We start from the raw sequence: 72,089 nt of genomic DNA, 5'->3' as shown, positions 1-72,089 counted from the left end.
TAAGGGCAATTCCTTATTATTCTCATGTTCATTTTCGGCAAGTAACTTACATAGACCCTGTCCTCTTACCAATTTGGTCGGCTTTATATCTAAGTCAAATTCCTAAATTTCAGAAACCCATGAGGCTCTATTATTCATTCCAATATCCTACTGTGTTAGAATACTTTTAATAGCAGAATGAGGCACATACACTACTACATGGGAATGAAGAATATAATACCTAAACTACTTTACAACTTTCACAACAACAAATGCCTACTTTTCTATTAGTGAATATTTTAATTCATGCTTTTTCCATGCAACACTCATGAATGCTATGGGGACTTCTTCAACTTCTTCATTTTTTTGAAGCAATATTCCTAACATGGTATGTTTGGAAGCATAATAGTAAATAATGAAATCTTTCTTAAAATCAAGATTAACAAGGGTAGGAGCATGTGCTATAGCTTCCTTAATTGCTTCAAAGACTTTCTTTCCCTCTTCATTCCATTTGAACACTAATTTTTCACTCATTAAGTTTACAATATATCGGTTGGTCTCTGCAAAATCTCGAATAAACCTCCTAAAAAGTTTACCTGCCCAAAGAAAGATCTAACTCCATTCCTGTTAGATGGCAAGCTTAGTTGCTGAATCACCCTTACTCTTTCAGGATCTACTTTAACACCTTCCTTTGAGATAATGTGACCTAGTAATTTACCTTCGGTGACACCAAACATTGATTTCTTAGGATTTAAAGACACTCCATGCTCCCGACATCATTGTAGTACCTGTTTTAAGTCTCCTAAATGATCTTTTCGCCCTTTTGAAAATACCATTAAATCATCAAGATATACAACTATTATTTTATCCTTCAGATGACCAAAAGACAAGTCCATGGCTCTCTGAAAGGTCGCTCCAGCATTGATCAGACCAAAAGGCATTTTGTTATATGCAAAGGTACCCCAGGGGGTAATAAAGGTTGTTTTATGCTGATCCTATTTTTGAACACTTATTTGATTGTAACCAGAAAAAACCATCTAACATAGACATCATTTCTGAGCCAGAGACTGTCTGTAAAATATGATCCATTGAAGGTAAAGGATAATTATCCTTCAAACTGGCCTGATTCAAATTTTTGAAATCTACCCATATCTTTATTTCTCCATTTTTCTTATGAACAGGAACTATATTTGCAATCCATGTAGAATGATGAATATGATAAATAATCCTTGCTTTCAGCATCTTATCCACCTCTCTAAAGATAGCCTCTGCAACTTTGGGGTTGAAACCCCTTAGCTTCTGTCTAAAAGGACTCACTCCAGGTTTTAAAGGAATATGATGTTGAAAATGTCCATCTCTAAAGTTTTTCAGATCGTCATAACACCAGGCAAACACATCTCGAAACTCCATTAAGAGACTTATGAATCCCTATATTTTTCAAACGTACAACATTTTCCTAAGTTAACATACTTAGGATCCTCCTCTCTTCCAATGTTGATTCTTTCATATCCTTCTGTATCCTGTGCTACAGGAACCTGCTCATCCTTCCTTTGCCTTAAGGCGTCATGATGATAAAAAAGATGCTCTAAAGAAACCAAACCTTTAGGAATTCTATTTCCCTTTAACTATAGTATCCCTTCATTTGCCTCTTGTTTTAAATCTGAAGAAAACTCTCTGCAGTCTGAGGTTGAACCTTCAAAGAAAGTAGCTGTAAACATCTTTGCACATTGCAAGAAATTCTTTATTTGTTGATCATTTTCAAACACCTACCAAAACATTGCGTTATCAGGCACACTTGGTCAATAAATCAATTCCACTCGATAAGTATAATTTGTAAATTCTGGGTGTGGAATTAGGAGAGAAGCCGAAACTACTAGAGAATTAGCTTTAGCATTTTGTTCTCTAGGAACAACTTCAATAAAGAATGCATCAAACCCTTCAATCTCATCCCATACCCTATTCGTGTAATGCCCTAATCTCTCATTCTTAATGCTAAACAACCCCTTGACTTGCTTCACAATCAACTCTGCATCCCCTTTAACTCGTAGCAACTTAATTCCCAATTTCTTTGCTTCAGACAGCCCCAACAACAAAGCCTCATACTCGGCTATATTATTTGTATTCATAAATTGTAACTTAAAGGAAAATGGGATAAGCCTTCCAGAAGGAGGAATTAAAACAACCCCTGCCCCTAAACGAGATGTTGAACAACTGCCATCAAATTCCATATTCCAAAGTTCATTAGCTCTTTGTGATTGGTGAGCTAAAGCTATTAGCTCGTTGTCAGACAAAATCATATAGTTACCAAAGTCACATTCTTGATACAAAATTTGTGCTTTAGGGTCATCTGTTGGGAAAACAGTAAACTTAGACGTTGGTTCTGGTTGCAAAACAACTTGTCTTTTCCCAATAGGAATGGTGGCTTGGGACCAGTCCATCTTAATTTCACCACCTAGGTCTTTGCAAAAGGTCTGACTAAGTAGCATGCCATAACTTGCCGAGATATTAGCTACTAAAATGGTCAACCTAACACATTTATTAGGATGTACAGCAAGAGTCACTTGTGCATCTTTAATTTGTCCTACAAGAGGAATTTGTTTGGAATCCATGGAATAACATCTTCCAAAGGTTCTTGTTAAAGATAACCCTAAGGCCTTAGCTATAGTAGATGGCATAATATTATCTAAGGCACCGGAATCAATAATACAGTTATTCAATATATGTCCATTTATGAACAGAGATACATAAAAATGGTCAGGTTTAGGTTCAAAAACAAGAATCATTTCATCAGTTTGATTATCAGTAATATCAGGTGAAATTTCAGGATCGACTGGATGTGTTGACTCTTGGTTAACTGACTGCTACGTTGTCCCAATTTGTACAAAAGTATTGTTTCCTTTAACAAATTTAACAAGCATATCAATTTCTTTAGGATTCAATTTCAAATATTTCGCTGGTGAAATTTGGATTCTAGAAGATTTACAAAATTCTGTTATATCAAATGGACTGACCATATCTATGGGCTTTAACAATGGGATTTCTTGTACCTGTAAATCATTATTGTGAGAATGAGAGAAGATTTCCTTACCTTTGAAACTCCCAGCTAAGGATTAAGAAGCCCCTTGAGACTTGATATTGTGTTGGTTTCTAGTTAATATTGCAAATGAAGGATCTTCTAAGGTAACCAAAATGTCGCCTCCTCTTTCTGAATCTGACTCATACTCTAGGAAGTGTATTTCAGAGTCGCCAGGCTGCCCTAAAGATTCTTCTTCACTTACTTCCCTCAGCATCTCCTTTGAACCCATCAATTGTGTATAGCGTACCATTTTAGGACTAGTGTTTACATCATGATTATTAGTAAGATAAAAGACACACATATTAGCTTTTGATGGAGGTACCTCAATGGCCAACCTTTGATGCGCAGGAGGTAATTGTGGTACTCTTACTCCAATTCCAGTTGATTGATTCAGAAATCTTCTAGGAACATCTTGATAAGGCTGAGGATACGTCACATTAGACTTAGGCAGTTGTCTCTTAAGTGTTATGACATCATTCATTAACCTTTGAATCATAGGATCTGATGAAGTAGTTGATGTTGAGGCTTGTGTAGTGGAGGCTTGAACTTCTCTTTTCCATTTTCCAGCTGTAATTAAATCATCCTCCAATTCAATTGCTAGGGTCTTAGCAGCTTCTAGGTTTTGTACTCTCTGCTTACGGATCAAGAAACTTATCTCTGAGGGCATTGAGTTGATAAAGAAACACTTCAAATTATCATTAGAAGGTCTTTTATTAGCGGAAATTTTATGAAGTATCTTGTTAAATCTAGCCACAAAATCTCTCATAGTTTCAGAAATCTCTTTTTTAAGCTATGCTAATAGAGCCAAAAGGAAATGCTCATCCTTAGCCAACTTGAACCTAGCTTCAAATTTTGTCTTAATATCATGCCAGTTCATAATATCACCATTCGATAAATGGTAGAACCAATCTACAACTGCATCAATTAATGTTTGAACAAAAAGTTTGACTCTACATCCTCATGCTGAATTGCTAAAACACTACATGCCGCATGAAAAGCATTCAAATGCTCACTAGTTGTAAGTTTTCCATCTCCACTAAACTTAGGCAAGTGATCTCATGAGCTTTTTGGTAGAGGGTTTAAATTAGCCCCTAAAGCAAGTGGTCCTACAGTTGGTCCCCAGGGATTATTCACAGCCATTGGTAAGATAATGTTCAAAGGTGTAGGGTTGAAAGCTATAGGAAGGGAAACACCATGCAATGTCAGTTCATGACAAGTAGATGATGCGGGTATATGAGAAAAAACACTAGGAGGTCTAGTCCTCGCTCTTCTTTGTGACGTAAAGGAAGTATTAAAACTCAAATTTTTCAATTCCTGAAAAACTGAATCAATAACCCCTTCACGCCTCTGGGACCTCGTATACCTTCTGGACTCCAGTCTGTTTGCAAAATATATCTCTAATATTTAACCAGAATGAACTCTAAAGCTAATCACAAGATAGCCCTATACATCTTATGATTTTATTACTGATCTCTTATTCGACTCCCCAACAGAGTCGCCAAAAATCTGTTAGTCAATAGATTTGTCTTTTATATATTGTATTCTTAAATCTCTGTATGCCCATTAATTAAAAGACAAAAGCAACTAATAGTTGGATAATTTTAGGAATAATTATCCTTTGCATATGGGTATAGCTCCCCAACAAAGAATGATTTTCAATCAGCTATGATTATAGTAATTTAATTTGCATACTTTTTGCCCGAAAGTACTTAAAGGCAGATTCATATTCACTTGTCAGCACACAATGAATATATTCTCAATTAAGAACACCAATTTAATCATGAAGTTCACAGACTTCAAGCATTTGTTTTTCAAGGGAAAAGCATTTTACATCCATTCACATATAATGAGAAGAAAAGTATTAAATTCCAGATTCAAACTAAATCCACACAGAGATCATCATCCAAATCTATTAAACTCACAAATTTAATACTATAGAACTTGCAACAATTTTATTTATAAAAACTGTTCTCTTCTTTCTCAAAACATCATGAAAAATAGATCTTTATCTATTGCATTCCTTTTTCCCCCAAAATCTTTTGGAAGCAAACAGAGTCTTTTTGATCCCTTAAATAGCCATAGCAAGGCTTACAGTAAAGCCAGAAACATGGAAAAAACTAACTTTCTGCCCCGTGAAGTTAAACAAAATTTACCAAATGAAACTGTCTTTTTTCACTACCAGAAAACAGAGCCTGTCGTCTAGAAAACATGAAATAAATTTCAAGAAACCGATTCTTTCTTCCAATCAGAATACACCATACTGAAGTGCTAGATAACAGGCTTATGTGGAAGCCCCACGTGTGCTATGCGCTGCTTCCACACCTTTTCCTTGTGAACCTATGCAACTTTATCGAAGTGGCTATCCAGATGTCCAATGCATAGGAAGAGAAGCGACTCAATTTTGGCGATAGTAGTTAGGTCATCTAAGACTAAGCCTTTAGCCTCCTTCACATAGTTAATCTTTTTCTCAAAAGATTCTGTTATTACTTCGACAGTCTCTAGTGTCCCGTCGCTTTTTAGGCACTTAATTCCAATGCATAAGAGCTCATTTCGCATGGAAGTGGTTAACTCTGCAAGCTGGCCTACCAGTTTTGTGAATTCTTCAGACGCCTTCTTTATCAATGAATTCCTCCATTCAATATTCTTTTGGCAGAGATACAAGATGCTATCATCCAGTCTTGGCACTGGTTTCTCAGTTAGGAATTTCATAACTCCGTAAGTTTGTACTTCTCGCATCTGTGTAGTCCTTGTTGCCCATTCCACCTCTTCATTTTTCCAATTACTTATTTCAGTCTCCAATTCCTTCATTACTTGTATTGCCCCATTATGAACTTTACTCAGGTTCCCAAAATACGCAGCTCAAGATTTCTGCATCTGTTCCAACCACTCCATCACTGTATCTGTTATCAGTCTACATTTCTGTATTTGTTCCAAGGTTTTCTGATTGACTAGGGACTTCGGATAAAATGATGTAGGCAATTGTGACAAGGGTTGAGGATTCAGACTATTCACTGCCTCAATGTACTCTGCCATTCTGCGCAACATTTCCTTCATTCGATGTTTGTCCCTTTCATCTTTCCAAGTCCTTGTGATAATCTTCTTAGTTGAAGCTTCAAGGTGAAAAACGCCTGTGGCACGAGTAGTAGTCCCTATGTTTCATTTTTCAACAGTAAAATCTTGAACTGTAGGATTTTCAATCTTGACATCTGTCAATGGATGTGCAATCTCTGCCACCCAATCTCCAGTATCAACATCAAGATCAATTTTTGACACAGTCTTTGATTTCTTGGCTTTGGGAGTCTTTCCTCGGCACTTACTCACCATATCTTCCATCGGAATGGATGCGGGGACTATGTTTCTCTTCTTGCTACCAAGCATATTATCCAACCAGACTGGGCCTGTGGAAACTGGAGTCTTTACAGAATCAATTCCTGCATCTTTTTCATTTCTTATTACCATGATAGAATCTACTTGAAAGGTTTCCTGTGCTTGCTGGCTGATTTCCTCATCATCTAGATTTTGTTGCTCTGAACCTGGATTATCTTGAAGGGAATCCATTTCAAGATCAACCACTACTGTGTCTGGAGGAAAAGACCTTCTTTTACTCCTGGTTTTAGAGCGGGTAACTCTAATAGGAATCAATTGCCCTGTGCTTTGTAATACCCTTCTCTTCTGCTCACCTTTATCCCTTTTGTGAGAATGACCTGCATCACAAGATTGAATAAATGTATTAGAAACCAGGCTCTTAAAGGATGAAGTTGAACCCTTCTGCCGACTTTGCCTCAATCGGTGTTGCTTAAGCCATTTCCCCGTTCTTCGTATGACCATAAGGGTTCTAGCCTTAATATCTTCCTCCTCATTTTTCTCCCAATCTATCTCTGGGATTACCTCTGGCTGCTTATCTTCAACAAATTGTGGATCAATTAGATCTTTTCCATCTTCCTCAATATGAGCAGTGTTCATTTGTAGGCCATACTCTATTACTTGTTGCACAGTGAATCTTAGGTGGGCTCTTCTCCGAACCTCATACTCATCCTCACAATTTATCCAGAAATCTTCTAGACTCGGCATATGCTGAAAATGTTCACTAATTGTAAGATGAGCCATTGCAAAACCTTTAATATCAAAGTTAGTGCGAGGAATATACAGTTTGAAATTGAACTCTTTGAAATCTAGCTCTAGGTTCAAGGCATCTGAAACAGTATTGCAAGTGTAAAGTGTTAGTTCAATAGGGAAAGATACTCCTGTTTGATGCTTTTCTCTGTATTTCTTTTATATATAAGCAAGGTGTCTACTTACTTCTATTAGCACATGTCTATTGAAGACATACCTCAACAATTTATAGGGTTCTCCTTCAAAGCCACCAACCCTCAGATAAGTGAATCTAGAAAATTGAATATAGACACCGCCATAGGTACTTATAAACTACATAGCTTCTTCAGTCAATCTCTTATGCATATCTCCCCTTAATTCAAATACTATCCTACCTAGGAAAATATTTTGAACCTTATAATAATTTTCTGCTACCCTGTGTTGCTGTAAATGTGGATGGTACTCATTAATTTTCATATTATTCTGCCAAACTTTATGGAATAAACTTGTCCATTGTCTTATACAGGCTAAGCAATATATAAGATAGGAAGACATATAAAAATTCTTGTTTCCAAAGCAACTTAAGCCCTCATGCATTCTCTCTGCAATCAACTCGGCCCAGTCTATATATCTTTTCTCACCAAAGATGACGTGAACAAAGAAATACATCCAATCCTCTAGGTAATAGGCAATCTGATTCCCCCGCATTCTATGTAAGAGAATGATAATGTCCCTTACTTCTTGAATCATGTGATCACGGGTTAATGGGCTAGGCAACCGAGAACCTCCTTTTTGGAATTTCAATAGCCAATTTCTAGCAATAACACTTCGGTAATAGGCCTTTTTTTTTTTTTCTTTTTTTCTGAAAATAGCTCTTGTGACTTGCAAATCGTCCAGTCTTCATACTGTTGTTTCTTAGGAATCCTCATTATTGTGGCAATAGTTTGCTGACTAATTACTAGCAAACTTTTCCCTTTTACATCCCTAATACACCTCTCGATAGGGTCATATCTACTCATACATTCTAAAACTAACTCTGGACATGATACGGCGGGGTGAAATGCTGCGGCTTCAATTAACCCACTGTCCAGAATCTTCTGCATTAACGGGGTATTGGCAGAATCGCGTGCTCTTTCATGAAATTCCTATAAATTCACTACTGGAAAGAAGGTGTCTCCTATGTCTAGCAGGGAATAGACTAAACCAGATTTTGGGTCCGGCTGAGGTGGTTTTGGTCTCATTTTTACTCAACAAACAGGAAAAGTGCACAACAAGAAGAATGGACTGAACTAACTGAAATACTGAACAACACTTTTCAATTTACGTAATTTAACAGGGAAGAAAGAAGAACTTTGAGCTCACCTTTCATGCAGAACCGAAAATTCACACAAAGCTGAGAAAAGAAACTACCGCCGCTGCTACTTCCCTACTGACTGATTTGAGCAAACAACAAAGGCCAATAATTTACTTTCAAAGAAACAGACTTATAACATAACCTGAAATGTGGGCTGCACGACTCTTTATGACTCCTTCCTATTAGATTATTTGTGCCCATTGTGCCTAGAGGATTTGATCTTGACACCTTATTAATTCCCGCGTGCCTTCTCCTTTCATATATTTCCTCAACATGATTATCTCTAGTACGGATGTCATTATCATTCATTTCCCTTGAGGTTCATCATACATATCTGGAATATTCCCTTATATGCCGATAGTTTATTACTTTGTCTTCAAAATTATCTATCCTCGAACCTTGAACACTGAACCACTTAAAAGTAGTTCAAAGTTTCAAGTTCAAGGCTACACTAGAGAACAAAACATTCAGCCAAACAAGGACTCACACTTTATGAACGTGACTCACAAAAGACTTAATACAAGATGTTTGAACCTTGAACCTTGAACCACCAAAAAGAAGGTTCAAAGGTTCAAGTTCAACGACAATTATCACAAAGTCTATTAAACACAGCCATTACTTTATAAACTGACTTTGAACTTTGAACTTTGAACTACTTTTTGAAAGGTTCAAGGTTCAAGTTTAAGAAAGGCCACAAAATGAAAACTTTCTTTGGATGTGGAAAAATTAAAAGAGCAGACTAACAATTGGTATGACCACCTCTATGGTAGCAACTCTGACTTCCTCTTCATCTTTGTATAGCCAATTAAGGATGTCTTTCTCTTCTAATTCATTTTCTAGTGTGCACAATTGGATGAATTTGGTGATGGGCTGTGTTGCTTGATGTGTTGATGCAGAAGGTTGTCCATAAGATTTTGGTGATGTTGGCAATTTCGATAGACATAAGGGTTCAAAAGAGTACTTCCCCATGCCATGATCTTTGATTTTCATCTTTTTCTTAAAATCTATGGATAAAGACTTGAGCTCTTCTTGATGATGATTGGATGCTGAGGAAGGTTGGGCCTCCCTATTGTGTAGAACCAGGCTATCTTGAGCTGCCCCATAACATGGCAATGCTGAAAAGGGTTATTATCTACGGATATGGAAATTTCCTATCCTTGGTACGGGAGCTTGATACACTAATTATATGTTGAAGGCACTGCTTGCATTTCATGTATCCATTGATGACCCAATAGAATATTGTATGTTAAGTCTATGTCCAAGACTTGGCACATAGTGTCCTTTTTTATGGGTCCTACCTAAATGGGTAGTATTACTATTCCTTTGGATGACCTTTCTTCATCATCATAGGCTTTGATGGTGATCCTTTTGTTTGGATCAATAGATCGCTTAAAGAAGCCCAATGCACGGATAAGATTTAAAGTACAAATATTGAGACCAACTCCCCCATCTATTAACACTCTTTTTACTCGATGTTTATAGACTAAGACTTCGATATGGAGCAGGGTGTTTTGTGGATGATTCAACGAGACATTATTGTGTTCAGAAAAGGTAAGGTTATGAGGCCCCATCATATGAGCCACCAGGGCTTGGAATTGACCAATGTCCAGATCTTTAGGAACGTTTGTTTCCACAAGTGCTTTCTCTAAGATGTCTTTGTGTTTTGGTGAGAGTTTGAGTAATTCAAGTATGGATATCTAAGTGGGAGTTCTCCGTAGTTGATCAACCAAATTATATTGAGTCTTGGGGATAGTTGTTGAGGTTGATGTGTTCCCTTTCAAGACGTATTTTTGCACCCTGGTTGTCACATTGATCGATGCATGTTGTTGTTTGTCCTTGATTTTTATGACATTTACCTGGTTTTCATATGTTGATGTGATTTATTGTGTTCTTGTATAGGTGATTTATACGAGCTCCTCGAGTATCGTTCAATGTTGAAGCTCCTCCCTTGTTGTAATTTTAAAGAGGATTTTTAAAGGGTTCATGGTCACTATTTGTTTTGAGACCATCAACTGTTAAATCACTTCCATCGATCATGTCCTGAACGATGTTCTTTAGCCTCATGCAATCATTTGTGTGATGTCCTTTGTTTTGATGAAAATCACAAAAATGCGATTCATTCCACCAAGGTGGTTTGACCTGGGGTTCAAAGTTGTTCACGACTGGCAATGTGATAATCTTATTTACCAAGATTTCTTGAAATGCTGATTCTAAGGTTTGCCCTAATGGTGTGTAGATGCCTCTATATGGGAAAGTGTTGGTGTTGCCTCTTTGGTTTTTATTATTCCCTCAGTTAATGTTGTTGCCTTGGTTAGTGTTGTTGCCTTGGTTAATGTTGATGCCTTGGTTGTTTTTGTTGGTGTTTGACGTTGGATTTCCTTGATTGGGATTTTGTGGATAGGTGTTGATACCTTGGTTAACACTTTTTTAATCTCTAGATTGTGGGTTACCTGATAAAGCTAACACTGGTTATTTAGACTTCACATTGTTAGCATCAACTACCCCATCATTAACAATGTTTTTGTTCCTTGTCCAAAATCTAGATTTGTCTAAAGTATTGTTTTGATTGTTAAAGGGGTTTTGTGTTTGATGAACTAACACCTTCCTTAAAGAACTTCAATGTTCCTTTCTTGATGCAGGCTTCCTCTACTTGGATTCTGTTTTCTATTAACTTTGCAAAAGATGGTATGCATTGGAGTTTGAGTTGATAGCTCATCTCACTATTTAGATTATCGATGAATATCTCCATCTTTTATTTTTCAGGCACGTCTCGAGGATATCTTGAAACCATGCATCTCCATCGCTGAAGAAACACCATGAATGTTTCATTGCTCTTTTGTTTGGTGTTACACACATCCAACATGGTGATTGCATGTTGAATGTTATAGGATTATTGTGTGATAAATTTGTTTACCAACTCATCGAATGATCTGATGGGAGGTGTAAGTTTAGACAACCACTCCATTGTTTTCCCTCCCAAACTTCTTGGGAATAATCTCATTAAGTGTCATCATGAGAAAACTATAGGCTCATGGTACAAAATTATCGAGCGTGGTCATAGGGATCACTTTCACCATTGTATTTGTCATACTTTGGTATATCTAAATTTGGGGGAAAAGGTACCATGTTCAATCTCCTGTCAAAAGGATAAGGACATGTCTCGTCCAAGGAGTATCGCACCATGGTTCCTTATTGCATGTCCTGCATTTGCCCATGTAGTGTTTGGATTTGTTGTGTAAGAGAAACCATGGGTACATTTGTCCTCCAAGGGAAATCCACCCCCTTTCATTTAGATTGTCCTGATTGTGGGTATGGTCTTGTTCATGGGTGGTGTTTTGTTCGCATATTTTTTCTGGGTCATGTGTCTCTTCTTCTCTTTGTTGTTCTTGATAGGCATAATTTCTAGACCTTGTTCTTGAATTTATCTCATCTATATTCCTTAAGTCTGTATCAAAATCTTTAGGAATTTGGACTCCTTTGCTAGTTAACATGAGTAGATATTTTTCCTTGTCTTCTTCGATAAGTCTTTCCATGAGCTTTTGGAATGATGGGTTTTCTTGACATTCTTGGAGAAGTTCTTCTGTGATCTCTATTTCGCCCATATTGGCATACTCATCAAAGGGGTTGGATAATCTGCAACCCATACTTGATTCTGGTTATGATTCCCTTTGTTTGTTTCTCTGAGATCGAGTGACAACATACATTTAGTATATATCTACTATGATGAATTATTCATCTTCTATGGGACTTCTTGGTGGTGTTGGTGGTTCAGGTCGATCTTCGTTATATGTGATACAAAACTATGGGAATAAAGCAGGGTTAATCCTTCCTCCACAATTTAGGTGTTGGTTGAATGCCGCTTTATGAATGTAAGCCCTACTTCTCAAAGGTTCTTTGTCAAACTTGTTTTTTTTTCCATTGGAGATACAATCGCATATGACACAAGAATGCGCGATGTGATGCAAAGAGTTGATGATTGATATAGAGAAATTTATTCCTTTTCGCAAGGACCTTAGAACTAGGTTGTCTCTTCTTCAACTTAGTTTTGTGATGAAGACTTGTTCTTCTCAAAATATGAGGAGTGGTCATACACGAATGATCAAAGTTTGACATTGATGTTGGATTTGGATACTTCATTTGAATACTCAAGTTTACTTTATCAAGTTGAGGTTTAGTTAGATTTGACTCCATGACAAAGTGTGTCAAATGATATGGATAAAAGTCTCATGATATGGAAACTTGATTGGACAACTTAAAGATTTAAACTAAGTATTTTTTTTTGATAAAATCCGTTGGATGGTGAAACTTTGATCACTATTTCTGATACTTCCCGATTTTGTTGGATGAAGTCTTATCCCAAGCTAGTTTAGTGAGTTGAAAACTTGTTCTAAGAGCGCTTTGTTGAATTGGAAATTTTCTCACTGATGATTGGATTCAAAGTTTTGTTGTTGAGTTTTCTAAAGGACCTAAAAGGGTGTTTGAAACTATCGATAAAATTTTCCCAAAGTGACTAGTTAGCTCTTTGTTTTTCCCTAAAATTGATCACGTGCTAAGACAGAGACTGAATGCGCTAACAAATGTTTAAGATGTGCTACAAAATGTTCTCTATGCTCTAAGATGCCTTTCCTAAGCGCTATCTTAGAATGTTTGAAACTGACTGTTTTGGATGGGTTACGCGCTAATATGTCTTGTTTACGTGCTATTGTTTGGACTGAAAGTGCTATGATATGTCTTGAATACACTAAGTTGATGTTTGAATGTGCAAGACTGATGCTGAAAAGCGCTATTGAAAATTTCACCAGTATGATATTGGTTATGCGCTAAATTGATTGATGAAAGCGCTAAGGTTTGGTTCCAATGCGCTAGAGAATGTTTGCTATTTGCTAGGATGTTGCTCCTATGCCCTAACTGTCCCAATTTCCTTGTTTATGAAGTTTTAAAAATTAACACTTGTGATTTTGATGGATGATTTTCTGAAAAACAAAGACTTGAAAACACAACACATAGAAGAGATAACAATTTTGCCTATGCTAAACAAGTAGTGTATGTTCTATGAGGATGTGTTCAAATCCCCGATGTTTTCACTAGTTTGGATAACAAATAAGACAAATCAAACAGACTCTTTATTCAAGGGTTATCAACAATATCATAGCCTACTAGTATCGATACTCCATCAGTTCAAACAACCTTGTCACAACCTAGGGGCGCCCATTTTTTTTGCCTTTTGCCAGAAATTAACTCAAAGTGAATTGCTTCACAATTGAGTAGTTATCTTGGGAGATATATGGTGAGTGATCTTGGGGGTGGATTCTTCCCCACCCTTGCTCTATGATATTGAAAATGTCTGGTTACTGACTCGACTCAAAGCTTCTAATGCTAAAGTTCTTAATCAGGCTTCCATTCGGTCTTCAGTGATAAACTCCCTCGGGAGGCTTCCCAACCTTTAGAACAAAGGCTTTATGTATCTTAAAGATACTGGGGGAAGGCTAATCGTCGAGAAAAACCATTGAAGAGGACTTTCATCAACCTTCACATTTGATTATAGTGCGTTGGAACACTTGGCGATAAAGCCGTTTCCCACTTAGGTCATTCCCCTCTCACTGACCATTAATGGTGCTCTAAGAGCAACTCGGGAGGGCAGGCCTACTAAAGGATTTAAAATTCTTGAAGTAAAGAAATCTTTTAAGAGTGGTTTGGCTTTTTGGTCACCTAGTTAAGGGGAGAGCATATACCTTCCACTTTCGAGACAAAGCAAACAAGTGTTCTTCTTAACCTTCAAAGCAATGATTTTCTTACTTCTATTTGGAGATGTTTCTCCAAAAAAGTATGGTGTTCTTTTTAACTTTTCATAGAAAAATCTTTCCTATCTAAGAAAATGAAATCCGGGTTAACAAAATAAATCGTGATGTTGGTCAACAAAAGGAAAATCACGAAATGAAAAACTCCTTTGCTTTGCACAAAATAAAAAGCGAGGTTCTTTTTATCCCTTACAAAATGAAAATGAATTCATTTTATGCACCAAAGGAAAATGCGATTCTTTTTACCCTTTGCAAAATTGAAAAACCAGTTGTTGTTCCTTTTAAGCCCAAATTGAAATGTTTTTCCTAACTTGCAAGAAAATAAAGAGTTTTTTTTGTTGTTCTTTTTATCTAACAATGATTTTTAAAAAAAACCAATTGAAGATGTAATAAATTTTAAGCCCAAAATGAAAAGATGAGATTCTTTTTTTTTTAAACTAAAGGAAAATGAATTCTTTTTACCTAACTCGAAAAGCTAGAAAAAATTAAATTCCTGCTTTAACTTCTTCGAAACCTGCAAGAAATTGTTAGCGACCTGCAAGAAGAAAAGTTAGTGAAATGTAGAATCTATGGGTGGGCTCACACAAGCCTAATTTTTCCTTACTTCAGTTACAACTTATGCTTTCTCTCTGTTAGAGTCACACACTAGACTTATGGACAAATGCACTACAGAAAGTCACATATGTGCTACATAATGCTCCTAAAGCGCTACACTAATTACCTAATGCGCTACACTATTTTCCAAATGTGCAAGAAAGAAACCGAACTGTTATGTGCTAACAAAGAGCTCGAATGCGCTAGGAAAAGGGTCTTATGTGCTAAACAGTAAGCCGAACATGCTATTGTTTGTCCTGAATGCGCTAGCAAAAGGTCTCGATGCGCTAAAATAGCATTCCTGTGTGCTTGTAATTTTGATCCTACATCAAAAATGATATGATTTATGGGGATGAGCCCCATGGTGGGTGCCATAAATGTATGTGGGGAATGAGGGCAATAGAAATGTAAAAGTCTGATTCAAAAAGACCGCACACCAATGAGACTCTTGGTGCAAGTTATAGGAACTATATGAAATAGCTCAACTTCCCAAGCGGTGTGCCATTGTTCTCTATCTCACAGGATCCCTAAAGTCAATGTCTTTGCTCTCAGATCACTGAACAAAATGACTTAGGAATGACAACTCCAAGAATGAGTGATGTTTGATTATAAGCATGAATGCATTCCTAACATGTATGATATTGAAACTATGATAATTAAGCTAGCATAAGGATGATGATAAGATTAGCTAATTATCCTAGCAATGATATACTAGTCTAACATGGATATTACATGATATTAAAATGCTTCTAAATAATACTATGAGGATATAACAAAGAGAGGCTTAAAATGCTTAGTAATTAGACTATAGGTTTGATGCACAAAGACTTGGATCTCTAAAATGAGAGAATGAGAGGGCAATGGAGGGTCAAGATTGGATAATCGTAACAAGGGTTAGGATTGAAATTTAATCAATCCATGTTCACAATTCTCACCAATGAAATTGTGACAATTGTCAACAAAAGGTTGCTTGAGAGGAGATGAAAGAAGCATTAAATGCTTGAAAAGACATGATGGTTACCTTAGGAGTTAAGGGCTAAGGTTAGGTTAGGGTTATCCATTGGATAAATCTTTTACCCAAGGGGTAAACTCTTGTGAAAGGGTTAAAGGGATAACCAAGGTTAAAGCCATGAATGCTTGATAAGACCCTTGGATTAGATGGGAGTTGAGCTAGAGAGAAAGTCTCTAATAATGCAAGAAGGTTGAGTTAGCCATCAATGGTTATGAAGACTCTGAGGGTTAACTTGTTGAGGACATAAAACCTTTAATGGTTTTCAAAGACTTTGGAGGCTTTGAGAAATGACTTCTATTTGCTTAGGATTGTGACAATAATTAGGAGATGGATTAGGCTAAATGGAAGGGATTAGAAGAATCTAGAAGGGGGTTTAGAAGGCAAGTGGGAGATGTAGGAAAATGCAAGTGGAGGGAAAAGGATTTTATTTAAAATAAAATTACTTTATTTCAATTAAATAGATGTAACTTGCATAAATACAAGTGGGAGATTTAATTAAATTGCAAGGATTAATTTAATTAAATGTAAATTTAATTAAAAGGGGAGAAAGGGGAATGAATTAAATAAAGTGATTTATTTAATAAAAGACTAGAAAAGGCTTAGGTGGATTTAATTAAATAAATTGAGTAATTCATTTAATCAAATAGATGAATGTGAAGGAATTAATTAAATTGAATTTAACTAATAGGAGGAAAGGGGTTAAAATAAATATTAAATATTCATTTAGGAAAGTGGTCAGATTTATATGTCTACAACAGGTATTTTGCTTGCAGGTGCTCTTGGGATCTTTGAAGTTGCATTTTCTCAACTTATTCATGGTATCAGAGCCTACATCTGCTGGTGCTTGTTCCTGATTTTTTCAGAAGATTTTCTTTGGAGGCAAGGGTTTTAGTTTTTTTTAGAGTTTTTTTAATTTTGGATCTAGGGTTACTCTTTATTTCTGGGCATTTTGAGCTCAAATAGACCTCACTGTTGAGCTCAAAACACTTAAAAAACCCCTATTTTCATATAAAATTTGCCCAATTTAGACAACTTTGGCTCTGGGAATTTTTATTTTTATTTTGGCCCTTCAAGGGCATGTTTTTCGAGAAAAATAAAAAAGAATTTTTTTTTGGGCAGTTTAACGGTTTGCCCAAGCCGGAACCCTCACCGTTGACACCCCTCACAGTCGCTACTGGCATGAGCCCTGCAAATCATGGTGGCTTCACCGTTGGGAGCCGCCAGCAACTCAGGAGCCACTAGTAGCTCAGGCCCCACCAGCAGCTTGGAAGCCACCAGTAGCTTGGGAGCCCGTCGCTGCCGTCGCCACCTAGAAACCTGCTTGCTACCACCACCTAGAACTCCGATTGGCCACCACTTTCCATCGCCTGCTCTGCCTGGTCGCTGCCCATCCACCGCCCGAATGCCACCTTAACACCACCTCCCTGCCACCAGCAAGGGGGCCTTTTTCTTACTTGAAGGGCTTTTGACAGGCTATTGGTTTTTTTGCCATAACTTGGGCAACACAGAGTCAATTTCTGAAAAATCTTATATCACCAAAAACCTCATTTTGATCTCTATTTATATCTGGAGGTGAGATTTGCTAATTTTTTCATTTAGTACCTATTTTTTGCCATCAAAGGTAGAGCTCTTTTCTGCACTCCAGGAGCCATAACTTGGGAAAATGAACTCCATTTTCATAAAACAAATAGGTGTTAGAAAGGCCTTGGAGATCCCTATTCAGATTTGGGGTTAATTTTTCTAGAAAAAATTACCAGGTCTAGGTACACATGGCAGATTCTTTAGTTGAGCTTCTTACATCCCAAAACTATCACCTCTGGAGAGCTCGTATGTCGAGGCTTCTATGATCACAAGGGTTGTGGTCATGTTTGGATGCGGATCAGCCTCAATTGTAGCATCCATTTGAGATTATTCAACACAAGAATAAGATGTATGAGGCTATGGGTGTCATCTCCTTACATATTTCAAACAACTTGCTTTTTCACCTTGATGGTTTGCTCACTCCTCGGGCTATGTGGTCCAAACTTGATACTCTCTTTGGTGCTATCAATGAGTTCAGAGCATTACAGATTGAGCCAGAGCTCTCTTCCTTGTTACCTGATTCCTTTCCTCACATTGAGGACTTTCTGAACAAGTTTAAAACCACCAGATCTATCCTACACAGTTGTGGTAAAAATAAGACAGACACGAAGTGTATCTACCTGATTCTCTCTAAGCTTCGAGGTTCCTATCAGATATTTGCTTCCATATTTTATTATACTATAAATGCCTTGGGTACATGCTTCACCATGACTAATTTTGATGTGTTCTATGATTGCTTGACTCGTGAGAAGGATCACCTATCTTAGTTGGACACTCTCACAAGATCAAAGAACAAAGCATTGGTTGCTCAGACATCTAAAGAGAACAAGAAGTAGAAACTGAAGATTAAGAAGGATTCAACTAGCAGTGAGCATTCCTCCAAGCCACCACCTAAGTCTGATTATAAACCGAATTCCTTTCCCAAACATGTTCAATCTTTTAAGTCTGGTGAGTCTTCCTCCATGACTAAGATGAAATCATATAAACTTTGTAGTTTTTGTGGCAAGGAAGGACATCCAGTTTCCCAGTGTTGGAAATGATTAGAGGCTTTGGAGGAAGCCATGCAACAAAATCATATTTTTTCTCCTTAGTGTCCATGTTCCTCTTCTACAGGGAAAGGACATACTCTTTCTACATGAGCTATTACTTTTGCATCCACTTGGATTATCGATTCAGGGGCTTCTCACCACATGACACACTCACAAGAACTTGTTACCTCACTTGCTCACAATAATACTTTACAGATTACAGTTGGTGACTCAACACAACTTTTAGTTTTAGGTTCAGGTTCTGTTCCATTGACAGGTGGTTGTTTTCAAGATGTTCTTTTGGTTCTTGACATTTCAATGAACCTCCTTTTTTTTTATCAGATTTGTCATTCTGGCTCTGGTAAAACAATTGAGTTCTCACCACATGATGTGGTTATTAGAGAGCTCCACGATCCTGATTTGGTTGTGGCTACATGCAGTGTTGATCTTGATTCTTGGTTATACTAGTTTGATGGCTTTGAGAGTCAAGATGGTTCAGGTATTTATATTGTAGCACATACAGATTTAGTGAGCAGACTTTGGCATGAGTGTTTTGGCCATGTCAATTACAAATACTTACAACAGATGAACACACATGCACTTATGATTGGGCTCCCTCACATATCTTGTACTAGTGGTGTATGTTGAGGTTGTGCACTTGGCAAGCATCATTAGGATCCTTTTCCTATAGGGAGAGCCACACGTGCTAGGGCACCCTTGGATTTGATACACAATGATCTTATGTCATTTCTGACGCCATCTTTTTCAGGGTCCAAGTATGTGTTCACATTCATTGACAACTTCTCTAGACGTACATAGGTGTACTTTCTTAAGTACAAGTCTGATGTCTTTGATTCATTTTGAGTCTTTAAGATATTTTTAGAGAAGCATTCTTGTCTTTCTATTAGGAGGATACATAGAGATGACAGGAGAGAATATGTGAATTAGGCTTTTACAGATTTCTGCACAAAGCATGGTTTGCAACATTAGTTATCAGTTACTCACACTCCTCAACAAAATGGTGTTGTTGAGAGAAAGAACAAAACACTACAGGAAATGGACAATTGTATGCTTCAGTCATGTTCTATGCAACCAACCTTTTGGGATGAGGAAGTTAATTGTTCCACTTATATTTAGAATCAGATGCCTCATAAGGAATTGCATCGGATGACTCTCGAGGAGGCTTGGTCCCATGTCAAGCTTGATGTTTCATCATTCTGAGTTTTTGGTAGTGAGGCTTGGGAATTTATTCTAGATGCTCAGAGGAAAGCCATGGAGAGGAAGAGCCAACCAATCATATTTGTTGGCTACCGTGAGGATGTTAAGGCGTACATGTTATTTGATCTTGATTATCCAAAGGTCTTGTTTAGGCAGGATGTCCAGTTTGATGAGGGCCTTCCTAAGATGGATTCTCAATCACAAAATTCTCCCTCACTGGCTCCTCCTCCCTCTTCATCTTTTGAGGATTCCTTATTCTTTGAGGATGATGTAGATGATGGTCCACCATCCCCACCACCACCACGACCACCAACAACTTAGCCTTTTCCCAAGTGGGCTCGGTTTACAGTTGATGCTGCTGGTTCTATGGCAAGTGATCCTTTAGACCCTCGTCATACTCATGCGCAAACACCTAGTTCTAGTCTTCTGAGTCATGCCATTTCAGATGATCCTCAGAAATTTTTTAGAGGTGATAGGTCACCCAGAGTGGGATAGGGCCATGGATGAGGAGTATTCTTCTTTGATGAAGAATCATACTTGGGATCTTTGTACTCTTCCAAAAGGAAGAAAGTTGGTTCGGTGCAAGTGGGTGTACTATACCAATTATGCTGCAGATGGTTCTATTAATAAATATAAGGCTCATCTTGTTGTGAAGGGGTTTTCTCAGGTGGAGGGTATTGATTACTTCGAGACCTTTTCTCCTGTTGCCAAGATGAATTCTATTCGCTTTGTACTTTTCCTTGCAGCTTCGCAGGGATGGACAACTTTTCTGATGGATGTGAAGAGTGCCTTCTTGCATGGAGACCTTCATGAGGAGATTTATATGGAGCAGCATCAGGGATTTGTGCAGGATTTCTCTTTGGTTTGTAGACTTTGGCGTTCATTATATGGTCAGAAACAGGCTCCTCGGGCCTGATATGAGAAGATGGACTCTTTCTTGCTCTCCACACTCTTCACACATTGTCATTCCGATCCTATAGTCTATATTCAATGTCAGGGGGATGATATAATTATCCTTGTGCTCTATGTTGATGATCTTATCATTACCAGTAGCTCATCCTCCTTGATTTAGGATATTCAAAGAGCCTTGATGGAGCAGTTTGAGAAGACAGATCTTGGCCTTCTGCACCATTTTTTTGGGCCTACAGGTCATTCAATCTTTTGATGGGATTTCTATACTTTAGTAGATGTATGCTCTTGATATGCTTCATAGATTTGACATGCTTTCTTGGAAGCCTGCACCCACATCATTTCAGCAAGGTGTTGTTTTGTCTAGCACTTGTTCTACACCTTACGTGGATCCTACCTTATACAGGCAGTTGGTTGGCAGTTTGTTGTTCCTGACACGTATTCGTCTGAATCTTTCCTTTGCGGTTGGTCTTATCTCTAGGTTCTCACATGATCCTCATGAGAGCCATTGGAAAGCTACCAAATGTATTTTGAGGTACATTTGAGGCACTACACAATTTAGCATTCACTATACTTCAGGATCCCCTCACAGTGTTGGCTTCACTAACTCAGAATGGGCAAGTGATGTTCATGATCAAAAGTCTACTTTTGGCTTTCTTTTTTGCCTCGGTTCTGGTCCTATCACATCATCTTGCAAGAAGCCATCTGCTATTGCATTATCTTCTACAAAGGTTGAGTGCCGAGCAACAATGTTAGCTAGTCAGGATGTTTATGGCTTTGATAGTTGATGACTGAGTTTGGGTTCCCTCCTGATAGTCCCACTCTTCTTTGGTGTGACAATTAGAGTGCCATTCACATTTCCCACAACCTAGTGGAGCACCAAAGGACTAAACACATTGAGCTTCACATTCACTTCATCAGACAGTTGATTTAGGATGGCTTTCTCATCTTGGAGTACATTCCTACAGAGGAGTAGGTTGTTGACATCTTCACTAAACCTTTTGCATCTTCACACTATCTTCAGTTGCGCTCTATGCTTGGGGTGAAGGAAGTTGTCCTTGGGGGGTCTTATTGAGGCCTTCCTTCCTTCATGTTTTTTTATAGCATTCTTTTTCCATCTCTTTTTTGAGTAGAGTTTTTTCCATGTGGTTTTCTCTATTTCTTTGATTAATAGAGATTTGGTTGTGATTGAGTACCTCATCAGGCCTTGTTGTGAGGACCCAAATTTGCCTTCTTCATGTAGTTGCATTTTTCTTTTCTACATTTAGTTTTTTAGATACACATAGAACCCAATTACATTAGGCTTCTGAGGGTCTTAGCGGCCTTAGCCTCTAGGGAATTCATGGTATCAACAATAACCTTCATAGCTTTATGATCCAAATTCTGAAAAGCCGCCTTTTTCTTCATGTTCCTTCAGGTCCTTTTGCATGGTCCTTCACCACTTTGAGCCACCTCAAAATCATCATCAATAACAACAACAACCTTATCCGACTGTTCTAGACTATTCACTATGGTATTCATAATTATTGCAGACTTTTTGACAATTTTGTGACTGCTAATCATAATAGTCTTGAGGGTGTCCTGGATCTTGTTGTAGCCTTCCTTGATGTGGGTGATGCGTTCCTCTAGCCTTTTCTTCAGCTGATCAACCCCTTCCCCTTTTTTCTTGATATAGTCCATGAACGACTTCTTCTCAGCCTCAGTCCAATTCCCTTCATTATTCAAATTACCATGAGAAGAACCAACAGGGAAAGAATCCATTTTGCTTCCCAGGGCTCTTTGGTTAATCCCGATCTTTAAGTTCATGAAATAACTACTTGAACAAACTGAAAGTATCAATAGCATGATCACAAGCCATACCCAACACATTTTCATAATCCTCCCTCTTATCATTTAGCTCATCACTTTTGGGATGAAGGTTTGCAATACCAACCACACCCAAATTACCAGTTTCCATATAGGATGAAGGAGAGGCCAGGACATTAGGGCTATCAGGTTTCTTATCATAATCTACCTTCTCACTAGAAGAGAGGGAGCCATTCTCAGCAAAAGTAGAGGGGGAGGACATAACGATGTTCTTATGACCTTTGGAACCCTTCCTCATCTTGGGTTTAGAGCTTGAAGGAATTTCCATTTTAGCTTTTTTCAGGGGAGGGAGAGTCTCTTCAGACCCAGACCCAGACATTGAGGCTTCATTATCAGACTATCCTGCACTAGTCTCATCATTCTCAAAAGTAATGTGGATAAAATCATCAGGGGGAGGAAGAGCACGGAAATGGGCATCAATAAGGACCAGTAGGCCTTCATGCACAATGGGGAACTTAGCAGGGTTCTTGCGGTGGCCACTAAAATTATCCCTAAGAGCTGACATGAGATAGAAAGGGAAAGACATTTTCACACCATGGCATAAATGATTCAGAATAACAACGTGGTGACCATACACCCTAGTATAACGACCATCTAAAGTAAGGTAATTCATAATTACCTTGAGAAGCTTCTGCCAGAAAGACTTAATGACCGCAATGTCATAGTAGCTAGCCACCTTCTTTACAATTTTAGCTCGCTCCACCTTCTTCTATGTGTCTGTGTATTATATATATATGTGTGTGTGTGTGTGTGTGTGTGTGTGTGTGTGTGTGTGTATAATATATATAATACTATATATAATATTATATGTTATTATATTTAATATTATATAATACTATATAAATATTATATATTATATATAATATTATATAATATTATATATAGTATTATATATAATATTATATATAGTATTATATATATAATACTATATATATTATTTTTTAAAAAAATAATTAAAAAAAATAAAATTTGCAAACAAGGGACTGCGACATCCCCCATGGGGGTGCCGTAGTCCCGTGGAGGCTGCAACACCCCCATGGGGGTGCTGCAGTCCATGGGGGCTGTGACATCCCCCATGGGGGTGCCGCTATCCCATGGAGGTTGCGTCACCCCTATGGGGGTGCCGCAGTCCCATGGGGGCTGCGACATCCCCCATGGGGGTGCTGTAGTCCACGGGGATGTCACAACCCTTTCAAAATAGAAAAAAAAATGAAAAATAAGTAAATAACAACCATTTTTCTATAGATCTCATTTCTTCCGCCATTTTTTCTTTAGATCTCATTTCTTTGGGATCTATACCTGGATGTCTGTAAAAACAAAACAAAACAAAAAGAAGAGACAAATTAGATCTAGGGTTTTCTTTGAGAAAAGGAAATAAGAGGAAAACTAGATGCTTCATACAAAATAAAAAGAAAACTATAGCTAATAAGAGGAAAACAAGAATATTCAAACTGCAAACAAAACCCTAGAGAGAGGGCAAGCAACCTGCAAACAAAATCCCAATTTTTTTTCTAAGAAAAATAAATTATGAAAAAACAATCTCCAATGGTATTTGCATGAGTAAAAATTTACCATAACTGTCTTCTTAGATCAATCCCTCTCAAAACCCCAATCACGCCTCAAAGGAGAGGAATGTTGCTACAACCTGCAAAAATAAAGTTAGGGTTTGAACTCCTTTCCCTTTTTGTTGTTTGATTTTAAGTTTCTTTGTAGCCCTAGAATCCAACATTGGAGATTGAATTCATCCTATAGATGAGATTCAATGCACATCCCATCAGTGGGAAAATTGAATGCTAACTTTTGTAATTTTTAGTGGGAAAATTTAATGGAAAAATTAGTGGGAAAATTCAATCCTAATTTTTTTGTAATTTAAAAAAATAATTTAGTGGGAAAATTGTTAAAAGCATAATGCATTTGAAACAAATAAAATGTAACCTTTGAGACAATTATATATATAAATTAAATATGTACTTTCATCGGAAACTTTCATCGAAATTTCGACAAACATCGTGCATAAATTTAAAAAAAATAAAAGGAATCCTCCAAAACAACAAATTCATTCACTTTCGTTGGATTTTGGAGTCAAATACATTAGTGAAAGAATGAAACATTAGAATTCCTTTAAAACATTCATCCCCAATACTATTCTAATTTAAAATCCTTTAACCACAAAATTTCGTTGCAATCAAACCCACAATAATATCTTTAATAATATTACTATTTTTCATCTTTCCTTGTAAATTAAAGAGACTAATTGGCTTTTACTCCACTATCTTTAATTGATTACAAGTTATGTTACGTTTGTGTCCGTCTATTGACGGACTCTTATGAAAGCTAGAAATTGGGATTAGTTTTCTTCGCAATATTTTTTTCCAAGCTTTTAAGAGAATTCTTGGACAAGATGAATATTAATTATTTCACATCAAATCTACACTAATTTTCACTTTAAATCTACACTAACTAGTAATAATAATAATTTTAGGTTGGAATGACCTTTCTATCATTTCTAGGTTGGGGTAATTTATGCATTAATTTCAAGGATGCATTTGATCATATTCATATGAGATAAAAGGGTTATAAATTCCTAATATAAATATGATGGCTGTGAAATTAGGGTTAGTTGATATTTGTAAGAAAAACTAATAATTCTTACATTAAAGTATTTTATTGTAAATAATTAAACAATAATAGTAATTTAAGATTTTTGAAGTGGGGTTGAAATATTAATTGTAGAATTAAATTTATGGTATTTTGATGTAGGAGCATCCCTGGTTCATAGAAGTCTTGCATTAACCAAAAACATTTTCCTTTATGTTTTGCTTTCTATTTACAGTTTCAGTTTTCCTTTCTATGTGTCGCGGTTTTGTCTCACCAGATCTTGTGGGGTTGGATTCTACTTGAAGACTTGATCATCTTTCTTGTTTCCAGACCGCATCACATTTGGATAATTTTCTGGCAAGATATCACTATCGGTTTCGATGACAGTTTCCTATTACCGGTTGACAATCCTTTGTTACCGGTTGCCTGGACCTATTTTGGTGATCTACCGGAACCCATTTAGAAGCTTGCAGAGCCTTGGACATTGATTCTGATGTTCCTTGGTGTGTGGCCGACCTTTTCCCATGATCTACATTTCATCCTTTGGATTTTCTAGAGGAATCTCTTAGCGGAGGCCGACCTTGTTTATTTTGTATGTTAGGTCTTGTTCCTCAGGTTTTGATCCCTTTTGGGCCGACTGGATCCTTTGGATAGATATATATAATTTTAATTGCACATTAAAATTTAATCAATCAGAGAATCAAGTATCTAGACTGTGCATAGAAGATAGATCTCACGATTCAAGGTCTCGGTTGTGACCTATTTTGTATGTTCTACTAGGCCTGTGAGCCAATATGTTGTAACCCGGTTGTTACCAGTTGGATGCAATCAATTTTCATGCAATAAAACAATCTTTTATGCATTGCCTCCATCATATATTTGTGTTTTCATTGCGTTTACTCTTGCTGACCAGTCCAGATTGATCTCTTTGAGGTCCCTCCTCACCGGTGACTGCTTCAAGTGGTATTAGAGTGAGGTTTTGTTCCGAAGGTTACTTGTCATGAAATTTTGTTGTATGGTGGAAAATTGCGGATCCGACCTGTAGCTGCAGAGGACTAGCGTGAATGATGGAGCAAAGAGGAGCTAGGAATGGTGGAGTGCATGGGAATGCAGACCCTATTGTGATGAAGATGTTGCAAGGTATAGAATCCCGATTAGAAGTTGTGGAGATATCCCAGAGAAGAGGCCGACATATTGAATATGTAAGTGAAGATGAAGGAAAAGAAGCCCCGACAGAACAAGCAAACCTACCGATGATTGATTCGAATGAGGAAAGGTTTTTGAGGGTTTTGAGTAGGGAAAATACTAAACCTCATTTTACCCCACTAGAATATGATGGGAAGTTAGATTCAGATGAATTGGATCTCAGAGATGGAGAAGTATTTTGATTTTGAAAACATTGCAGAAGAGAGGAAGGCAAAATATGCATGTACCCAGTTGAAAGGTCATGAATCTCTTGGGTGGGAGCATTTGCAAGTTGATAGACAAAGAAGAGGCAAAGAGAAGATTAAGACATGGGATCAGATGATTGCTAAGTTGAAATTGAAGTTTGTGTTGATGAATTATCAAGTGGATTTATTCTAAAAGTTGTAGAATTTACGACAAAAGGAATCTAGTGTGAAGGAGCACACCGAAGCATTTTACTAATTGAATATCAGATCCGAACATGTTGATGATGAATTTGAACAAGTTGTAATATATTTGAATGGATTGTGGATGTCTATACAAGATGAACTCAGTAAGATCAAATTGGAGAGTGTTGAAGAGGCTTACTAGTGTGCCCTAAAGGAAGAATAGAAGTTAAACAAAAGACATGAGCAAAGACAAAGAGGCAGAGGTGGAAGGTTTACCAGAGGAAGATTTCAAGGAGGAAGAGGATATACTAGAGGAATAGGAACTAGTACATATCAAAACAAGGACAAGGAAGTGAACAAAGAAGGTAATTCATATCGGAAGGATGATAGAAATTTCTACTGGAGGAGAGAATCAGATGGTTACTAGAATGAAAATTTTGGAAGACAAGACAAGAGGACATTTAGAGGAACCTGCTTTAAGTGTGGAGGAGAAGGACATCATGCATTCGAGTGTAAGAAGACAAAAAATATCGGAAGATCAACAATGGTGGAATAAAAGCCCACTGGATCAGACAATAAACCGAAAGATAGAGAATTATTGGTGATGAGGAGAGCTTTGTGTCATACCAGAGGAAATGAAGAGCCCTTGCAGAGGAAGAATCTGGTCAAGACCAGACATAAGGTGTCTAATAAGTGTTGTAAAGTTGTTATTGATAGTGGTAGTTCAGATAATCTAGTTTCAGAGGAGATGGTGAATGAGTTGAAATTGGAGAGATTGAAACACCCTAAGCCATATCAGATAGTATGGATTCAGGATGAACATAAGTTGTTAGTAAGTGAACAATGTTTGGTGAAATTGAAAATTGGAAATTATCATGATGAAGCCTTGTATGATATTATGCCTATGAATATTTGTCATCTTCTATTGGGTAGACCTTGGTAGTTTGATAGATAGGTGGGACATGATGGAAGGAAGAATACATACACTATTGTGGCCAATGGGATGAAGAAAAACTTGTTGCCTTTGGAGGAACCTTTGAAGAATGAAGTCTGTATGAATGATGGAATCTATTTGGTAGATGGAAGGAAATTCTTGGATGGATTGAGACATGAGAATGTGCGTTTTGCCTTAATTCCTAAGAAGACTAAGAAAATGGAACCAAAAGGAGAACACCCGAAAGAAATAAAAGATTTGCTGACAAAATACGAGGACATCATTTCAGATAAAGTACTTGATGGATTTCCACCTTTGAGAAGTATTAGTCAATGCATTGACTTTGTTTGCACATTGGTTGACATCGACAATGAATGAAGAACTGAATAAACAAGTGCAGGAGCTATTGAATTAAGGTTTGATTAGGGAGAGTCTGAGCCCTTGTGCAGTACCAACATTATTAGCACCTAATAAGATTGGAGAGTGGAGAATGTGTACGGATTCCAAAGTAATAAACAAGATCATAGTAAAATACTAGTTTCCTTTGCCTAGGATGGATGACATAATGGACTGTTTGAGTGGAGAAAAATACTTTACAAAGATAGATTTGAAAAGTGGATATCATCAGATCAGAATCAGAGAAGGTGATGAGTCTAAGACATCATTTAAGACAAATGAAGGACTGTATGAATGGTTGGTGATGCCTTTTGGATTGACTAATGCATCAAGTACTTTCATGAGGTTGATGAATGAGGTATTGAATAAATTCTTGGGTAAGTTTGTTATTGTGTATTTGGATGACATTCTGATTTTCAGTCAGACAAAAGAGGAGCATTTGTTGCAGTTAAGACAATTTTTGCAGAGATTGAGAGAAGAGAAGTTGCTAATCAATATTAAGAAGTGTACTTTCATGAAATATGAGTTAGTCTATTTTGGATTTGTGATATCTGAGGATGGTTTGAAGATGGACCCTAAGAAAGTGAAAGCAATTGTTGAATGGCCTACACCGAAAATAATTGGAGAGGTAAGATCATTTCATGGATTTGCTAGTTTTTACTAGAAGTTTATCAAAAATTTTAGTTGAGTTTGTAACCCTATGATTGAGACCATGAGGGAAGATCGAAAGGAATTCAAGTGGACCATCGGAGCAAACAAAAGTGACTGAGTAGCCTGTGTTGGCTTTATTGGATTTCAATAAAGTATTTCAAGTGGATTGTGATGCAAGTGGAACAACAATAGGAGTAGTCTTGAGTTAGGAAGGGAGAGAAGTATCTTATTTCAGTGAGAAATTGAATGATGCCCAAAGGATATATTCAGTGTATGATCAAGTGTTTTATGCCATAGTTCAAGCCTTGAAGAAGTGGAGACATTAATTGTTGCCTAAGGAGTTTGTGTTGTATACAAATCATCAAGCATTGTAGTATTTGAGCAGTCAGAGTAAGTTGAATCAAAGACATATGAGATTGATAGAATTATTGCAGAGTTACATATTTGTATTGAAGCATAGAAGTGGGAAATCTAACAAAGTTGCTGATACATTGAGTTGGAGAAGGAATTTTCTGACAAATATGAGAGTGACAATATTGGGAATTGAAGATTTGAAGACCTTGTATGATGATGACCCAGATTTTGGAGAACCTTGGAAAGCATGTAGAGAACCGATTATGGTAGATAGAAGCAAGTGGTTGGATCACTTCATTCAGGATGGGGTGTTATTCAGAGGAATTCAATTGTGCATACCTAAGAGTTCTATGAGGGAGAATCTGATAAAGGAGAAACACAATGGAGGACTACTTGGACATTTTGGCATTGACAAAATAGTAGCAATGGTGAGTGAGCAGTACTTTTGGCCATAGATTCATAAGGATGTTAAGAGATATGTGCAGAGTTGTAGAGTTTGTCAAGTTGCAAAGGGTAGTAGTCAAAATGTAGGATTGTATAAACCTTTGACAGTATCGGTAAGACCTTGGGAGGATATAACCATGGATTTTGTACTTGGATTGCTAAAGATATCGAGAGAGAATGATTCTATATTTGTGGTAGTGGATATATTCTTGAAGATGGCTCATTTCATACCTTGTAAGAAGACATTAGATGCATTGCATGTAGAAGACCTATTTTTCAAGGAAGTGGTTAGATTGCATGGATTACTTAAGAGCATAGTTTCAGATAGAGACACTAATTTTGTTGGCTATTTTTGGAGAACACTTTGGAAGAAGATGAAGACAAATTTGAAGTTCAGTTCTACTTTTCATCCATAGACTGATGGACAAACATAATTTGTTAACCAGAGTTTGGGAAACTTATTGAGATGTTTAGTGGGAGATAAAATCGGAAGTTGGGATTTGATCCTTGCACAAGTAGAGTTTTCCTAAAACAATTCGATGAATAGAACTACCAAAATACATCTTTTGAGATTGTTACTGGAGTGCATCCTTGAGGTATATCAGAATTGAGAGACATTGGCAGTGAAGATAAGAGGAGTTCAGAAGCAGAAGACTTTGTAGATCACATGGCAGAATTGCATATTCAGGTTAAGCAACATTTGGAAGACATGAACAACAAGTATAAAGAGAAGGAAAATGAGAGGAAGAGACATAAGGAATTTGAAGTTGGTGATGAAGTGATGGTATATTTGAGAAGAGAGAGATTCCCAGTTGGAACTTATAACAAGTTGCAGATGAAGAAGTTTGGAGATTGCAAGATTTTGAGGAAGTTTAGTTCTGGAAATGCATATGAAATGGAGTTACCAGATAGTCTGAGTATTTCACCCGTGTTTAACATTGTATATCTTCATGAGTATCGTGAACCAAAATTTAGTGAGAGCAATATTGTAGACTTGGGGAAACATTTTCCCTTGATGGAACCGGATCAGATTGAAGAGATTTTGGACAGTAGGATTGGGCGTAGTACCCGAAGCAGTCAGTATAAAGAGTATCTTGTGAAGTGGAAGGACAGACCAATTGAAGATTCATCTTGGATTTATCAAGAAGAGGTAGACTGTCTTGGTTTCCCTCTGACCTTGGAAAAGTGAGAAGCTCACTTTTTCAATAACCCCAGATGTCTTTGATGCAGGAGCATCCCCTTTACATAGCAATCTTGCATCAACCAAAAATATTTTCTTTTTTGAATTGGTTTTTGTTTGTAGTTTCAGTTTTCCTTTTTGTGTGTCCCGATTTTGGCTCACCGAATCCTGTGGAGTTGGATTCTACTTGAAGACTTGATCATCTTTCTTGCTTCCAGACTGTATCGTATTTGAATCATTTTTTGGCAAGATATCGCTACTACTTTCAATGATAGTTTCCTATTACCAATGGAGAGTCCTTTGTTACCCGTTGTCTGGACCTATTTTGGTGATCTACCAAAACCCATTCCGAAGCTTGCAGAGCCTTGGTGTTGATTCCAATGTTCCTTGGTGTGTGGCTGACCTTTTCCTGTGATCTACATTTCATCCTTTGGATTTTCTAGAGGAATCTCTTAGCGGAGGCTGACCTTGTTTATTTTGCACGTTAGGTCTTGTTCTTCAAGTTTTGATCCCTTTTGGACCGACTGGATCCTTCATATTGATATATAATTATAATTGCGTATTAAAATGTAATCAATCAGAGAATCAAGTAGCTAGACTATGCATAGAAGATAGATCTCATGATTCAAGGTCTTGGTTGTGAGCTATTCTATATGTTGTACTAGGCCTGTGAGCCGGTATGTTGTAACCCGGTTGTTACCGATTGGATGTAATCAATTTTCATGCAATACAACATCCATTATGCATTGCCTCCATCATATCTTTGTGCTTCTGTTGCATTTCCATTGTGTTTACTCTTGCTGACCGGTCCAAATTGATCTCTTTGAGGTCCCTCCTCACCGATGACTGCTTCATATTTAAATAAATTAAATGTAATGTTTAGTTGAATTATGAATGAAGGAATATATTGTTTAAGATATGAAAAATTTATTTGTTAATATATTAAAAATTAGGGTCATTTTTAGATGAGCATTTTAAAACTTGTAAATTGAATGTATTTCACTTTGATTTAGATTCATGCTTACATAACTAATTTGACATGTGGAATCAAAGTTAGACTCACAAAAGTGAATTGACTAGGAATTTATAACTTTAGTAGATGCACTTGAACTTGTTATAGTTGTATATGAATTAGGGTTAGCATTTAGAAGTACCATTTCAAAGCTTGCTAAGCAATATTTATTCTTCTTTAGTCAATCCACTAGGTAGAGTGATTGAACAACTTTGGAAAAATGATCAAGGATAGAAACAAAGATTATAGGAATGTCTAAGATGATATATGCTTTAGTGTGTACTATTAGTTGGTATAGATGTATCATGCATGCTTTATGACAATGCTCTTTGATGACCCCTCTATTTGTATAAATGCATTATGGCATGTCCTCAAATACCACAATATAACACATATATCCATGTGTTTATTGGGTTGGGTCACAATGGATGATAAGAGTGAAATGACAAGGTTTGATTTAAATTTTGAAAATTTAAAGTTCAAGTTTTAGATCTAAAACTATGACAAATAACCTAGGTTAATTTTACACTCATGAATTACTAATAAAGGTGGTGAAAGAGAGATCTCAAGATATAAATTGGATCTTGGGAATGAGTGATGATAGGGATAGGTTGGGATAATATCATTGTTGGCATTATATACTGACATGAGAATGGTTGATGTTGTCATTGATGGCATCCAATCGGTAACAGGATTCTACAGGTTCACCGGCAATAAGAATATCATCTACCGGCACCGGTAGGCACAACAAGGTCATTCATCGACATCTAGTTTATGCTGGCAATGAAGCATACCGACACCCAAGTCGAAATGAGACAAAGTTTTGTTTATATGAATTGTATTGTAATACAATTAATTATCTGTAAGCTGACATGATGTATTGTAAAGAGTCATATATGTATGAGATCTTATAAGTCATTTTGATATGGGATAGTGTGATAGAATGGAGGATAGTAAATAGAATACATAGGTGATTTTGTAATAAGAAGATAGATTATGAGAGTGAATATCTGTGTATGCATTAATTGATGTAATCATCTTATGAGCAAATAAGGAGCAGATCAGAGTGAATTTTATTCACCGACAAGGTTTTTGGTTATGGTTTCTAACAGAGCTTAAACTGGTACTGAATCAAGAATTGGAGATGCTATTTTAAGCAGTACTTTGTCTTAGATTTAATTATCCATTTTGTAGTCAGTGAGACTCTTTCATTGAGCAGTGAGCTCTAGGCTATTGGCCTTCTTGCATGTGCAGGCCCCTATTGTAAGTAATATTTATTCATATTGGCTAGTGAGTAAATATTGTGGGTCACAAATCCCACTGAGGTTTTTCGCTTATCAGGTTTCCTTGCCAAAACATCTTGTGTTATGGTGTGCATTTATGCTATCTCTGTTATTTTTCTTTGCTGCATTATTACTTGTTTACCGGTACATTAATTTGGGTTGCAAAGTTATAAATAAGTTCAAATATTCCATTAACTGGTTAGACACTGATTCACCCCCTCTCTTAGTGTCTTTGGGATTGTCATTGCATCTAACAATTGGTATCAGAGCCTGGTCCTCTATTTACAAAAGCCTAACAACTTGAGGAAGATTTTGAAATCAGTACCGATGGAGAGTTTGAGAAAATAGTTGGAAGGAGCTCTTGAAAATTTTGATGAAGAAAAATTGAAGAATATCAAACTTGAAGATGATCTGAGGACTGCCCAAGAATTCATTAAAGGACTTCAGGATAACCTGGTTATAACACAAAATAAGAGGAAGGAACTTCATGAGCAAATGTACAAACAAGATGATGAAAAGGAAACTCTTAGGGATATTGCAGAGAAGTTGAGATAAGAGAATAGTAACATGAGGAATGAAATGCAATATTTAACCATGAGGCTGTGTAAGGATATTGAAGATAGGAAGAAGAATGAAGAAGACTTGACTAGGAGACTTAATGATGGAGCAAATGAAAATATGAGACTTTGTCATGAAAATGATATGCGAAAGATAGATCTGATTCACATGCAACATGATAAAGAGGAGCTTAGTAGACAAGTTGGGATTCTCAAAAATGAGTTGGTCACTGCAAATGAATACAAAGATAAATTCAAGAAAAGTTCAGAAAGACTTGATGACATGCTGAAAAGACAGAAACCTGATGGAGATACAATTGGACTTGGATTTGAACATGGAGAAAGTTCTGGGACTGCAAATAATCAAGATCACAACAAACCAATAAAACAACCTAATGCTTATAAATTTAATGGGAAATATTTTAATTGCAACAAATTTGGTCATAGAGAAAATAAATGTAGATTTAGAAATAATTAGAATACAAATTTACCCATCGGTCAATGTTCCAAATGCAATAAAGTTGGTCATAACTCAAAAAATTGCAGAATGAATGTGAAATGCTATGTTTGTGGTAGATTTGGACATCTATCTAATCAATGCAGAACACAAACCGGTCAAGGATATGGAAAAGCTATTTAGAGGAATAATGTAACTTGTTATGCAGGTAACAAGATTGGGCATATTCTCAGATAGACTATCTGGAAGAAGGGAAATTGGTGATGAAAAACCTGCTAGGTATTATCCTGAATATCTTGTCTGCTATTACTAAGAACCTAGAGGATATTTTGAAGGTCGTCGATAACTCCAGCTCTCCCAAACTGTTAGTGGACCTTGACATGGATGAAGATGCAATCGAGATTGGAAGTGGGGAAGCTACACCTGGTGGAGCAGCAAAGAGAACTAGAGCGAGTGTTAAGAAAGCTGCTGCTGCTTTTGGCAAGGATATCCCTAATCTTAGGGATGATATCAAAGACCTGTATGGGATTAGCAGTAACTTGGCTAATGCCCTAAAAAACATAAATTAGTTCCTTCTATTGGGTCTGGTTGGTTTTTTGCTGGTTTTTTGGGGCTTTTAGCTGGTTTTTTCTAGTTATTTTGCTGGTTTTCCTAAAGTTTGTTCCTCCTGGTTTCTTAATGCTTTTATCTTGTAAGGTCCTTTTGTAAAGTGTTTCAGGGCCCCTTCAAAATCTACTTTTACTTTAATCAAAAACAAGATTGGGCATATTGCAAAATTTTGTAGAAGCAAGACTATGCCGACGAACAATAAAGGATCTAATGAGAAGGGAAAAGAAAAAATAAATGAAATAAAGCTGGAATTTTCAAAACAATAGATCAAGAAGAGAGATTAGAGAGTTGATAAATCTATCTCTACGTCGATAGAACAAAGCAACCCTTCACCGGTAGGAGATTCTTCATCTAACTAAGGAATAATCTTTACAGGGTATGGCAGAAAACTGAAAATGTTGATGGTAAGAAGTTATATTTCTTCTTTACCGGTAGATATGTTAAGACTTCACTTAACCAACAAACATTTAATGCGATTGTTGGAGAATATTTTTGATTATATAGAACCGGAAAACCCTCATTTCAATTCACCAAGCATCCAAGCATTTGAAAAGTGCAAAGAGAGAGCAAAGGCATTCTAAAGACGAAGCAACAAGGTGTTTTTCAGGCATTCAAGGATTTCAAGTTAAAAGGTATCTATCTTTCGCAATGGCATCTTCATCTTCTACACCTGAATTTATTGCAAACTCTACTGTGGTAGAGAATATTAAGTGCCCTAGACCCATTTTTAAAATCATTCTTGAGATTGCTAAGAAAGATGATTCTATCAGAGCCTTTTCTAAGATTCCGAAGGGAGTTGCTTTTGCCGAAGACCCAAGGATTTATATCCAATGCAACATAGAGAATTTAGGGTCTGATGACTTGAGGAACATGTACAAAGATGTTATAACTAATGAACAAGGTTTAGTCAAGCCGAAGCATAAGATTGTTGATAACTTAGGATTTGTTGAAATCTTGAACATTCCTGAATTTCCGGATGAAATAGTTTGTCTTGTACTGAGCAGAGTTACTGAGCAGAGTTCATGGATAGTTTATGTGGCTAGATTTTGTTTTTAAAATCACCGAGGAGGCAATCAAGGCTGTTACTAGTTTACCCTCAATTGGTATTAGGCTTGACAAAAAGAAGAAGATACCAAAAAAGGGTGTTATGGACCTAACCAGAGCTACATATGACAATACATCTCTTAGGGTTAGTGATATCAATGATGCGAATGTAAAATATGTGAGCATGGTATTTGGATATAGAGTTACACATGCAAATAGATTAAATTTTGTTTCTAGTTTATGTATTCACAGTGCATATGAGATGTTTAAGAACAATGCTAGAATTGACACATGCGAGTGGCTTAAGGATGAACTGATAGATAACTTGAAGAAAATTAAGGGTGACAAGAAGGGAACATTCTATTTTGGCAACCTACTTGTGTGTTTAATGCTTTACTTCACAAAGGAGATACGTGACATTGGTCACAAGGACTTTGCATATGACATCCCGATAGGTAGACAGATCATGGAAGCTATTACCGACATTGGTGCTAATAATGATAACATTGTAGCAGACTACTTCAAAAAGTTCCAAACCAGAATGAAGGCTAGAGAAAGGATACCACAAAGTATTGTGGATAAGTAGGACAAGCAAATATGTTTTGTAATCAAAAGAGATGAAACATGGATGGAAGTTGTTACTCCTAGAACTATTTGGATAACAAAGATGGGATATGAAGTTGATCTGAATATTCTTGAGGCTTATGCTAAGACACTTCTTGATGCACCTAGGGAACCTTTTGAAGAAATTTTTGGTAATGCTGACACTATTGAGAGTGCTGTTTCGATGCAGAAGCAGAGAAAAAGAAGAGAAAAATTCATCAGAGATGCATCCAAAATGGCTAAAGAAGTTAAATAAAATGTGATGAACTTAAGTGGTATTTCTGCTAGTGAACTAGAAGGACTGGAACCAATAGCTCATGTTTCACCAATTGTCACTTCTTTTGATACGGACAGTGATAAGGTAGCAGAGTTCAAAATAGTTGAAAGGAAGAAGAGGAAACCTTCACTGGTACCTTCTCCTTCTCCTAAAAGAACAGGAACATTAAGGAAGAAGCAACAAGCTGTAAGAGAGCCTAAGAAGAAATTAACTCCAAGGAAGAAACAACAACCTAAGGCACTGGATACCCTTACACCGAAGGAATTGATCAATGAAATAGCACAAGAAGATAATCTTAGTAATGTGAATAAATTTAATCATTCTTTCAAGGATTCTGACAAGGAGACAATAGAGGAAAACATTATTTTGCATCTTGACATCTACAAGAAAGTTTTGATTGAGGTTTTAGATGATCTTCCTAATGACTTATACATAAGATTAAAGGCTAAAAAAATGTCAGTGATGGAATTGGATAAAAATTTAAAGGTTGAAGCATTATTGGCCATTCACCCTGTAAATTCTCGAGAGGAGATTGATGAACTAATTGCTGAAGCCAACCGGTTAGTTTTTGTGAGTGGTCACCGACAAGTTAGTCTAATGGTTGGGAGAGTGAAAGAAATAGTAGATGAAACTGCTGACAAATGGGACATATTTTTTGTTGACAAAGAAAAGAAAGAAGAAAGGGATAGATAGAAAATGAATTTCTTTTACAAAGGTATATCAAAAGGATAAAGGTAAAGGTAAAATTGGTAGTGTACATGTTATAAAGGTCAAAGATAACCTTTCTCCACCAGTACAGGACACCCCACCAATAACTTCAGGGATACCGGTACATACAGACAATCAACCAGATAAGGAGGCTGAAGAAATAACTCATGATGATACTAATCCAGAATTGGAAATTCCTTTTACTATGAATGTAGATACACAAGATTTTAATATTGTTATGGATAAAGAGACTATAGAGGTTAAGCCAGCTGATGCTACAAATGTTGAGATCTCTGAGTCACCGGTTAACACTTCTGACTCTCAAAACACTGAGAAACCGGCAGAAGCAGAGGTAATAACACAAAGTGAGAAACTGGCAGCAACTATAAATAAAGAGGTAATAAATGATGGAAACAAGGAAGAAATTGTTAAGGTAATTGGTCTAGTGTCTGATGAAAAGAAAGTTGTTGCAGAATCAAGCACATCCACTATAGATTTCAGACCTACAAATGTAATAGATGTTCTTTTGGATTTAATTAGGAGGATCATAGATTACAACGCCTTAGCATTTGAGGCCATTGATGATACATTGCCTATTTTGAAAATGATTGCACCAACATGTAAGATAGATCATATTAATGGTTCTTGGGTAAATTGGATGCATTATCCAAATTTATTGCTTCAAATGTTCTAACTATAGATAAGTTTAATGAAGAAACTATTAAGGAAAGGGTGAATAAAGAAAAAGGTGAATTCTTTCACAAAACTATCAAGGACTGTTATGAGCATATTGATTCCTTATTACCGGTACTTAATTCAATAATTTTGGAATATAAGGATTTGTATAAAGAAGCTTTCAAGCCTCACCACCGGACTGAAGACATTGATGAGGAGATTAAAAAAACACAAAAGGAGATAGATGACATAACAAATAATATGATAGGTTCTTTGGAACTTACCTCAATTTTTGATCAAGAAATGGCAGTTTGTGAGGAAAAGATAGAGAAACTGGAGCAGGAAAAAACAAGGATAAGGATGAAGGCCCAGGAACTAAAAAACAAACTTGGTCCAAGATTGGATAGTCTTATAACTTAGCGGGTTGATCTATCCAAAGCAACAATTCAAGGAGAATGATCACCAGAGCATTAGATGCATTATTTGACCGACATGATCCAACAGACCGAAACCATTATTTTTGGCAGTAATAAATTCATGTAGAGCCTGAATCTAATTATGGCGGATATCTTTCAAATTGTACACTACTGGTTATAGGCTATGAGGTAGAATTTTGTATTATTTGACTCTTTTTGACATCTTTTGTCATTGATGTCAAAGGTGGAGAAGTATGGAGAAAAATGCACAGAAGAAATCACTTGCTCAGGGGGAGCACACTCTTTTTTTGGGATTAGTTTTGGACTTCGTTTTTGGACAACAGTTTTTGGATTTTTCTCATGAGTGTTGCCATCAATGCCAAAGGAGGAGATTGTTGGCATTCTACACTCACATGAGAATGGTTTATATTGTCATTGATTGCAACCAACCGGTAATAGGATTCTATAGGTTCACTGACAATGTAGACATCATCTACCGTCACCGGCAGGTACAACAAGTTCATTCATCAACATCTAGTTTACACCGACAACAAAGCATACCGCACTTAGGCCGACATGAGACAAAATTTTGTTTATATGAATTGTATTATAATGTAATTAATTATCTGTAAGCTGACATGATGTATTGTAAAGACTCATATATGTATGAGATCGTATAGGTCATTTTGATATAGGATAGTGTGATAGAATGGAGAATAGTAAATAGAATATATAGGTGATTTTGTAATAAGGCAGATAGATTAGGAGAGCGAATATCTGTGTATGCATTAATTGATGTAATCATCTTATGAGCGAATACAGAGCAGAGCAGAGTGAAATTCATTCATCGACAAGGTTTTTGGTTATGGTTTCTGACAGAGCTTAAACCGGTAATAAATCAAGCATTGCAGATGCTATTTTAAGCAGTACATTGTATTGGATTTAATTATCCATTTTGTAGTCGGTGAGACTCTTTCATTGAGCAGTGAGCTCTAGGCTGTTGGCCTTCCTGTATTTGTAGGCCCTTATTGTAAGTAATATTTATTCATATTGGCTTGTGAGTAAATATTGTGGGTCACAAATCCCACTGAGGTTTTTCCCTTACCAGGTTTCCTCACCAAAACATCTTGTGTTATGGTGTGCATTTATGTTGTTTCTGTTATTTCTCCTTGTTGCATTATTACTTGTTTACCAGTACAATAATTTGGGTTGCAAAGTTATAAATAAGTTCAAATATTCCATTAAGCGGTTGGACACTGATTCACCCCCCCTCTCAGTGTCTTTGGGACTGCCATTGCATCTAACAATCATGAGTTGAATATCATACAAGAACATATCACTCAAAGACTTTCTATTGCATAAAGGACACTCTTGGTTGAAGTGGACCTAGACCATAAGAGGGATAAGGGCACAAGTATGTGATTCTTATCATTACATTTTATCCCCCTTTTATTGTGCATGCAAATTTCTATAGGGATATATGTCAATTTTTTTTAAAAAGTAGTCAACATGGGAATTAAACACTCAAATGATACTAATATAGGTGACAATTATGTATTCTCCTCATAATGAGAACTCAATAAGATATATAAAATTGAAAAAAGTATGTAATGAGTATAATATATCATACATGCAAAATAGGCACTAATAGAAAATGGCTAAAAATTATCCTAAAAAAGAAGAAGGATAAGACATTTCATCTAAGGAAGATTGCTAAAGCTCTAAGTGAAAAAATTGTAGGATTCCAACTAAGCAAGAGATTTTGACAACACAAAAAGATTAATAAATTTCCCCTCAACACAAGAATGTTTATGATAACACAGCTTTGAAATGTAACTCAAAAAAAGGAATATTAGCATGACATAGGTGCCAATCCCTCATAATTGGTTACATTCATTAGATGCATGAAATTGAATGTAAGGAGAAAAATACAAAAACATAAAAACATGTGTGAAGATGGTAAAAAATATCATTAGATGATAAGTATGTTAAAAATAACAAGTAAGAAGCGATCATGAAACCATATATAATAAGGGAAAGAAAGGTGTCCTCAATTATTCTATGATCATTGAGTTAAAATCAACTAATTGATTTTATTTGATCCAACATGAATTCTACTGCACTTATCTTTCATGTTCATGTATAAAATAACAATGATAAATAACTGCAACCAAATTAATCAATAATTTAAAGAAAAAGACACAAGTTTAAATCTGTCAAATAATCTAAATGTCTAAATTATAATATACTCCTAACCCTACCATATTTTTTTAATAAAATGTAAAATGTTAAAAGAAAAGCGAAAGTCAAAAGTAACCGTGTTTTATTTATTTGCCAGTGTTTAATAAATTATAAAGTAAAAAATATCCATTCAAAAACAAAAAAATATAAGATGATGCAAGCTTCTAAGAATAAATCAACTATAAAAAATATGATTATAACCATGAGAGTTAATTTCACAAATTCCAAGAACCTTCACTACTAATGATACATAATGAAGCTGTCAAACTCAAATATATCTTACTTAATTGAATTATAATATAAAATTAAATAAAAAAATTGAACAGTACTTTGATATCAAAATCTAAAATAATAGTTATGCTTGGTATTACATTCATAAATTATTTCCAATTACCCATTAATCTACTTATTATGTACTATAGAATAAAAAAATTAAAGCAAATATAGAGTGATAATTCAATACCGAGATCCAAAATAATGATTGTGTTTATTATTACATTCATTAATAATTTTAGATTGCTTATTTATCTAACTATAATGTGTCATCAATTAGCCTATGCATCTATGAATCCTAATGAACCTACGAGACTTTAATACTCAATTACATAAACCATAGAGTAGGTTAGTGACACTTATCCTGCATGGAAGAGGTTTCCATATCTATTTGTTTAAGATCTTTAGATCCATCGAATTTGATGTTTGTAATGAGAGGTACTACAATTCCATATTTATCAAAAGAATATAACAAGGCTATGATATTAGAGAAATTTGATACTTCATGATTTTTCCTAGGGCCACTACCTTCTATTGGATAACCACAATATTATAATTATCTATTAATAAACCAAAGCCTTATGAAAGAAAACCCTATGTTAAATGTAAAAGCAAGTTCCCTATAAACAAATCAAGACGACGTGAAACCTCTAGTGAATTACCATCAAGTTATTCTTCCATTCTTAAATAAGAATACAAATACAAAGAATGTCTTCAATCATAAAACACCTATAAAAATTATCTAAATTTACCTATTTTTGAATGTTCATGTACATGTAGATAATGTATGTTGTTGACCAACTCGAAGAGAATCGACCTTCCACTTCAGATCCTAAGTTAGATAACATATAGAGGAGAGATTAGAAATTTAGCAATGATATGCTCAATTTGTAAAAGAAAGTCCCTGATAAAAAACAAATAAATAGAAATAAAGCTATAAATCTTAACTTAAAAGGAACACATAATTAGTGTAATACTCAACCAAATAATGGAATCATCATGAATCCTAAAAAAATCAATATAACACTAATTTGGGCACATAAGTAAATTTGTCAAATATTTCTTTGTTAGGTTGGTGTAGAATTCAATTCACTAAACAAAATGGAAGAAAGCGAGTTCCTTAAATTTGGATTTCCTATAAATGATAATTCTAGTGATTGGGTTCACCAAAATCCTAGTGTAACGCCCGCTAAAAATACCCTAGAGAATCTACACTAATCTAACATTTAATGGAGTAATTTTTTTTTTAAAACACTAATGTTATCGTTAATGTTATCCAACTACATGAATAAGCATTCATTAGTTTAATTACTACATGATATTAACATCTTAACACATCATCTATCTACTAAGTCCATTACACAAGCAAAATCAACATAACATATTCACATCCATCTCTCTAGGGTACATTAGCGTCATTACTTAATTTAAGAAATAACCCCATTATTAAACATCATTACTACACTATTGATACCACACATATACACATGCAATCTACTTATCCATTCCTATAGTGCAACTACATGATTAATAATGCACTCTACATATATCATCAATTCCCTAGTCAAGGGTATACAATCATAATGCTTCTCTTTTCTAACTATGCATGTATGCATAACTCCTTACTCTATCTTCCATGATGCATTCTTGACTGCATGATTTCAATATGCAAGATTAACCCCTTAAATCTAATATTCGTTTTAATCACCAAATCCAAATATTCTTAGCCTCTTATCTATTCATTATCCATATGAACATAATGCAGCTACCATGATTAATCACTACTAAGTATATAACTTGGAATACATTATTTCCTACCATATGCATGATTCATATGAGTTCCTAAGTTTAACATGAGTATTTACTTCCATGCTACCTATATGCACAATACAAAGTCTAAGTGCCATCCTTAAATCTTTATCTTTTATGCAATAAACACTTGCTACAAGACAAAACAATTATGCAAATAACATTGTCTCTTTATCTATGATAAGAATCTATGCAACCATTCTAACTAGGAAATCATAGAATAGTATCATTCATCAGCTTTAATGCAGATTAAACCATATTCCATTCAGATTTCATTACATAACAATGTCATAATATAAATACATCATTTGCCTAAGTCAAAGGCATAGCCAAGATTACAATGTTAATTACAATTGCATAATCTATACAACCTGAGTACTACTCATGTATTACAAATGATTCCTACACTATTACATAGCAATTACATCTTATGGTCCATAAATTACAATAACATAAATCTACTATCATAATATCCAATGCCATCATGAAGAAGATCCAAATCCATGAACGAAGATGAACACCAACAATAAAAAAAAAACCCCAATGGTAAAAAGTAGCAACCGCCTGACCAAATGTGAAACCTACAAGGAACTACCCCCCATACTAGGAGATGACGTAAGGTCCCAACACACACTCTACATCTAGGTTGACGCTCAAGACCAAAGGGACTAACATCAATAAGGACACTCACATGCATGAATCAAACATCATCACATACGACATCAACAAGAAACTCCTAGAGGCTATCAAGACAACATGACATAAATGAAAATGTAAATCTCATAGGGACACATGTAGGAGAGGAGTGTCATCACATGCCATCCTCATAATAACAATAACAAGGCACTAGCCTGATGGTCATGTGGAGCCATCTCAACCTATGAGAGAGCAAGGGAGATTAGTTTACCCTCTTCAGGGCCTTCTCATGATTATCCTAAAACATCCTCCCTAGGACTAAGTCATGAGGCACATATCGGTTTATTATCTTATTAATTATCTAGCTACCCATCCCTTGTTCATTATTTAGCTATCACTTGTTTAAATGCAAGGTAAACTCCCATGTTCCCAGGTCGTCTAGACTTCATGCATCCTTACAAGGAACCTCATGAAAGCCCATCTCTCATGACCCCGATCATCACAAGGAAGCCCACCCTCTCTACATGGACCCATACAATAACATCACAAGTGGCTCTAGAAAACCAAGTAGGAAAATTTGAAATGTCAAAACATGTAGCCCCAATCTCTCATTCAGCCATACATACATGAAGGCTACAACATCAAAAGACAAAACAAGAGCCTCTTGGGAAAATAAAGTACGAAACATAGCCCCAAAAAGGCTACCAATCTGCTGCAACAAGAAATAAAACCTCAGCAAGGTCTCCACACTTGTTGGCACTAACAAAAATAGCTTAATATATCCATCTCTCATGGTAAATCAACATCACAAGAAGTGTACAAGAGAACCATGTATCATACTTACGAAGTAATAATGCAATGAAGCCAAGAAATAACGTCAAATTTGAATAGGAAGCAATATGAAAACATTGCAGATCCAAAAATACAACCTCTGGTATGAAGTATATTAAAAACCAAAATTCTAGAATGACCATCAAAACATAAAATAATATGATAGAACATCACATCGTTATATTACACTGGCCCGCGTTGTAACTCGCGAGCTTCACACATATATACAATTGATATCATTATGGACATCTAGAAAATTACATTACTCAACTAACATTCACCTATACTTACAGGATATGACATCATCACAGACTCATGCACTCAGCATTACAACATCACAGTAACTCGACTAAAATTCACATTCAAATATAGACCAACACTTATGACTGATTGGGTTACACATACAATAGGTTGAACATAGACAAATACATATTGTGAATGTGAAGTCCCACACATTGGCCCATCGCAGTCATTACATAGACCCAATAGGGAGTGAATTTGAGCTATGCGTATGTGCATAAACATGGGAATGGATAGGTTTTAGCACACCAACCACCATTCTGTCGGAAATCAAAAGAAGACTTGAATAGAAATGAAAAGGGGTCATACGTGCATCAATTGATTCATGAGAATGCACATCTATAGCGCTAGAAAGGTTGTGGCACTCAAAATTCCTTCTGTCGCATGGCAACAAAAAAATATAGGACGTAGGAGGATAAAATCGACGCCCAACTCAATAGCCCAAAAGTGACAAATAAGGGGGTGGGTACACAATATGCAAATAGAAGGGGAGGTCGCGTGAAGGTATCTAGGTGCAGTACCTTCAGTGCAAATGCATACAATCTTCCGTATAGTGATAAAAAAAGGCTTATGATGTGGGAATGAAGGCCGACACCTAGCCTAAGCACCTAAATACACAAGAAAAGGGGATACACATGCAACATATGCAACATTTTTCATCTGCTGTGCTCAAATAAGACAAGAACGCGATACAAAAATACTAGCGGCCAAAAACTAAAAAAAAAAAAGAGAAACCCAGACTTGACCAATACTCTAGATACACTGCCAACAGAGAGTCACCTAGGTTTGGAAAGACTCAAAATCCAACATAAATTGAAATGGTGGAATGATACTGGAGATCTCAACAAAATGAGACTCTCAAAATATGACTCGAAATGCTCCGGAAGTACTTGAAAGGCATATATTCAAATTAGAAGAAATTTAAACTCATAAATGACATAAACTAACACACCCAAAAGAGATATTGCTACCACAAAGAAACACACATTCACCATTGCAAATATAAAGGGGATAAGTATTGTCGTGAATGAGATTCCTCAGATTAAATGCATACAACCTCAATATTATTTAGTATGCATAGTAAAATAAACCCTATTCCCCCAATAATATCATTTGCAAACAATATACTATGCAGTAAAATTTACATTATTACCCATACATTACAATCAAATACAAACACAAAGAAAACACATAGAGAAGTCTCTACAAAAACTAGGGTTTTCAGACCCAACATGGAACCTGCGTAAAGGAATTTGAAAACTGACGAAAAGCTCTAGAAATCCCACAATAACTCAACTCCAAACCAAAGCTCCTCCAAAGCCAAAGGAAAAGTTGCAGACCAATTTTTTTTTTTTAAGAAGGGAAAGAGAGGAAGAAGAAGTAGAAAAATCTTCCTGAAATAAAAAGCTCGACAAAAACATCTGAAACCCTAACCTCAAATTGGACCAATGAGATTATTTCATTTTGAAATATATCTCATCCCCAACTTTATAATATATTTTATATACCTCTCTCTCTCTCTCCGTTGACTTTCAATTAGATTTTAAAAATAAAAGAGAGGAAATAATAATATTTGCAAACAAATATAATATATCAACACCTTAAAATAAGGGGGGAGGAAATATTTTATTATTTAATCCCCTAGTTTATTCCACAAATATTTTAAAGCAATTAAAATGAAGAGATAGACTTAATTAAATAAATCAAAGACAAGATTAGTAAATAAATTAAATAATCAATCTCACAAAACCATATTAATTAAAGATCAAATTAAAACACTAAATAAATTAAATAAACAATAAACAATAAATAAACACAATTGATAAATTAAAATATAAACATTAAATACTTAAATAAAACCTTAAACCACCTTAAATAATAAATATCAAATAAATCCAAAGCGATGTAAAATAATAAATATTAATCGCCAAATGTAATTGAAAATCATTAAATCTTAATAAATTAAAACAAACATTACAACTCTAAAATTATCAATTAATATAAAAATAATCAATCCAATGTTAATAGTCAAATAATCACAATTGAATAATCATACTAACATTAATAGTCAAATAAATAAACAGCCACAACATACTACATACTTGTAGACCAAGGCGACCAAGATGACATGGTGAATCACGCTAATACTGACAACATGCACAAATCGACAACTTAGACCTAGAGTGTGTATAGGGAACCGACATCATCTCCGAAACCACATTTTAACCATTGGGAAAGAAGACACACTCGCACTTGTAAAGCCAAGGGAGCTCACACCTCGAGATCCAGGAGGAATAAGTGTCTTGGTACCTGCAAGTCTTGCAACCACAACAACGATACATAGGCATATACATATAACAAGCAAGTGGTAGAATATCACAATGACACATCTTGCTCACAATGAGTGATGTGACATTGATTCTCCACAAATATAGTTAGACAATGATCAAGCAATAAACATATATCTCATAAAAGAATCTCATCATAATAAATCAAGGATTAGGGTTAGCACATCAATGCATAATCAATATAATCCATCATCATAACAAGGCATATAAATCTATCGACACATGAACATATATGAAAGATCAAACAAATTATGTGATCAACTGAAACATATCGTCATCTATATAATCATCAAATAACATGAAATCATATAATGTCTAGCATTAGAATAATCAACTGAAACATATAAGAAGCCATAATTAACATCCATAGCATCATGTAAGTCTAATCCAGTCTAATGTATACATCGAATGTGAAACAAAGGTCTAAATATGTCTATCAAAATATGAAATGAAAAGTCTGATCAAGGGCAGACACTACACCTAGAACTACTATAGTTCTAAAGATATGTTTTTTAAGGGGAAAGTGATAATTAATGTGAAGGTAGCCCCAAATAAATTCAATCCTTTTAGTAATTTTAAAAAGGAATATTTATGCTCTTTGAAGAAAAGGAAAATAATTGTTCACAATGTATACATCTCCAAATAATACTATCATTCCACCAGATGAACAAGCCAACAACAACCCAATTCTACTAGTTGGTCATGTTGATCAATAATTTTACATTAAAATAGGTAAATCTATACCAACATTGAGAACTTTTGTGGATGTGTGATAGCCTCTGAAACAATCTATAGGATTTTTGAAGTTGAATCTTTGTATTTGATTCTCTAATATATTTTAAATTAGGGGATAGAAAGGGAAAAAAAATAAAAAAATAAGAGCATAATTAAAGGTAAATGCACCAAGAGCAATGGATTGCAATAGCATGTATGGTGGAGTATCTTGCATTAGTTATAAAATTATACTACAACCTTGAAATTTTTTTTCCCTACACGGTTAGGAATTTGTAAGCATCCATCATCATTTCAAAATAGGAGAATATTATAATAACTAAAATATTGTGCACAAGATTCCACATTCATATGATATTTCATTGTTGCATCAATTAAGTATTAATAAGGATTAGACATGTACATGATCATTACACACTACTTGAAAAAAATTAATAAATATAAACTATGACAAGAAATAATAAAATAAAAATTGACATACTGAATCAACTTCATTCATTCATGAAATTTCAGTCTAAGATATAAAAACTCAATAAGCACAGTCTCATGCATGTGTATAAACACGATATGAAATAAAACCAATGATCAAAGATTTAATGTTCTATATATTCAAATAAAAATAAAGTTTCTATACTCTCATTCTACCATCCTCCCTCTTTTTACCAAAATGAAAAATATTTTATATCAACACTTATGCTAGAAGCTTCATCTTCAATGCTAAAAATAAGCTTTCCATAATTTTGAAAAAATATGAAAATTTATTTTTTGCAACATAAAATTAATATAAAATAGAGAAAAAAAAAATTAGTTATGGCATGTATTCCTTAAGGTGACGATTTATCACCTAATAAGTATAATCAAGCAATTCCTAGGTGTTTTAGTTGACTATGGCAATAATATATTTCCTCCAATAGTATAATGACTATTACTATTAGGACTAGTGGTTCTAACTAAGATCATGGAGGTCCTAGGTGACTTTGGTAGGGCTATATTTCTTTGTTATTTGTTTACTTTGAGTGGCCTTGCTACACAACTTACATGGATTCTAAGAACTAATTGTGCAACATTTCTTCATTGGTAGAATTGATAACCCTATGAAGTTATGTTGGATATCGATCTTCTTCTTTTTGACAATTTTGAGAAATTACTTTAATTTTATTTTATATGACCGTTTCCTTGGGTAAGGGCCCATTGTTTCAATGTGGATAGTGGTCCACGAAAAAACTATAAATCTCCTATCAAAAGTAACATCCTTTTGGTGTTGTGAAAATGAGACATGTAGTTATTATGGGACCTACCTTTTATCATGTTTTATAGGAGCAAAAATATTAATCGGTCACAAAATCAATCATGTCTAGGTTATACCAAAACTATATTATTTGATTATTATCACACTAAGAACTCCTATATCCTTCTTTTATTTGATAATTTATAAGTCTATTATAATCTTGTTAATGAATCAAGAGTTTGTAAACATTCTCCACTCTCCATCCTTCTTTGGTTCTATTACTATAGGTACCACAAATGGAATCAAGCTCTCTCAAGCCAATCCTTTCTTCAATAGTTATTGAACTTGTCTATTCAACTCCTCCTCCTCTATTCGAAAAATTGGATGCTAGTATCAAATCTATTTGGTGACTAATCTTCCTCACTAGTGATAAAGCTTCAGGTATACTATTAATACAATATCTTTAAACTCTTCCAAGAGATGTGAAACATATATTGGTACTTCTTCACCTCCTTCCTTTTTGAATCTAGGAATCAATGTAAAACACATACGCTTGTGCTTCATACCATCCAAAAAAAAAAAATAGCATCGACCAAACAAATTTTTGCATTAATATATACATTTTATTCCACCTCTTTCAATGGTTTCAACTTGTGTGAGCTCCATCCTTCATTAAGGAATAGTTGTTGGAATGGAAAGAATGTATTGTATGCTACTCAAAATGCCATCACCTTCCCAATAATTTATGACAAGCATCCATAGGCATGATGTCACATAATACCTCATTATGGTAATTCCCAATCTTAAAATTTACTAGGCATTTGTCATTGACAAAATTCAACCATGCAATTTGATATGCATGTGGATGTCTCCTACCTTTCTGACTAATATTTTTAACCTTCTCTTTTGAAACAAGATTATTAGTGCTATCACTATCAATGATAATATCACAATATTTACCTTTAACTTTACATCTAATGTAAAATAAACATTTCCTCTTAATTGGCTTTTTCTCCTCATTCAATAAGGTTCTCTCTATGATTAAACATTATCTTCCTTTTGAATCTTTAGAATGATCATTTTCAACATATTCATCTCTATTTAAAACTCATACATTACATTTAGGTCTTCTATTTTCTCTTTCTTGATATTGTATACACTCATATATTTGATGTCCTTCTCCACATTAAAAATAGGGTCAATGAAAGCCTCCTATTTTGGGCCCTCGTCTGAGTCTTCTTCTTTCTCTTTTTTCATTATTATTTTAGTCATGAGGATGGTAGGAATTATATCTTTTCTAGTTATAATTAGTATTAGATTCTTCATTCTTCTTTTGATCTTCATTATGACCTCCATTGGATCTTTTGTTAGTCCTTCCACCACGATCTCTTCATATTTTCTCACTTTCAAATATTTTATTTAAATTCTCATCTATCGTCAAATAAAATTAATAGGAGTATTTGATTGTATTCCTTCTAACCAAACTCGACTCCTCTTGGATGCTTGGATTCAACCTATCGATTCAACATGCTAACTTCTCTTTGTTGGTCTTCAGATGACCTATTTTGATTATGATTCTATGGAACTCTTTTATGTATTCTTTGATTTTTCTATTTGATTTCTTCAAGCCTTACAACCTCCTTAGAAATTATAACTCATAATCAATGGGAATGAATTGATTCTTCAACTTATCCACCATTCAGTCTCATCTCATGATCTTCCCTTTCCACTTCTATTTATTTCTAATTATACTTCCTTCAGTGAAATATTAGCATGACATTTCAACTTGGTCTATGCAAATTTTTTCCTCTCGATATATTCCACCTCCTCATACTCAAAGTACTTATCCATATTATTGATATAAAATTATTCTTTCAAAATCTTCTAATGCATCATGTTATTCTTCAAACTATGCTTCTTCTTCAACTTCATCTTCATTTTTATCCCTTATTATTGACTTAACTCCTCTACATAGCTTCTAGATTGAAGTGCCTAAGCTTTTCTTTGTAGGGCTCTAAATTCCTCTTTTATTAAAAAAATATTTATTCCACCATGATAGTTCATCTATGGAGGCATTCTAATCACTTATCTCACAAACCCACAACCACAACTCTTAGTTAAAACTGCCTCATGTTTACACACTTAGGAACTCTCACTATGATACCACTTGATGAAGGGATAAATACCACAACACATAAAAACACAAATTTCTCATTTGTAAATATGAATGTTCTTTTATTAAATTAAAAAAATTACAATAAAAAATTGGGAATCTATATAAAGGATGAAAATTCTCAATTAGAGGATACACCATCAACTTCTTTCCTCTAGTTTTTGGAGCCTTATTCCTTATTATAGCTTCAAATATACTTCTATTTTTTATCTTCCCTCTTATCTCATGGCTTACAACCTTCCCATCTACTAAAAAATGCTCGAAAATGGTCATAAATAACCCTTTGGAAACCTAAAGAAATTTTGAAATTTATAACCTCTACCCAATAACAACCCAACTTCCGAGAGCCATAACTTTTGGTCTAGGCACCCAATTAATCTTGTTTTTTAAATGAACATCTCAAAGTGCTCTACATGCTTGAAATTTGATTTATCCAAATTGCTCAATTTTTGGGCCTCAAAATCCATTTTAAAAGATTTATGTGGGAAATTTTAAAACTCAAATGTTTAATATCTTCTCTCCTAGATTTGGACTTACTCAAAACTCACCCACACTGTACAAAGTCCAATTCTAAATCTTTAGATAAAATTTGAAGTCCTTACATGCTCATATGCATTTAAAAAAATAAAATTAGAGGCCTTGCTAAATTTAATGCTTTTTAAAAATTCAAAAGTTTTGAACCACTCTTCATGACTTTTTAACGAAAATGAGCTTCATGGATATTTGCCAAACCAAACAAAAAAGAAAATAAGAATATTTTTTAGGTTAGGGAAGATTTCTTTTACTCCCTACATGCTCATGCATCAAGTTTTTGCTTGCTCTTGCATTAAATTCTTAGAAAGTATTTGTTGAAGCTCCATGAGTGGTGAACCCAAATTATTATTTTTCTTTTAAAGACTAGTTTGATCAATTAAAATCATATATTCTATATGAAGTTATGACTTTACTATCATTATTTTAAAAAAATGATAGAGGTGTGTGTGAAAATAATTAGGAATTACATGTTTTGAAATGCCATATACACCAGAGAATATTTACAAACAAATTTATAAAAGTAAGGCAAAACATTTAAAATGATTTATATTTATTAAAAATTTAATTATTAAAAAAAATAATTTTTTTATTAAATTCTTCTAAATTATTTTAAACATATTTAATGTTATAGATAATTAATATTGTCATATACAAATAATACAAAAATAAATTAATCAAAACAAATTACAATTCATAAAATCTGCTTTTGTGTCCTAATACCAAATTCAATTATAAAGTATTTGCGGACAAACAATTTATTAGGAGAACACTTAATAGCATGCAACTACTCCTCCTGTTTGGGGTTGGGGAGTCTATACTCCTTCACCTTTGCATTCATTATTTTTTCTGTTAATTTGTCTCTTAATATTTTGTTTTAATTTAGGGTAATAGGTTTTAATCTCCAACAATTTTTTTTTGAAGGTCACTAACATTGTTTGAATGTAGAATTAGTTAGATCAATGTTAGATTAAAAATACAGGAAAACAAATATGAAAATGGAACAAACACTGGTATATGACAATGAAAAGGACTAAGGACAAAAGACTACAGATCAACAAAATGAGGAATGGTCTCATGTCTATAAGGAAAAGATTCATCAAGAGTACCAAAATATAGATGTTTCAAAAGAAGTCAATGAGGATATAGGTTTAATGCAGGAATTGGTGATCATCTATCAATTCATTGGGTCACAACATAACATTAAATCTATAAGGGAATAGATCACAAAGAGTTAGAAAACATGAGTAATTGTTTGATTTCTACCCAAAGGATTCTTTATTATCCTATTTGTGATGGAAGAAGAAAAATATCACATCCTACAAGAAGGATTACAGAAATTGGTAGAGGATTACCTGAATATTAAAAAATGGTATCCCAATTTCATCCCTATCAAGTTAAATCCATATAAAAAATCCATTTGGGTCTGGTTATATAACCTTCCATTAGAGTATTGAGTTGGAGAATGCTTGGCGAGAATAGGTCAATTACTAGGTACATTAATATACATAGATATGGACATAATTGAAAGGGATTCATGTATATTTGCAAGATGATTGATTACAATGGCAAGACAAATTCTAAACAAAATTGCCTTATGTTTGAAGGGACATAATTGGTTACAATCTATAGAAACAGAGGAGGAAAAATACTATTGCCTAAGGTGCATAAGCATAAATCATCAAGAAGATATGTGCAAAGTAAAGAAAAAAACTTATAAGGTTTGGGAATTGAAGATCCCTAACCCTAGAATGAGAATGTTAATGACAGGTAGGAAAGCCCAATAAAATTCAAACAAGCTTGCAATCCTTCCAATAAAAAATTCAATGAAGATTAATCTCCCAAAACAAGAAGAGCACAAGGAGACAAAAATAAAAACTAAGGTTTTGAACGAGAAATAATAATGTTTTAAATGGTGAAGATGTGGCTGAAAGATGCCTTGGAGAACTAGTGAAGGATATCATTAATACCAATATAGAGAAACACAGTTGCCCCATGGATGAGTTTAAGGAACAACATGTTGAAGATGATAAATACTTTGAATGGTTGGGAAGAGATTGACCAAGATGATTTAAGGATAATTTATCAAATATGTTTTTCCCAAGCAACCTCAAGGTTATTGGGAAGTTCTAAAATGGATAGAAAAAGAGGCATAAAATCAAGAAAACAAATAAGAGAAGATGAAGCAACAAAAAGAGGATATACAAGAATTTTAAGAAATTTATGATGATATCCAAGGGTGCAAATACCTCCCTTGGAGAGCAATGAAGATCATTACATGGAATGTCAAGGGCTTAAATTTTCTTGATAAGACACTTAATGAGGCGTCACATACAAACGTTGACAACTGATATAATTATAATCCAAGAAACTAAAATATCCAAAGAGGAAGCATTGGAAATTACAATTTTTTGCAAACCATGGTCTAGTATCTTCTAGGAAGCAAGTGGAGTGGCTAGGGGCCTAAGTATACTATGGAATGATAAAACTATCTCCTTAATGCATTTGGAATTGAGCCCTGATTGGATGATTGGTTAGGGTTACATTATCAATCTAAATGTGCACTTTATATTATTAAATATTTATGAACCTACTAAGATTAAAGAGAAATTAGCAACTTAGAAAGTTGTTGAAAGTCTCTCGATAATAATGGGTGGGGAGCTTAATTCCATTATGGAACTTAGCAAAAAGAGTGGATATTTAAAGAACATTAACATAAACATTCAAGAGCTTATAAACTTCTTGGATGGTACTATGTTGATTGATTGTCAAACTTCAAATGTGGAATACACATGGACCAATAAAATATGTGGTTTCACAAACATCTCAAAGTGACTAGATGGATTTCTTATATATCTCATGAATGGTGGAATGGATCCTCCATAATTGAAGTGGTAAACATCCCTATATTGGTATTAGATCACTATCCAGTAAAGTTATAAATAAAGAAATATGTGAGGGAAAATAAGACAACTTTTAGATTTGAGAGAATGTGGCCGTGAGATGAAAAACTTGTTGATCTCCTCAAAAATTGGTGAAAAGAATGTTAGGTCATGGGTACAATGAGCTAGAAATTCACAAAAAGCTTCAACATCTAAAGCCAAGACTTAAATAAAGGAATAGAGACATTTAAAAAAATATATTTGAAGAAAAGATCATGATAGAGAAAGAATTGGGAACTCTAAACAATAGATTCATCAAGCATGGAATGTACAAAATGACCATGAAAAAGAAAAGATTCTGAATGTCAAGCTTAAGGAAATATTTTCTAGAGAAGAAACATACTAGCAATATAAATTGAGGGAGGTTTCGCTTAAATTTGGTGATTACAATACAATTTTTTTTTATGCATCCTTAAATGTCAAAAGATCAAGTTAAAAAAATAAATCAATACAAAAGCTAGATGGTATGGTTAGATGTACATTGAAGATGTGGCAGTAGAATTTTATCAAAATCTCTTGGTAGATAACTCTATGGAATGGGCCAACACATTCAATCTCAATTATATTCCTAAGATAGTAACAAAAGTAAAGATTCTAATGCTTTGTGGGCCAATTAGTATGGAGGAAGTTTGGGAAGAAACATTCCAACTACACCCCAATAAAGTGCTTGGGATAGACAAATTTCCTACCAAATTCTATCAAAAGTGTTGGGATTTCATTGGAGAGGAAGTTTGGAAATAATTTGATGAGTTAAAAGTGAAGGAGAAATTAGTGAGGGACATCAATAACACAAATATCACACTAATTCCTAAGAAGAATATATCTAAATCATTTAGAAATTACATACCATTATAATTGTGTAATACAATATATAAGTGAAGTGACTAAAGGGAATATTGGGCACTATTATATTTGAAAAAAAAAATGGTTCACATGTGGCAGGGAAATCATTGACAACAATATACACCATGATATCAGAAAAAATCAAAGGGATGATGATTAAGTTGGATGTTAGTTAGGTATATGATTGTGTTGTATGGGAATTTCTATTGGAAATAATGAAAAAGTTCTAATTCAGTGACCACTGGCCATGGGGAGGGATTTCAAAAATAAAAGAGGTTGTGGTATTTGGAAAGGAATTAAGGTAATGGTGGGTGAAAATTTTGCAAATTATTGAGGTTTACAAATTGTGATTTCAACCACAGTATGCAAGATTAAATCTCTCCTAATTTATAAGGGAAGGCTCCTCCTTTTGTTTACTACTCTCTTAATTTAGAACACAATTCACACTATGATCTCTAATCTAAACATGGAAGATACCTCATTCTATTCTCTCTTTCAAATTGATGTTATTCTCTCCTCTTTTTTCAGGAATTATTTACAATGTGGGGCAATAATGATTTCTTTACAATTTCAAAGTTACAAATAAACAGCTTAGAGCATGTGAATATACAGAAGCAAAGTTTCCATAAACGCTCAAAGTTCTCTATTGCTTCTTCAGGATGAGAGAACACCATTTGAGCTCAAAGTCTCAAAAATCACTATTATCCTATCAACCTTTCTTCAAATAACTTCTTCAGTAACAAATGATAATAACTAGGAAAATCAAAGCAAAGCATAAAGTCTTTATCTTGATTCCTTATTACAACTTTTGATAGTATTTTCTCGGAATAACAATATGAAGATAAAACTCTTCAAGTTATTATTTCCTTCTACCAAGATGACAAAACGAAGCACAAAGACTTCACAATGATATCTTATTACAATTCACTTTTTTCTCAAAATATCAAAATGAAGCTCAAAGTTTTCAAAATGCCATCTCTTTGCTAATCACAAATCCTATTTAACAAGTTATGACACAAAGTTCAGAAACCAATAATTATTCTATTCTCTAACATAATTCTTCCACAACACCTTTACTTAATCAAGACAAGATTTTAGTAAGAATGCTCTCACCATAAACACAATGAATCCAACACAAAGTTTGAATGCCAAATATTTCTTCTTATTTGATCAAGTTTGCAAAAATAACAATAGGAACACAAAGTTTCACTTTTTCTCTTAACTTCGGTGGAGTTTCATTGCATATAAATTAAAGATAAAATTACAATAGGCAACCTCATATATACAGGTGAAGTGTAATGAGATAATCTAGGAAAAAATACGACTAAATCAAAGAAGAGTCCTATTTAACTCAGTACTCGTGCATATTCGAGATGTAAAAACTTAGATACAAAATGACACTTGAGGTGTCAAATTTTTATTACAAAAATGAACCTACAACATTAAAATATTAAAAATACTAAGTGTCACCAGACACTGCATTTTGGTCTTGCTTCATGAAATCCTCGAATTTATGTACAACTACCTTCATATGTTCTCCATCATGTCCCTTGGTAAAGCTTGTAATAGCTTTGACCTGAGTGATGGAATCTCTGAGGTTCATGTAACATTTCTTGTTCTTTTTTAAAAGAGAGGCTAAATCATCTAGATTAACTTGGATATCTATAACTCTTGTTTATCAACCTCTTCACCAACAAGCTGATTGAATTATTTGATAATGAATTCTTTATGAAGAGGATTTTGATTCTCATCATGGAAGGTGCAAGGAAACACTTATATCTTCTCAATGATTTCCTTCTCCTTTTCATTACATTCCTTCTGAGCTTTTCTTGTATCTTTGATAAGTGCCTCTAGAATGTTCATTTGATATTCTAGTATCTCTCTTTATTCAATATACATATCTCTTGAAGGGAGTACCTGATTGTCAGCCAAAACATCTAGTTGTAAATCTTCTAACTTCAACCAAGAGTCAAAGTCCTTCTCATATGTCTCCAATTTATTTGAGAATAAATCCAAATTTTTATCTATCTGTCTTTGCCTCCTCTAGATTATTCATTAGGGTAACCGATGAACATAAGAGATGAGTCCCCTGACTCAATAATCTATCCATCCACTCACCAACCGTTCTCCCATGAGAATTGACTTGTTCAAATTTCTTAATGATCTTTTCATCCACTGATGAGGTGACTAGTTCAATTACCTCTGATGATTTTTTTATCTTGATCAAGACATTTGTAATTTGATCCACCTATTTCTTCACTATGTCCTTCTTGACCTTTTCTTCATTGATCACTGCCACAAGATATGAAAAAGTTGCTTGAGAATCTTCCATTTCTCCTTCATGTTTTTGATTGCCTATGTTAATTCTATTGATGACATAATCCGTGGGCTACACTTTATCCAAATCTATGCCTAGAGGAGGAATTGCAATCTCCACATATGTGTTCTTTGACTAATCCACTTTCACCGTGGATAAAGTCTTGGAATTTTTTGTACCTTTAGGCTTAATAGGAACCAATTGACTAAAGTAAAAGTCATCTAGAGAGATGGATTATTTATTTCTCTTGGGAGTGTTAGACACTAGCCAAGGTGCAAAGGGTGTATCATCATCCACTCCAGTAGTTAGCACTTGTGATGCCAATTCTTGAGACTAGAATCTTGTGGTAACTATGGGTAGAGTGGAGGTAACAATGGCGGGTGGATTTTGAGCAACAAATTTTTTTAGAGGAAGCTAAGTTTCTATAATAAACTTATCAATCCAACATGGAAGAAGTCACCTCAGATAGATTAGGAAGAAATACACTCTCAATGTTATCGTGGGGTGTGTCAAGGGATGACTCACTGGTAGTTGTAGAAGGAATGACATGGATCATAAGAGCCTAAGATGAATATGAAATAGTGGAACCAAAAGGAACAATGTCAAAAACTGAAACTAAAGTTATACCTATAGCATTATGTAATGTAACATGAACACCTTCTTGGTTCCCTTGAGACAAGGAAGTACTTGGTATTTCTAGAAATCCCTCATCATCAAAATCTTCTTGTTGTTGTTCCTTTTCTAGCTCTTCTCCATCTTTGTCTTCATCAACTCCATCATTAGCTTGAGTCCCTTGGGTAGATGATTCCCCTTGAATCTTACCTTTCCCTATTGTAAATTTGAACCTTGGTGCCTTTGGAGCTGCTGTGTCCTATCTATTCTTCATTATCAATTATAAAGTCTTTCCCACTGTCTTGTAGTGTCATCATCATATCCAATCTGAAAAGATTTCAACTGAATACCTAGCCGTGTCAAACAAACATTGGTATTAGCAAGAATGTTTTGGAACCTGGCCCTTATTGAAGTTTTTTCCTTCTAATACCATTAAATCAAGGGCAAAGGAGAATCAACAACTTTGTTATTTTCATACAAAGGATCTAGGATGACTCCATCATCCTCAAGATGCTCAGGGATATCAACAAGATATAAATTTTCAATTTGTTCTATTGTCAGATGACTGTAGTCAAGCCTCTTGATATCCTCTTCAGTCCTACAATCAATCCACACATTTTCAATCCGATGAATATGAGTATAACTTTTCTTGATTCTATTCTTCATGCCTCTGTAGTCAAAATGTTTTTTGGCCCTGAAGAAATTCATTGTTACTCTCCTCATTTCTTCCTCCATGGCTCGAGCCTTGTAAATAAAATTGATATAATATCTCCCATTGGTGAAGGAGAACTTATGACCAATTGTGTGAGCCCTAGATTGGTGCTCATGTATTGATATCATTTGATGAGCCATCTCCATGAGAATGATTTTGTCTGACGGATACGTCAGGAGCATGAAAGGTTCTCTATCAAAGTATCCAATTCTAAGATATGTAAATATAGGAAATTGAATAAGGATACAACCATATTGGTTAACAACATTCCAAGCCTCATTTGACACTCTCTTATTCTTAAGATCCTTATCAAACATACACATGTATTGGGCGAAGAAAGCATCATTGACTCTCTTGAAATGATGCACTCTCTCCTTGAGAGTAATTGTGTGAAATATTGATAAACAAGAATATAGCTCTTGTCTCTTGTGGTAGATAAACCTGGAAAATTCATCATTGAGGCAGCTACATATACAAGATATGAAGTCATGTAGGAATTCAAGGTGGTGGGTACTTTGGTTAGCTGCTCACATAATGCATTAGCAATCTGCTTACCCCAATAGATTTTCTTTTTTTTTACTAGATGATGTGAATGTATTAATACATCCGCTTGTGATAAGTGTTAGAAACTGGGATCCCTTTTACTCTACTAAGAAGAGTAATCGGGTCATTAACCTCCTCAATGGAGTCACATCAGGGAATAGACTCAAGCCACCTTGCTATTGTATGCCTCAGAGTCTTCAACCAATTCTCATTGATATTCCTCCTGCATTTGTTTGAATTATTATCATAGTAGGTCACTGTTGACTGCATGTCAATGTTAGCATATTGATCTATATGTTGACACTTGAAAATAGTGTCAAAGAAATTGTCATCAAGCTTGATGAGAGTCTTCTTTCCCTTTGCATCCTTCACTGACCCACTTACTGGATCATATAGGTTAGCTAAGGCTAACACAAACTTAGGGTTTTGTGTCGACATAGGAAAGGTTGTAAAAAAAATAAATTCCATTGATGATAGTAGGCTCCATTTTGTAGGATACTAGCAGCTCTCTAACTCTTTTTGTGAATTCATCAAGATCGACATGTCCTATTTCTATATCTCTTATGTGCTTGATGCTGGATGATATAGATGAAAGAGGAAAAAATGGATGAAGCTCTTTCTTTTTGAACTTCATATCTCTTTTGCTCAGTGATGGCTCTGTCATTTGAAAATAATTGTACTGCAACATTGAAAAATGTCATCACCATATTTGAGTCAATTAGCCTCCTTTCATGGATTTTAAAAACCCCATTTGTTAGAATAAAAGCCTTTGATTGAGCACAAATTGAGTTTATATTCTCAATTTGAAAGTGTGTGTATTAAGTGCAAATTGGACTTATAAGTTTGATTAGCACCTAACATTAGTGAAAAATACTATGAAGTGCACATCAGACTTATAAATTTGATTTTCACTTAAGGAATAATAAAAAACCAAAAGGAATGCATATCGAGTTTATAACCTCGGTATATTTTTGGAGAAAAACCAATATAATATAGGTGAATATCAAGGTTATAACCTTGATATGCATCTATGCTAGATACTTCACAAACTGTAGAATAGTGATAGTCAGGGTTGTATCCCCGAGTTGCACTTTGAAGGTAAAAATGGTGCAAGTCAGAGATACAACCCCAACTAACACCTATGGGAAATACTTAGTAAAAACGCAGAGGAAAGGAAAGATGCAAGTTGAGACAATGCCCCAACATGCACTATAAAGAAATGCTCCAATGCATGGGGGGTCATAATCCAGCCTTGCACCATGGGAAGGGCACTAAAAAGGATTGTGATGTGGGTTGGGTGAAAGCTTGACACACATCAAATCTAGGGCTTTGGTGTGTGCCAGGTTTTCAAACCCAAGTCACACCAAAGTAAAGCACTATCAAAATATATAATGTGAAACATGAATAGGGAAAAATGATAATGCGGCTAGAATATCACATTATACACTAGAGTGAAAACTTCAGTGTATATTGTGTATATTCAATCCCACAATAGTGGTAAGCCAAAGATTTGATACAAACTTAAAAAATACAAAGGAAGGACTAAACATACATACCTCAAAAAAGATGAAATAGGCTGAGAAAAATGAGCTTAGCGCCTTGTGAATCACTCCACCCAATTACAAAAAGAAAAAAATGACCAAAATCAAAAATAAAGAGGGAAGAAACCCAAATAGAATCAACTCTCATAAACATTAATTTCAAATACATGCTCAATTATGGTGTAATTCAGACTTGTAAGTTCGATTTGCACCACAGACCAAAAAGAGGTGTAAGTCAGACTTAGAAGTCCAAATTATACCTAACCCAGACAGTTAAGTGTAATGTCGGGTTTAAACCTCAACTTTACACTGTCAAAAACATCAAAAATATTTTTAAGTTGAAATTTTGAATTTTAACTAACAAAACATATATTTGAAAATGAATATTGAGAATTCGAAGACCAACGAGGAAATGAAAAATGCCTCTGAAACCAACTCTTAGAGAAACAAGGACAAATTTATCAAAAAAATTGAAAACACGCATAACATGTAGTTAATGATATTGAACCAATTACAAAGGCTCAATTCACTGATGATATCATATTTTTTGGTGAGGCTAATATGCGAGAAGTAGAGATTATCATGAATGTCATTGAGGAATATGCATAAATATTAGTACAAATAACGAACAAAGAGATATCAGAGATATTATTCTTTAACATGAGGAAGTTCTTGCAAAAAATAATAGCAAATATTTTGGGAGTCCCAATTATATCACTCCCAACCAAGCATTTGGGAGCCCCAAGTTTTACAGGGACATGGAAATTGAAGCATTGGGAGGAGGTATTAGAGAAATACAGAAAAAAAATTGCAACATGGAAGAGTAAATGGTTATTTCTAGTAGGTGGATCATCATGATCAAATTTATAATCATGATTGTGCCAGTCTATTTGATGTCCTATTATCAAATAACTAATAAAATAGAGACAATTCTGGAGAGTATCCTTAAAAATTTCTTATGGGAGGGTTCAAAAGAAGAAAATAAAATACCACTAATTCATTGGGATAAGGCTTATTTTGCAAAGGTGAATGAGCCCCCACAAGATTAAGGAAAATGAAGGACCAGAACCTTACATTAGGTGTTAAACTCACATGGCAAATGTATAGAGAACCTATCAGATCATGGCGCACATTTTTTCAAAAGAAATAATTGGATTGTCAAGACCCTAGTCAAATTCTCACAATCAGGAATTCACATGGAGAGTTTGTAGTTTGGAAATTATTAAATGGGAGATCCATTGTTTGAATACTAATCACCTAACATGGAAAATTAATAATTGTCAAAACACATATTTTCAGGTTGATTCATGGAATAGCCACAAACCATTGATAGGCAATGACAAAATTGAAGGATATTGGGGAGTTCATAGCCAATTGGTTGAGAGTCAAACATCAAGCACTATGGTTGGACTTGTGGGTAACAATGCTATCCATATTGCTATGGTAGATATGGAAAGAACAAAAGTGAAGAATCTTTAAGGAATCTCAAATACAAGTTGAAGATGTCATCAAGCAAATCAAAGACACTGTTATTGAAGTAGCCAATGTGGATTACAAATTTGAACCAAATATCAAATTCTCAAGAAGGGATGAAGAGATACTGTAATGCCCCTCCCTTAATCAGACTTTATTTTTGATACCTAGTTTGACTCAAGTGGACTTTTATTTTTGGTTTATATGGTTTGGAAGATACTCTATCATGAAATGACATTACTATGATACTTGGATGTTTCTTTTTGGTTATTTATGCATTATATATTATGGATGTTAGATGTGGTTTTGTTCATGTTACTGACCATGGACTAATATATTTACTTTATGTATGAGATGCATTATGTATTTTATTCCATGTATGAGTACAAGTCTGTATGGGGTGCGAGGGGATGATTTTTCGTTACTCGCTTCAGTGAGACACAGAATGTCACGATTCTCCTCCACCGATATGCCTGTAAATGTTAGATATAAATGTATGTATGTTTTCTCAATGATGCAAGTTTGTAGGTACCAAGCATCGACTCCACCTTGTTCCATAGGTCTGAGCGTGCCTACATTATCCCGATGGAAAAATTATGGAGATAGTCATAAGGCCTGATAATGTCACCCTTATCCTTGCTCGACTTAGAGCATTGCCAGTTGTCATATTAGCCTTATTGGTTCGCCACTTAGGCAATAAAATGATGTTTCTAATTGTGGTATGTGTTTGTTTATGTTAAGTATGGGTTTATGTTTTATGTGTTGTAAACTTAATTATTATTTTATCATTAAGTTTTGCTCGTGATTGAAGATTATATAATTAATTATTATTAATTTTGAGTAATAATTAATTATGTGTATGTATTAAGTATTAAAGTAAATATAATCCTTTGTGTATTAATTAATTAATATTTAGTCGCTAAATAAATAAATTAATATTAAGATTAAATAAAAGCTTTATTGAATTAACAACAGGGTTGTATGTGTGAATAAATTTAATTGTATATTAGATTTATTTATTAGATTCTTTATTTTTTTAAAAATTATTAAGTAGAATTTTCTTAAAGGAAACATTTTTTTTTAATCTTCTATGTGTGCGTTGTGTTTTGGGGAAGTTTCCATTCCCCGAGTAGATTTTTGAGTAAACCCCATTATATTTTGGAAAATTTCCAGAATAAGGGATTGATTCATTGTTGTTTCTTTTTCGAATTATTTTGGAGGAGGATTTTGGAAAGAAGGATTGGTTTCTTTCTTTCTTTTGTGTTGGGGTTGCTATGAGTGTTAGGGAATTGGAATTGGCGGCTCTTCTGTAATAATATCTTCTAGGAGTGTATTTCTAGGTAGGGGTTGGAACACCCTTATGTGTGCATTTATTTTCTATGAAAAAAATTATTTAAAATGAGTATTAAACTCTATTTGTTTTGAGTTCTATGGTAAAATTGTTTTTTATTGGATATCCTTTGGTGTATAAATGAAATTAATAAATGGTTTTGGATCCCTTGTTTCTTTATAGTTTTCTTTGGACTAGGCTCTATGCATATTTGGGGGTCTGGGTATTTGTTAGAGAAAAAGAAGGGAGAAAAGAAAACCATTCTAGATTATATCTTAAGAAAATTTGTAGTGTTAATTATCTCTGTGATTAAATTTTTAATTTTTGGTAATTTGTTTTGGCTGGGTTTCATGTTTTTCCCTGTTTCTGGTTGATTTTTATGAGAGATTATTTAAAAAATAAATTGCAAAGTATTTGTTTCTTTGTTTTAAAAAAAAAATTAAATTTTTATTTGATCTGGTCGTGGGGAGCTGAGGCTCAACCCACAGAGTAGCGTGGGATTTCCACATATTATGGGAGCCACGACTGTGGAGCCCCATAGTCGTGGAAGCTCACTATTGTGGGAACCCCATAATTATGAGAGTCCAACATTGTGGAGGCCCACAGTCATGGGGAACAACAACTGTGAAAACTCCACAATCCATGAATTCACGGCTGTGGAGAACCATAGTCATGGGCATGGCCACGACTGTGGATATTCCACGGGGCCATGAAAAAAATAATGCAGACTGTGGTTTTTTTGTTAAGCAGTTATTTAATATTTATTTTTATTTTATTATATATATGTATGTATATATGTATGTATATGTATATGTATATGTATATGTATGTATGTATGTATGTATGTATGTATGTATGTATGTATGTATGTATATGTGTAATTGTATAGTTTATTTTGATGTATTAAGGAATTTTGATTAGTAAAGATATATTTGAGTAAATAAACCATATTTGACAAAATAAATGTATTTAGATTAATGCTTAATTTAAAAGTGTAATTTGCATAATTAAGTATTTAATTATTTAAAGTATTATTTTGGGTATATTATAAAGAAGGGGTGAATAAATAATTGGCTTCACCATTTGTTTTGAGAAATTAATTGTAAATGTTTAAAGCAAGGGAAGGTGCGTGTTCATGTGTTTTAATGTCTTTATTTTTGTATTTTGTTTATCATATGTGGAGGTTATGGTAATGTTGTTTCTTATTGTATTTGTTTCCTCTAAAGTGGTCATGTGTTTGAGAGTTAAATGATGTTGACCGTATTACTTCTAGGCAAGTTATCTCTTGTAGAAGTTGTATTTGTTGTGCTTAACACCTCTATGTGTTGAATATTGATCCATGTTGACATTATGATTTGGAAATGGAACCTTGAGTAGGTTAAGTGTCATTAAGGGAGAGTGGTTTCCAAGTAGGGGTTGTGGCCCAAAGTTGCTGCCAAGATAACCTATTGGAGGTTGGCTTAATAAGTGATAACCTAATAATGTATTGGGGTGTTGGGTAGCTTATAACATTAAATAAGAATAATTGTGCCCCATTCATGGTTGAGTTCTCGTATAGACTCACGATGGAGTGGGAAGGCCTAGAATGGCAAAGCACCTTATCTTCCCAAAAGGTAAGTTGGAACCGTATGAGATTTAAATGGGGGTTGGGGTTAAGGAGTGGTTGCCAAGATAACCCAAGATGGGCGTTGAGGCCTATGGATGCTTGCTAGGATAAACCATATCAAGCTATGCAATGACACTCTTCCCTTCTGTACACTAGTCTTCAGTTTGTGTTGTAGCACTTGGATCTTCTTGTTGGAATTGTATCTATATGTTTATGTGTTATGTGGTTTACCTAGTGGTAATATGTTCAAACCATGTGATGTTTATTTATGTTATTTACTTTAGGGCCTTATGTCTATCTCCTAGCATGAGGGGTGGTCCCTTTGGTCCACATGGTCGGGTGGTAGTTCTTTTTCCTTTCCTTGAGGATTTTGTACCAGTCTTGCGTGGATGCCTTCATTTTGTTCCAACTTCTTCTCATGGATTTGGTCAGCTCAGTATTTTCAGATGGTGTTTCTATGTATCTACCTTATTGTATCTTTATGTATTGATGTAACCGATGTATATTTATGCCTACATGGCAAATGATGTAATATGATGTACTCATGATGTAATTTGGTGTAAATTCTATGAAACTTAGTAGATAGGATTTTAGTTCTATAATTGAAAACAATGGTTCTAAAAAATTAAATGTTCCAATAGTTTCAAAAATATTTATGTTATGTTATGTATGGTATAAATCTTTATCTTGTTGAAATGAATTACCTTAGTAATTTAACTTGCTTAAATACATGAGTTCTCTATATGTAATCGTTAGATGGGTTAATGTTATTTAATGATGTATGGTTAAATTAAGTAACCACATAGAGAAACCCTAGGGGAAAGTTGTAGAAGTCTTCCACTTGTGCATTAAACTTTAAACTCACTCCTTTAAAGTAATTGAATACTTATTAAATATTTAAAAAAAAAATTATTTGCACTCTATTTCAAGTTTGTTAGTTAGATCCTTTAGGGTTTCTTGGCGAGGGTTAGATTTAGTATTAGAGACCAAGTTTTAACACTGGGTATTCTGGTTTCATATGAGCCCATTCAATTGGCTTAGTTACTTAATCCTAGTGTGTATATCTCCCTTAATTGTGTCCTTGTTCTGAAATCTTAAATTCTCCTCTTATGGTGTTTTATTTAGAAAGATTTCTATAGAGGTCATGGTCAAGTTCAAGGTAGGGGTTGTGGATGTGGTTGTATGGCCACTCATCAGAAACCTTCATCTTAGGGTTCCCTTGAGGAGGAAGAGAAACATCAGGTAGAACATCAGAGTGAGCAGAGGAGTGTGAGTCAACATAGTGGTCAATTTAGATTTCAATAGGATCTAGAGGGGGATCAGTTGCATCAGGTGCTTTAGGAGGTCCTTGCCCAATTAGGTCCTAGATAGGAGAATGCTTGGCGGGAGGATATTTAGCACATGGAATCACATCAGTCTATGCATGTGGTTAGGGAGAGAGAGATCTCCTAGGAGGCAGTGGATCAAGAGGCTATTTTAGCAGCTCACATGAGGGTTCTTCTGAGGTCTCGTCCTCCTACCTTTGATGGTTTTGGTAGTGGATTGGAGGCAGAGACGTGGTTGATAAACTTGGATAGGTGTTTTTCCATGCATCCATATTGGTAGCAACACCAAGGTGAGATGCGCCACTATGAATCTCAGGGGATTTGCTTTGACATGGTGGCGACTAGAGGAATATAATATTATTGTGGAAATAGGTTCAGTGTCATGAGAGTTATTTTTCAGAGATTCAGAGCTTATTTTCTGTCAGAACATTGGAGGCAGCGTCGCACAGACGAGTTTCACAAGTTGAGATAGTTGACTATATTTGTAGGGCAGTATGAGCACATATTCTTTGAGCTCAAATAGTATGTAGGTGTTGATAATGATGAGGCAATGTTAGTGCAACATTTCATTAGGGGTTTGATTGACCGCATCAATGGAGGAGTTTGCATTTTTTATTTGAAAACCATGGAGATAGATGTAGCAAAGTCTCAGTTGGTGGAACAAAATTTGACCTCAGCTCTAGGTGGGAAGGTTGGTGTATAGATTGGTAGTGTGCCATCCATAGGATTTGGAGCTAGAGGTGGTCAGTCTTAGGATGCAAGACCCTCTATGTTGGTATTGTGTTGTCATTGATGTCAATCGGTATAGAAGGACAATCGGTATGGGAGTATTGTTGATATGAAGTCATTGATGTCAACGAGTGTTGTAGGTCACCGGTAAAGAAGAAGAATGTCATTCAAAGGAATGACCACTTGAGTCATTGGTACACAAGTTAGTATTTGACTTGTGTGGATGATATGGACAGGTTACCAGTATAGTGTGTCACCGGTAAGGAGAAGATGTGAACGATTAAGTGATGTGTTGACATGGAGAAGACAAATCAACCAAGTGAGTGGTTGTCAACTAGAAAGGTTATGAATAGTGTACAAGAAGGATGTACAGTTCACCGATATGCTATGTGGATGCAAAACAGTAGGACTCTCACCGGATGAAGATGCAATCACCATGTGAAGAGATGACAGACAGTGAGTATGCCCTAAATTGAATCACATGTGCCTATTTGAAGGTATTCTACACAAACAGGGAAGCCACATGAGTACATTGCAGGATGCAGATGACATGGATCCACTACCACTAGTAAGTGGAGCTTATCTCCTATTATGAAAGGTATGCATCTTATTTTTGTGGGATAAGGAAGAAGAGGTAAAGGTAGGTGTTTGAAGGATCACATTGGATCTACCAGTGAATCAAAGGGATTCCTCAAGTGCATGAAATTAGGGATATGCAGTGGACCGACATAGAAGGCATGTTATGCCATCGGGACATAAAAGGAATATTAGATAATTGACAGGTTTGTCACCTTGACAACTCGATTGAGATAGTATCCGGTATGATAATGAAGAAGGAAAAATGGAGTAGCTACAAATAGAGAGTGCAACCGGTATGCAAATGCCTTAGATGGAATCAATTGAAGGTTGATGATATGGTGTCATCAGGATGGCTACCGGTGAGCATGAGAACTAATAATTAAGCAAAAAGGCGAAGCGATGTGCTTCTACCTGATGAGAATGATCATGCTATGGATAGAAATGTTTGGCGATCGGTTAAGGTGTTCCACCAATAGATCAACAAAGTGCATACATGAAGGCTAACCAGTAAAGTGTGAGATATTGCCAGAGCTAGTGAACCCACAAAAAAGAAGGACCAGTTGAGTGTTTGGTTGGTGATCTTGTCTGAACTGACATAGAGGTCCAAGCTAAGGTGGATGTCAACAAATGTGCCATGTGGAGTCAAGGTGGTAGACATGCATGCATTGGTAGATGGAGTGTAGACCGATGAAGTTGTTACAAAGTTGGTCAACATTAATTGTAGACCTCATAAGTCATGAGAGGTGTTGCAACAGAGGTGTGCGACTCGAGGAAGGTCGAATAGAGGTGATTGATGGGATGCATCGATCGATGAAGAGTGTCTAGGTGCAGATTGAGGTTGGTGATGCTATCTGCAAAACCATTTCTGGTGATTGATCTCGTGTCTCACTGATAGTCTGTCCATGTTTTCTAAGTTTAACAATGTGCCTTGGAAGGAGGGAGATATGGTAGGTAATGCCTGATTGCTTGCAGGCTGTCTATCTTCATGCATAATGAGATCAGATCAGATCTGATATGTCTCATGATCAGTGGAAGAAACCTTAATGGCACCAAGTTAAAACTCACATCTTGGCAGGAAAATATGGCTATATGTATGTGAGCCAAATATATTGTTAGGGCTACTGAAGAAGAGAGTGTTGCTACTGCATGTGAGATCAAATCAGTCCAAGTAATCAATGAGTATAAGTAAAGAGACTGAGTGTGTGAGAGAGATTAGGGTTGAAGAGTTTAATCAACAACAATGAGATAACTAGTGGTGACCAAACTGGTAGAGAAGAGGTTCAGAAGAGTGTAGAGTAGACAAGAAGGAACCATTAGAAGATAGAACCGATGGAGTGCAACAAAGCAGTTGAAGATAAGAGACAACTAGTAGAGAGAACCAATAGAGAGAGAGAATCAGTAGAGAAGGAGAGGAAGCTAAACCGATAAGGTTGCATCAAGAGACAAGGTTGTAGCAGTGAGAGGGCGAGGTAGAGAACCAACAGTGAACTAGACTAGAGATCCATCAGAGAGATTTGAAGAAGTGTTACAAAATCCATTTGTTACAAGGCTGTTAACTGGTAAATAATAATGTTTGTATTTACTGAGTTGGAGCTCAGTGCAGGGGTTGTAGCTCCTTGGGTTGGTGCTCTTTGGGTTGGTGCCCTAAAATAAGGGGTTTGTGCTCCTTGGGTTGGTGCCCTAAACATTGTAATCAGAGATCATTGTGAGGCTGGATTGAAGCAGTAGACTCTAGCAACATTTCTCACCGAGGTTTTTCCCATCTTGGGCTTTCCTCATATATGTTGGTGTTATGTGATGTTCCTTTGTGTGTGATTGCATTTGTGTTGGTCTCCCCTCTAACCAATAAGTTTGCATTGAGTTAGATCTAATAACTAGTATACTCACATAGGACAGTTAAAGGGAAAAGTTTGAGAACCACTGATTCCCCCCCCTCTCAGTGGTACATTGTTTCTAACAATTGGTATCAGAGCCTAGGTTCCCAGTCAGACAAGCTTTCTCCAGCTTGGGTAGATTATGGCTTAAGAACACAATGGTCTATTTTGTATCAATCCAAGATCTTGTGTTTAATGGGTCTAACTATTCCATTTGGAGTTGTAGAATGGAAGTTCACCTATCCTCTCTAGGGTATGATGTCTGGATGTTTGTTGTAAATGGATGCCCTAGCAAAGTCAATCCTCCCACTGATTTAGATGTAGAAAGAAGAAACCAGTGTAATGTAGCAGTAATGAAGGCTATACTCTATGGGCTAACAGATGATGTCTCCTCTTAGGCCGACAAATGTAGATCTGGAAACAACTTATGAGATAGATTGAATAAGCTCTATGGAAATGAGCCTACTACTGCAGAACTGACTTGTGAAGATATGACAACAAATGCATCTCATGTATCTAAAGATGATGAAGGTAGATCTGCTAGCAACCATAACATTGATGAAGAAGGAACCCACCTTTTCATGGCTCAAGAATCAAAATATGAGAGGCATACATCTAAGAATGATCATGTAGATCACCCCTACTAACAAGATGTGTTTGGTAGTGATAGTGAAGGAGAAGAAGAAGATGAAGCATAAGTTGATCTTGAAAGTGAGCTTGTGAATGCACTGGAAGAAATTAGTAGAGTAAGAAAGGAATACAAGCTATTCAAGAATGATGCTAGAGTGGAGCATAACCGATAGATGAATCTCCTTGAAGAAACTATGAAATGCATCTCAGAGTTGAAGCCTCAACAAGGAGACACCAAGGAGTGCCAGTGCAGTGATCTAGCCTCTGTGCTAGAAGTAAAAGATAAATAATATCAACAACTACTTGGAGAAATGGAGGTTCTCTGAAATGACCTTGAGAAATGTCATTATGAGCTCAAGGTAAGAATCCGGTTTGGTAGTAGCAGTGATGCCTTGGACAAAATGTTGAAAAAGAAAAAGCATGCCAAGAACACTAAATGTTTAGGAAGTGATGCTGGTAAAGGCTCTACCTTTTATGCCCTGCATGTCTATCACCCATTAGTTTCCTTGTGTTGAAATATGAGTCCCTTGTATTTGCTTTGTGTTGCTTTGTTCTTTTTTTTTTCTTCTACCTCGGAACCGTGGAGTCCCAGAGTCCTAAGGTCTCTTTCCTTGTTTCTTTGCTTTGTCTACCTCAGAACCTTGGACCTCCTAAGTCCCGAGGTTGGTCTCTTTGTCTTGTGTTTTTGATTTCTTTACCTTGAAACTTTGGAGTTTCGAGGTGAATTGTGTTTTGTCAACCTCAGAATCCCAGAACCTTGGAGTCCCAAGGTGGACCCTTGCGTGCTTGCTTGCTTTCCTACCTCGGAACCCCAAAGTCCCAAGGTGGGATGTTTTGTTCTTTGCTTTCCTACCACAGATCCCAGAACTCTGGAGTCCCAAGGTGGGATGTTTTGTTCTTTTCTTTCCTACCCCAGAACCCCAGAATCTTGGAGTCCCGAGGTAGGATGTTTTTATTCTTTGTTTTTGTTGTCGAGACCAGAACCCCCAGACCCCGGAGTGCCGAGGTCCATTTTAAGGCATTCGTACAGACGAGTTGGGGGGGGGGGTATAAATATGAATAGTGAGCTTTTTAAAGCTCATTTGTGCATTCAATGTTCAAATCTCTTGCTTCCTTGCCTCTTGATTGTGTGATTCCAAACTTCCGAGCTTCCTTCATGTTCTTGGGAGTTTCATTTCACCAAGTCAGTGATTTTTATTGCCCTCCTTATTGTTTGTAGGTTAGATCTTTCTCTTTTTGTCATGGGTTTTGTTTGTGTTTCATGTTCCCGCGTGCCCTAGTTCTTACCCCAGAACCCTGGGCCCCCGGAGTTCTGGGTTGATTTCATTTTTGCAACCCCAGAACCTCAGAGTTTCGGATTATCCTTTTTTAAGAAGTGCAACCACGAACCCCGAAACCCCTGAACCGTGAAGTTTCGAGGTCTGTTCTTCTAGGCCCATCTTCGAATCTCTTGAATGTCTTTGTGTCTATCCCGGAACCCCAGAGTTTCGGGGTCCTTGTTTTTAAAGAGAGAGTTACTTAGCCCGAAACCTCGGAGTTTCGGACCCTGTTTCAAAAGGAAAAATTCCTACCCCTGGACTCTAGAACCTCGAAGTCCCGAAGTGAATGAATTTTTAATATTTTGGATAAGGGACTGAAATTTGCTTTCTTCT

The sequence above is a fragment of the Cryptomeria japonica genome, chromosome 11 (genome assembly GCF_030272615.1).
Source record: "Cryptomeria japonica chromosome 11, Sugi_1.0, whole genome shotgun sequence".
NCBI classification, from domain to species: Eukaryota; Viridiplantae; Streptophyta; class Pinopsida; order Cupressales; family Cupressaceae; genus Cryptomeria; species Cryptomeria japonica.
This window is presented reverse-complemented; position numbering follows the sequence as displayed.